This window comes from Anser cygnoides, chromosome 2 (genome assembly GCF_040182565.1).
Source record: "Anser cygnoides isolate HZ-2024a breed goose chromosome 2, Taihu_goose_T2T_genome, whole genome shotgun sequence".
NCBI lineage: Eukaryota > Metazoa > Chordata > Aves > Anseriformes > Anatidae > Anser > Anser cygnoides.
The window spans coordinates 44,866,773-44,936,519 of NC_089874.1; the positions used below are offsets into that span (position 1 = coordinate 44,866,773).

Genomic DNA, 69,747 nt, shown 5'->3' on the forward strand with positions numbered 1-69,747 from the left:
TGATCCAAAATTGTTCGAGTTTTACGTACTGGCTGGCTGGCCCGCAGGCTCTGCTGAGCTGTGACTACCCTGCACACAAGCTGCCACATCCCTTGGCTTCACGTGAGTCCCCCCAGCTAATAATTTGCAAAGCTGACATTTAAAAAATCTGGGTGGCTCAATCCCAGGGGGATCCTGGCAACAACGTGTGTGAATGGTTCTCCCTGGCCTGGTGTATAAGGGTTAACAGCACAAGTGCCCACCAAATGTTTGTTTGTGCAGCACACACAGAAATGGTGAAAACTAGCAGAGAGTTGGACATGCATGAACTTTGCCAGAGAGAAAGGGGTCACTTGTGAATGAATATATTTTTTTCCTCCTCCAAGAGGAATTTACAACTCACTAAATCCCTCTCCGTGCTCCTGCAGGTAGCTGATGCTGCTTTGCGGCGAGGTCTTTCTGCCACGGAGGACTGCAAGCAGCCTGGGCAGCAGGGCTGTCTCGTCAGCCAGACCACTGCAGCGCTCCCTCCTTGCAGCAGAGGTCTGGAGGGATGGCATGCAGCCTGGCTGGGCTCTCTCTGAAACCTCAACACACAATGGCTCTGTAAAAATAACTAAAAGCAGCCTTCCTTTCCTCTCTACCATCTGGCAGCCGTCCATCTAAATCTTCGAGCCACTGGTATGTCTGTTCTCCACATCCAGCCACCGGGCCCTGTTCCCAGCACAGGTCAGCTCTGTCCAGATAATGGGCTGCACCTCAGGAAGAAAGCAGAGGGCACTTATAGCTTTCAACAAAAGTGCAGGGTGCTGTAAAACTAGCCTGCCATGGGGTCTAAGTGTCTACAGAGGTACCTGCTTGGTTTTATGAGTGATGTATTTATATACAGCTCTGATTTCCTCTTGATGCTCTGTCTTAATGTTAACTGTCCCCCAGTCGGAGGCAAAGCAAAAGCCTTCCTTCCCAGTCACTACAGAGAAGCTGATGGATCTGGCTGACTTCAGCTGAAGGCTTGGAGTGCTGCAGTCCCGCTTGTTGATGCTCGTGAGCAGGCACATCACACATCAGTGGCTCTGCTGGACGGGGGTGGCTGCTGGGATCAGGCCTTCTATTATTTTCTCATTAAAAGAGGTTGCACATATAAAGGGAGCTAAAACCCAAGCACAAAAGGTGAAGAATGAAATAGAAACATTTCAAAGTTTGCCTTAGGTTGGAGCTACTGCTCTGTCTATTGGGCTGTAAAAGGCAGCTCAACGATTCTAGCTCCTAATTGCGGATCCATCCTCTGCCCACGTCTCTGAAAGCTGCTTCATTCCTTGAGCAGTCCTGTTGGGGTGATTTGGGTGTAGCGGTACTGTGCTGGCCCTTGAGCTCAGGCCAGGCCTCTGGCTGCTATTACAATGAGTGACAGTGTCCTGCAGGTCCATGTCACATCTACCAGCCTGGCACAGACATTTCAGGCAGCCAGAGCTGCCTCAGGTGGCACCAGGCACCCATGTCTGGGCACGGAGGTGACTGTCTCCTCTACCAGCATATTCACGTTGCTTTCACTAGGTATCCCCTGTAAAACCTTGTGTTTGGGAAAACAATTCCCTCCCCCTTACAGGTGACAAGCTTAAACATCATATCAGATTAGTCTACAAGCTTGATATTCCAGGAATAATGAACAAACTATTTTGCATGAAAAGTTTATCAGATTATACTCTTTTCCTACTGCAAATTATTCTGAAACAGACATGGCAGTAAATCACTACAGTCCTATGAATATTTCACACAAACATGTTTCAGCCTATGGGTGGATTTTTTATTTTTATTTTTGAATGATTATGTCTGTATCTTTGGCCATTCATTGTCTGTAGTACGTGACTGGCCACTTAATTCAAATTGGTGTAATGTCTGGCTTTTTGACTGGTTCATTAAATACTTCATAACAAGGAGGAAAAATAGCACTGCAGATGACATTTCTGTGAATATGCAAACAGGTATTTGTGAAATCTTAGTTTCCAGAAGAGACTTCTACTCGCAATGCTTTGGGGAAATTAATAGAGAACTGTAAACATTGTTGAAATAAATAGTTAGGTTTTATTCCAGCAAACGTTAATGAAAATGATTATGATGATTATTATTCCTTTGCACCGTTGCTTAGTTGTAAGGATGTAGATCTAACATTCTGAAGTCCCTTTAAGACTGGAGTATAACTCAGAAACCTAATGAGAAAGTCAGTAGATGGGATCTCTTGCAATAGATTTCATTAGCGTAATAGTTCCTGAACAAATCTGGGAAAACGAATCTCAAAAGCCTGATGCTTGCCTTATCAGGCCATGGGAGGTCAACGTTAAAATTTGTATAGACTTTAATGAAGTTATATTTAGTGCAGCAATGAGCATTTCTGAAAACCCTTCGTTCTCACGTATATCTCCTATAACACGAGATAGTTATTTGGATCGTTAGCTACAAAAATTTGCAAGACAGGAAAAGAGACCGGCAGAAGGAGTGCTGAGCTATTAAATTTGATTTTCCCCAAATGACTCTCCGCTTTTCAGGGGCAAACATTTCAACGGCTGAGTTTTACATTATTTCCTGAACATGGTTAGCAGTCCCGTCACTCTGGGAGTATTTAATTATGCACACAAACGCTAGCTAACGTGAAAGATGCTACCAAGCCATTAATTGCCCTTCTCTTCCACTTAGAGGACTGTGTGGGTGTGGAAACGGAAAGCTCCCATGACAAATAAAAAGCCTCGGTGCAGGGAAAGACAAAAGTCCCGCTGGCTTTGAGAGGAGCAGGGTCATGCACAGATGCTGAATGCATAAATGTACGTGTGCTCGGCTGAGTCTGGCTTTTGTGCTGGTCTCTGCGTGCTCTCAGCCAGCTGTTCAAGCTGTGGCAAGCTCCAAATCGCAGTGGCGAATCCTGACCTCACTAAAACTCCCTGTGGGACCTACTGTCACTTTCCGCGGTGGAAAGGAACCCTCCTGTAGTAAAGATACCTGTTACGGGTCAGATTTTTCTGAGGTTTGAAGCTGGCTATGCTTAATAAAGAGGGCTGCCCTCTGGTTTAGCACGGAGCAGAGGAAAGCAGGAGGCCGGCGTGCGGGCAGGGAAAAGGGCCCTGAGGAACACAGCGTGGGAAGGCAGCGGCAGGGATGCTGAGAAACGAGGTGGAAGTTGGAGATGTGAGGAAGAGACGAGGAGTGAAGAGGAAGGGGCACCTGCTCCGGGCTGTGGAAAGGAACACCCATGACAGCCCCGCAGCACCACACAAACCCCATTACCAACCCCAGAAAGCTGGCAAAAGAAGAAGAAGAAAAAAAAAAGGCAAAACAAAAACAAGACAGACGGAGAAGCAGCACGGGGCCTGCCCTGTGAGGGAGCGGCGCACTACAAGCCCCACAACGCCTTTCGGGCCGCGGGCATGCGCCGCCGCCGCCACCGCCACCCCGGGGCTCCACAGCGCGGCGGGCGAGGGGCCGCCGCCTCCCGCTGCCGCCGCCGGAGGGGGCGGTCGGGGCGGCACGGCACGGCGGGGCTGGGCCGGAGGCAGCCGCCGAAGGCAGGTGAGCGGGCACGGCACGGCACGAGGGGGCAGCCCCGGGCAGGGCTGGGTCGGACGTGGAGCCTCGGGAGGGAGAAACCTGGGGCTGGTGGGTGAGGGGCTCGGGAGGCGGTGGCGGCTCCAGGCACGGCCCCGGGGCTCTCTGCCTTCCCCGGGCAGCTGTAGTCGGGAACCCCCCCCTCCGCCCCGGGGGCCTGGCTTGGGGTTCGCAAGCTCGCCAGCCCCTCTAAAGTTGGCCCCGGTGGGTACAGGTGCTGGATGATCCGCCTCCTTCCCCTCGTTCGTTACCGGGTGCTGGGTGCGCGGGGGGAAAAGTTCGTGGTGCGGGTGCCGTTGGGAGCACATGCACGTTCTCAGCTCCCGCTCATCAGCCCGCTTCTCAGCGCCCGAGCTTCGTCCTTTCCCCGGTGGTTAACCTCGCGCCCCAGTGTGCCGTGGAGGTAATGGCTGCTGCCTCCAAACAGCCTGGAGAGACGCGCTCTTGTGTGGCGGTGGTGGCAATAACGCCGGGGTCTGAACAACCCGGGGAACATATCGGTGCTTTCACGCCAGCGCCGTAGTTGGGTAACTGTTGACAAACGCTGACTTCTTAACGGCGGTTGCTGATCCGGGGGGGACGCGTTGGCTTGGGTAATGAAAGCGTAACGGCTCCCTTTCACAGCAGCCTCAGAGCCTAAAGCGCTTGACCCTATGGGTGGGCTCGTTAGCTCGAGCCTGGACGTGGCTGGGAACCAGAAGAGCTCCCAGACACGTCCGATGGGTGCTAAGGCATCGGCGGTGAGACAGGCTGCTCACTGCGCGGTGTCCTTTCCAAAAACGTGGTGGGTACCAAATTCGGGAACTAGATCTAGGAAGCCTGCCTCGCGGTCTGCTGTTCTGCAAAAGCACGTTTTGAGTGGTTTGTCATTTCGAGATGGTGGTTCTGCTGTTTTAACTAACTATCGTCGAAGCTGGAGTCCAGCCCCCAATGTTTGTGCCGTGACACAGACCCTAGGTACCTGGTTAACGTTTTGGGACCAGTTACCTAGAGCCCACTCTCTATTAAGCAGTGTGCAAAATGGATCGGCTCCACGGGCATTTCTTTCCCATTATGTTTTCAAGCTCCTGAGTCACATCTCGCTATGAGCTTAGTGAGGTGCCCTGAAATCGTCTGAAAATTGGGCGTTCTCGTCCCCATTGTTCTCTGTCTTAAAATTGTTGCTTTAAAGTCTTTTTTTAAGTGCTGTTGGTTTAAACAGTTCCCTGTGGCAGCAACCCCAATTCAACTACTGCTCCTCGGAGTTTATAGCAGATTTATATCTGACCTGTGCTAAACGAGCAAGGTCTTCAAGAGGTGTTCTCAAACATATGTTAGAGATCCTCCACTAGTAAAGCTATAATTCTTGGGGGGTTGGACCTGATGATCTCTGGAGGTCCCTTCCAACCCCTACAATTCTGTGATTCTGTGATCATTTTATTCATATAAACAGAGCCATAGATGGCTTCTCTCAGCAGAAGACCTGATCTCTGTTTAAAATGGCTTTTCCAACCAAAGCCTATCTGGGCCGCAAAGAAGCAGCTTTTTCTAGGAAGCAGTGGGAGGCAGGAAGAATCATGAAAAGAAGGTGCTGGAAAGGAGAGCAGTAAACCACTGAGCTCAAACCCAGTCATAGGTTGTCAGCTGCGCAGGCAAAATTTTGCCTTCCCCCACGTGGGACACTAATTTCTTTGGTTGTCACCCAGGATCACCACAGAATTGTGGTTCAGGGCGGTGGGCGGAATGGGTTGGTGGGTCCATAAAGCGTGGGGAGGAGTGGGCTAGGAAAGGTTTTGGTGGAAATGGGTGATGCTTCCCCCGTTTTGCTGGCCACCTCCCCGGGGAAGCCAGCGGTTGTGCTTAAGGGACAGTTCATGCTTGGCATGGGGTGGTGACCGAGGGTTAGCTTTGCTAGGTGAGCGTGTGACATGGGACTCTCCTTCTTCTTTCAGACCTTCGCTGCTGGTGGCAGGACGTGCTCCCTCCTGTGTCAGCGCACCGTCGGCTCCAACACTGTCCTGCAGCTGCCTCTCCTGTCCTGGCAGAGAACTGGTAGGTGCAAGGTGCTGGAAGAAAGCAGGTTTCTTTCTCTGCCCTCCAAGCACGCGGGCTGGGCCTGGCTGTGCAGCAGGAGGAGGGCAGCTGCTCACACTTGGTCATGCTACGCAGCCCTCGGCTCTGGAGCTAGCTGCGAGCTGGGCATTGAACTCAGCGTGGCGGAATTTAAGCTGTGAGTTTTCAAAGCCAATTACTGGATGCAGCCTGTGTCTGACGAGCTTCAGTTTCATTAGCTGCCTCCCAGGAGTACTGAGCCACACAGCTCACCTTTGCCGAGTTCAGATTCTCCTCTGTGATGTTATTAGTTGTTCTTAAAAATAGCTTCATCGGTCCACTTTAAAAGAAGTGGTCTGCTCTGATAACAATGCCTGCTGGTGCTTTCCCAGATGAGGGACTTGTCACTTTCCCTCCTGTCATACACACGGCTTCTGCCCTATATAGAAAACGGCTTAAGAGACTACAAAATAGCCACCAGTGTTGCATAAAGATGTATGTGTTTGGTTAGGAGCAGCCAAACACTCCTTATTTAACTGCTTTGGACAGTGTCAGTTTATGAAGAGTACAGGATCAAACTAAACGCAGAGCTGAAGGCAGTTCTTCTAATACCTGTGTCTTGGGGAAATCTTGATGATAATTTCTCTTACATAACAAAATGACAATAGGTTAAAAATCTCTCTTTTATTTTTTGTATAATTCCCATTAGAAGTTCATTAGCTTTCAAAGGATCTGAAATACTACTCTGTGTGTGTCTGTATAATCTCTAATATTCTCATAGGGTGCTGGGAAGCAACCAGACAAATAATACAAAGACAATTTCAATCATTTCTGAGGGTCTGGAAAGTAGTTGTGTGCTTGTGCACACCAGGAGTATCATGGAGAAACTGCAATAGCATGACGTATCTAGTAACTCGTTTTATAATGGTGTATGGAATAGCGATATTCTAATTTACTCATTTCTGTGATATTTTGTAAGCAGATGGCATTTTTGAAAAGCTCTATTAATTCTGTGGGAATTTGATAATGGCTAATTGCTGAGGAATTAGAAGTGAGCAGCAAAGTGAGGCTCCTGACTTCTCTGCTCTCAAAAGAGAGGCAACCCTCCGCAGCCTCATTTGTAAGCTGCTCTCCTCTTAGAAATCCTTGCTCGAGAGTATTCACCAGTGTCTTCGGCATAAATTGGGAACCTGTTGGTCACTCTTGATTAATTGAACTGTGCTCCGTGAACCAGTCACGTGCTATTGCGGGAAAAAGCACCAGGGAGGTCACGACTTGCTGTAGGACTAAGTACACTGTGAATTTTCATAGGAGAGGCTTTTACTCTTTCCATCTTTTTTAACTGGCTTCTCATTCCTTTCCTTTTTTCCTTTTTTGTATCTCCGTTTCTCTATCGCTCTGGCTTTGACTTAGGTCTAGTCGTGTACTTTAAGCACCTGCCTAAGTGGTCACAGCATAGCGCATCAGTTCTGTGCCATCAGAGGATCACGTTTCAAAATTACAACTTTTCTTCTGAACAAGGAGGGGAAAAAAAGGGTTTCTGGTTACCATGGTGATGAGCGCTTCAGAAATGTCTATAAATAAATAAAGTAAACAGCTGATTGTTGGACTTTGATTTGCAGTATTTTTGTTTTGCTAATGCGATAATTAAAATATCAGAATAGAAGGTGACATTTTACCAGTTCTGTTGAATAGATATTATCCTTATGTCTTCAGCTTTACAGTATTTCTGTTGAAAACAATTAAAGAGCAAGTCGTTTTTGTTTTTTTTTTCTGTCTGTGGAAATTTGATGTTTTGAAAAATCTTTAGTCTAGAATTTGTGCAAGAACTTCTGGAAGTCAAAAGGCATTCCATTAAAAAGGCGTTACCCGTTTAAGTTTAGAACCTTTTCCTTTGTTGAATGATCAGTTTAGTTTCTAGGTAGAAACTGATTTTGGGGTTTGTAGGCAGCCTGAATCGGAAGAGTCAGAGCTTCCTGGTAGAGCAACTGGGAGCTGGGTAGGGTGGGAGATGGTGGGGTTGAAAGTGATCCAGGATGAAGAGCTTGGGTTTGGTGCAGCTAGAGACAGTGAGGATGCTGGAGCAGGACCTGGTGCCCAAAACACTAAGAGTTTTCTCAGGTGGAAGGCGCCGTTGTTACTGGCACGTTCTGCCTTTTCATGGCGTGACAGCTTTATTTAGATGCCTTCTTAGGGAAGGAGGATGAAATACACGGATTGGTGCTGGTGACAGGAGAAGCTGGCGAGGACAAGAGGTGGAGCTATTGTGCATCTCTTCTGCCGGCATGGATAGGACAAAAGGGGAGATGGTACATATACCAAATTTATTTTCTCTTCAGAAGTTCTGTTGGGGGGGGGGGTGTTGTTTTCTTTTATGTGAGTTTTTCTCCTTTTTAAATTTTTTTTTCTTTTAATCAGTGGATATGACCCAAGACCATCTGGTGGAATTTGCTGCTGTCACATCTAGGTATTCTGATGTATTGCCTCTCAAGTTACGTTGTATGTTCGTATGACACGCTGACAGCTGCTGACAGCCCTGAGATGGGAAGTTGGAAGCTTGAGAGGAAGAGGAGAGGGGCAGAGTTAACCATAAAAATGCAGCCTTGATTGCTTTGGATTGGTGGCATTTTATTTCTGGTGCCTATGGTTGGCTTTTTTTAAACAAAGAAAGGGGAATGAATGAACTTGAAATCAAGTGCATTTAAGAGGACTGAGGGTACTGTAATTACACTTGGGAGGTTTGTACTCCACTCCTAGTTTTGTCATCAGTCTCTTTTTCGCTGGGTTCCTCAGTTTTCCTCTGACCTTAACTCTCCATCTGTAGGCACCCTCACGCTTAATTAGATTACTGCCTTTCCTTCAACAGAAGGAAACAGGCCTTCCCCAGTCCCTCTCTTTTAATGCTTCAGTTTTTATTAGGGTCCTGATATCCTAAATTGGAGTTCAAGAAACGTTTGGACAATGCTGTCAGAAATACGGTTTGATTTTTGGGTGGTCCTGTGTGGAGCCGGGAGTTGGACTCAATGATCCTCGTGGGTGCCTTCCAACTTGGGATATTCTCTGATTTTGTGATTCTACATCCTAATCATCCTGCAGTAAAATGGTCTAAGACTTTTGGCGTATTAGTACTAACCTTTGCAGACAAATCACATGTGCCAAACCAACTCTGAAATAACTACAGTAATTTTTTTCTTGCTGGCTTAATACTCAATTAAAGCAATTTTTTGATGCAGAAGTGTACAGTGCGTTTGCATTTCCCTACACATTGACAGAAATAGCAATGTACTTTTAAAACCAGAATCCAAACATGCTACCAGCAGTTCATTTTTTGGTTTGCATTTTTTCTGCCATGATTTGAAGCCCCAAGTAGCAATGAAGCCAATGATAAGACAAATTACACAACTTGTTGTCATTCTTCATTTTGTAATTGGCTAGGTCAATTAGAGGGGCGATTTGTGTTTAAGCCTCAAAGGTGTTCAGTTTGTATAGTACTGGTACAAAGCACAATACAGGTACATTTGGGTGTTTGTGAACAGAGGAGGGCTTGCCCTGCGAAGGCACACGCAGATGTGAGTTCTGAACACAGGCTCTGTCCCCTCTTCCTCCCAAAGCCCCCGTGGTTGTACGGGGTCTCCTGGTGTCATAAAAGTTGGTGAAGCTGGAATTCACCCTGGGAAGGGAAGGTGTTACTTCTATGGGGCTTTCAAGGTGAAGAGCTTGAGTAATCCTTGGTGTTGCTCCCTGGCCTGGAGATGGATGCCCTTCTGCAGCTGCGGGGAGACGTCTCGTAAGGTGAGCAGGCCACTAGGGCATGAATATAGGGAAGAACAATCCCTGTGCCTTGCTGCGATCTGCGACTGTGTACTTTGTGAGTATTGGGTAAGGTAAGTGGGCTCGGGCGGAAACCCCACAGGTGGAATACAGCCAGATTCTCTGCGTGCAACATGTTTGGCAGCGCTGCAGGGAGCTGAGGCTGGTCTTCAGTCCTTAAACACATTAAATTAACTCTGGGTGAGCTTGCTGGGAAAAGGGTAATGAAGCAGGTCAGAAATGGGATGTGTGTGCTCAGGCGCACGCAGTGGGCTTAATGCTACGGCGGGCAGCGCTCCTGCAGGCGTGTGGCTGGGGAGGTCGTGGAGCGTGCTGTGCTGCTTGTTAAACGTGCCTCAGCCCACAGACGCAGCCGAAATCACTTGTCGAGGTAAAAAGATAAAGTCAGATGGAAGGAGAGCAGTTCCGTCAGGGGAAACTTGCGGGAAGAACTGGATGCAGGCCGGCGTAATGCTGACTGTGTAGGGCACGTAGTAGGCAGCAACCTCTCGGGGAGCGCCTGAGGCCGTTGCAGCAGAAATTTGGACAGCTGATAGCGGAGACTGATGAAAATCTTGACACATGTATTCTGTTGTTTCAGGTAGAGGCAGGTGCTGGATGGATCTGCGGTGTGATTGACGCTCCGCGGTGCTTCATCTTTATTTCATGCGACGAGGAGGTGGGAGGGTGGAGATTGCTTGAAGTGCCTGGCTAGAGACAGAACATAATTTATCAGTGTTCATTTGTCTGGAGGGATACATGGCCCATACATAATTTAGAAAAATGTGTAAAAAAAAAAAATAAGGATCTGTTGTTTTAAAATCAGTTAGCACTCAAGTCTGTTGGTTTAATCTTGTTTCTTTGGTACATAACTGCACTGCCGTGCATTTCATTTTTATAGTTTGTGTACAATATAAACCATGTCTAAAATGAACCAGGAACGTGTGTATAAATAGTGCTGATAAAACCAAGCCCTTCGTAAACTCGGAGTAATGTGTGTTTTCCATATTTAGGCCGAAATACATGGAACTGCACATGGATTTATCCTTGTCAGTTCTTCAGAGATCACATTTAATATAAATGTTATAAATTTATATAAATTTAATATAAATGTTATAAATTTAATATAAATGTTGTTTTCATGTGATCTGCAATGGATATTTTTTTATGTTGCTGCAAGTAAAATATCCTTTTCCCCCACATTTTTTTCTTTCTCCGTTTGAGTCTTTTTCCGTTTTTCTCATTCAAGCCTGGTGATGGTACGCTACAGCTAAATCATCAGAGGGCGAAAAAGGATACCACTGCCCTTCACCTTGCCGTTGAGAAATCTGTTTTGTTGTTTTCTGCAGTGCAGTGGGTGCAAGAGAAACAAGCACGGCGTTGCCGTCCTTTAACACAGGCAGGATGATAAATTAAATGCTCTGGGAAGTTCACAGATGCATAAGAATGCAAATCCCTGGCCCATGAGGATGTGTGATTGAAAGTGCTGATCCAGCCCTTTCACGGGAGCGAAGCGCGCGCTGAGATCTCAGCACAAGCATTGCTTCCCGTGGAGGTCCATCTACCTGGCACCACGCTGCGTGGGGTGGGCAAAGCCCTCACTACTTTGTTTTAGTGGATTGAAGGAGGAAAAGGAAATGGGCCTTTGTGCAGCCATCCGGAAGAGCAGTCTCGAGTAGTGCAGGTATTTCTCCTGGGTGTCGCTGACCTTGACTCCGCAGCGTGAGCTGATGTGGATGAGACCCTCGTGGTTTGGCGTTGGCTACCCTGCAGTGCACCCAGGCACTTCCCCTTCTCACTTTTCATGCTCTGCCCGTGTCTGCTAACCACGAGCAGAGCACCCTGGCTGTGGTAGGTTGGCAGCGTGTGGTTCAGCGCACTGGGGCTGAAGTGTTGGAAGAGACTGGAGATTTCTTTTCTCCACCTTAGTTCATTTTCATAACATGTTTCTTGCTCGTTTGAATTCCACGGCGTGTTTTCTTCCCGAGGAAGGAAGCAGTGTGTTCTCTGCTCTGGATGCTGTCTGCGTGCTCCTGTCGGTGTGAAGCTGTCTGTCCCCTTCCTGCTTGATTTGAGCTTGATTCTAACTGGGAGGGGAGACGTCATTTGTGTGTACAAATGGAAATGTTTTTATTGCTGATTTATTTAGTTTTTGGGGTGCTGAGTTAGATGTCATCCCTCTTGTGTCCTTGAGACTCCAGAAGAGAGATGGGAACTGACTTGTGATGCACTGATTTTATAGCATCATTTATTTTCCCTGAATTACCTCTGACTGGTCCTGCAACATTACAGCTGGCACTGCGATTCTCATATCCATCTCCCGTGTTTTAAGCGATTTTCTTCGCTTTCTACAGTCCTAGGGTCATGACTGGAAATCCCTTGGTGTTTTACTGATAAATATAGATCAAAAAGATAATCTCCCACTCTTGTATTTTTTCTCTGAAGCAGTCCTTGAAGGTTGCACCTTTTTCTGGTGTATATCCTGTGTCAAAGTGTGTCTTCTTTTGCTCTCTTATCCATTTCTTTTCTTTCTTCCCTTTATTTTAGTCTCATGTCTTCTATATTCTTTTTTTGTTTATTTGTTTTATTTATGTTTGTGAAACACACCTCAGCTGAAGTACAATTGACTGGGCTTAACTTTGACGTTTTCCTTAGAAATGCTGTGTAAATGGGTAGCTCAGTAATTTGCCTGTTTAGCTCTTAAAGCTCTTCCACTAACAGCTGAAGCATTTCTCCAACTTTTCCCATCTCGCCTGCAGCTTTCACTGCCATTTGACTGTCTCACACAGCAAAGCTTGCTTTGTCATACCTACAACAATCCGTGCTGCGCAATTTTTACATCTGAACCTGTTGACGTTTCCCTTTTTCCATCATAAAATATTTTGACTTCTCCCTTCAAAACACCCATGCAAGTGTCCTTCTCTCCCCTGGCATTTGACTCTGTGTTATAGAATTGAAACAGATTTGGATAATCCTTGGCAGCTGGACTCCTACGCAGCTGGATCCAGGAGTCCCTTTTTCAGCTGCTGGATCTCCTGAAGACCATCTGTGGGTTAAAAAAAGAGGTGAGGGGGGACACTTTGATGTTACACAGGGACTGCTTGGTTCTTGTGTGAGGACAGTCTATATGGAGGCAGGGATTAAAGATAAGAGGAATAAAAGCTTGTTTGGGAACAGTTGTCGTCTTGTGTTTGTGAAAAAAAATGGGGTTTGTCCTATCTAGCTAACCTGCCAAAGAATAAATTGTTGTTCATAATAAATATGGCTTTGTTTTTCGGTTGCAAAGATTTCTTTGTATGTGGTGTTACAGGTGTATAGATGCTAGAACCATGCATGAAGCCAAAGAACTGTAAGTAGTTTCCTACTTGTGCTCTGTATGACATGTGTATCAAGTGGCCTTGCACACAGGAAGACCTTTCTTATTTATCTAATTATGCTCTGACATAGTCATCAGTAGACATATATTTTTTTAAAAGATGTGTTTATGAAGTCTTGTGGCTAGCACTGAAAGATAAACAGACTCTAGAGCTTTGCTGTCCCTCCTCAGGGTCTTCCTGTCTTCAAAACCAGCCTGTTTGGGCTGTTTCTGCCACATCCTTCTCAGTCATGCCGTGAGTTTTTCATTGGTTTGGGGGTTAAAACTTCATCTAATGTTTTAGGGCCTAGTTGTGCATACCATTCTCTGAATAACACCTAGGGTGTGTTAGTGTGAATGTGTCCTGCTCTGAGAGCAGGACAGAACAAGAGTGTAAACACCAATTTCTTTAAGCTCAGAAAGCCCCAGGTAATGTTAAGCTGCTCACCAATGAAACATCTAAGCACAGTCTGTGTAAAACACCTCAGCAATTGCAAAAATGCCCTAAGGGAATCCACAGCCTTCTGGCTCTGTCCCCTCTCTTGCCCCAGGAAAGGCTCTCCTTAGTTTGGGCACAGGGGCTGTGCTCCCTTTTCTGAAGAAGAATGCTTTATATTGCAAATGGCTTGAGTGTGCTGGGGCCTTGCATTTGCTTCTGGCAAGCTGATAGTTGAATTTAGTCACAGGTGACAGCAGCCCATAGCAAGGGGCAGTCGCTGATGAGCCTCTGATGCTCTGGAAATGAATTAACGGTGAGTTGCTTCATGTCTTAGTCTGTTATTCATTCCCCCTCTCCCAGCTGGCCACCTGTAATGGAAATTGAGTGGGGTGTTAATGGTTTGTGAATTGAAATCCCTCTGGGCTGGCAAGAATGATTTCCAGTGTTCTCCAGTTTCCAGTGCTCTCTGGGCAGAGGAGCCTTTCACCCATGCGTCGGGGGACTTAAAGGCCTCTCCCAGAAAGGCAGGACACCACATTTGGGATCTCTTTTCTTCATTTTCCACTGACTCCCTGTATCATAACGTCACTTGTGTGAGCCAAAAAAGACTAAGGCCAGCATTGCTGCTCTTATGAATTTATTTCAACTTTTTTGTGAATTATCTATATTTTCTTCATCATTCCAATGGATGGGAGGAGTGAAGGGAGCGGAGACGAGGAGGGATGTAAAATAAAAAGGTGCACAGAAGTTAATTTGCTGTGTAATTTCCTCTTTTAGGAAGAGGGAGAGAAGCACCTGGGTAAATAGGTTGTCAGACCTCCGAGCACAGATGAAATACTGTCCTTTCTAACAGAGACACTGGTGTCTCGCTGAGGCAGTCACTTACTCAGCACTAAAAGTATATGACCAGATTCATTTTGAGGAGACATGAGGTGGTTTCTTGTGTGTATATTTTTACTGCCCATAGCTAAGTTAGGGCCCTTGGTACCTACCACTTTTTAATGATTTGTTCATACCCCTGTTCCTTGCTTCTGGCTGTTAGTTCTTTAATACTTGGGTTATTACTCATGTTCATGCGGAGACCTGAGAGTTAATAGAAAATGAAGACTCGAGTTGCTCTCCCCTTCCCTCCTCCTGTAAGGTTCTCTGGGACAGTTTCACACGTACTTATATACGGCTTCGCTGCTTCTTAGCTTCTGACCGTGTTACAGTTGTGTCACAGGTATAAAACTAAAGCTGGAGAGCTAGCAGCTTATTGAAATAAATTTCTTTAAATTTATAAAGCTGAGTATTAGTTGTCTTTTCATGCAGTCACGAACTTCAGAGCAATATATAGTCTATATATTGTAAACTTTTCTATGAACTTTGTACTATTCATACATGCATATTATACCCATATACATATGGGTGTGTGCATATCTGTATGCGTGTGTGTATATTTATACATATTTAGCACAGAGGTCACAAAGTCAAATCATTATTCATAAAGCGCTGTTAGTCCTTGCTTAATTTATGTGCATATCTTTGTCCCATTGCAACACAGGGCTCTTCAATGCATGCGTGTCTTTAAGCATCGAATGCATTCAAAGAACTTAGAGAAGAAGGGTTTATTTTAGTGTATTTTGTCGCCTTGATGGTAAAGAAACTGGTTATTTTGTGTAGCATTAAGTCAGTCACTAAAAAGGCTGTTTCTAGTCAGTGCTCACCCTCTGACTTGGGTGCTTTCTCCTTTCAGATACTTGCTGCATTAATAAAGGAGCAGATCCAGTCTTCCTGGTTGCGAGAGGAGCTTCTTGTGGCTGTGGCTGTAATCCCTGTGCCCGGGAGGAAGGGTCGGCTTCCTCGGCAGTCTGTTCCTGTCAGCTTATAGCATGACTTTTAGCCGTGGAGCTGGGTGAGCCAAGGCAGGAAGGTTTTGCCTGGGATGATCTGGGACAATGTATTTCCCCCATATCCAATCTTCTGGACTGAGGGTGGGTCTGCCTGCCCACAGCTGATATACATATGTATATTTGAGCCTTATATACGTATATATATGTATGTTTTAGTCTTGTCTTTCTCCAAGGTCACAGGAACCATCCTGTCTGAGAACGGCTCTGACAATACGTATGTTTTTTTTAACTATGGCTCATCTCAGTGATTGTTTGTGAGTGCGAGGGGTTTGACCTGCTCCATCCCTGCCTGTGCTGGGGGTACCGCTGCAGGGCTTTTGTAATGGTTTGACAACTTCTGCAGGGAACGGCCGCGTCAGCAGCAATGCTAGCAGAAGTCTAGAGGTGGGGAAGCACATCCTGACATAAGATGCTGCTTGCAGTGCCCTTGAAGTCTTGAAACACAGTGCAGAGTAGCTGAAAGACTGCTCTTCTTGGCTTCACAAATGTCTTCATGTGGGTCCAGAGCTGTACATCAGCAACGGGGACAGGTCTTTCTAAATGCAGCTGTTTTAAACAGCAGTTGGTTTATTGAGCTTATGTTGCCCTTCTCTGAGAGTCAGGTTACCCCTTCAATTATTATTTTAAGAGATTCTCATTCCCAAATGCTTGTCTCAGCATTTGTCTCAACAGATGCAGCAGACCTTGCCAAGGGAGGGGAAGGGAGCAGAAATGAGTTGCTGCAGCAGGGCTGGGTAAGGATTGTCCCATCGCTGAAGGTTACCCTCCCAGCAAACGCTTTCTGCCTTTTCTGAGAAAGTTTCACCCTCTTGTTTGTATTAAGTATCATCCCAGCTATTTTATGTGGCTGTCATAACCTTCACAGAGGTGGGGTGGGAAGGAGGGCTGCAGGGGAATGACAAATTGATTTGCTGGTGGGATTTACAGGGCAAAAATTAACCACCTTCTTTTAGTCACCGTTCAAGTAAATAGATCAGTAAGCCTTAAACAAACAAACACAAAAATCAGGCTTGAACTTCTTCCTCTTGCTACTGTGCCCTTGACAAATAAGCCTAGATTCAATAGTCCTTCCATGAATTTTCTGGCTGCCAAGGGCACGAAGAAGTTCTTCCTAGCTATTGAACTGTAAATTGTTGCATATGACACCTGGAGGACCCGGAATGGTTTTGTACAAGTTACTCAATGTATTCATCACACTTCCCCGATTGCGTGTGGCGGTTCACATTGAAGCTGAGAAAGATGATTCATATTGCTTTCTTCTCTCCCTCTTGTCAGTAGCAGCGGTAGCCAGCCCTCAGAGCAGCATTTGAAACAGTAAATGCCTGGCCCACAGCCATGAGTAACTACTGCTCGGCTGGGCCCTCTGATGATACTGTAATCAGATGAGAGACGAGGTAAGAATTGGCCTTTTCCACGGGGAAAATCAGAGCCGGGTATTTAAGTACTAATCAAAAAACAATTTGGGGGAAGCGTTTAAAGTGCCCAGAAGGTATTTTTCAGGCCTATGGCCCGTGCTGTCTGATAGCACCCTCTTTCTGCTCCAAGATGTTTTAGATGATTCATGAGATCTTAACGCTCTGTTCAGAGACTTCTTGTGAATATTAGCGCCTCTGGGAAGTGCTGCCAACCCAGAACGGGTATGTTTTATGCTCCCAGAGCACCAGTCTGAATGGTTGCACTAAAGGGGGGGATATCCAGTCGTGCTGTGCTCCTGCCAGCCGTTAATGTTACGCTGCAGTCATATGAATGGAGTTGGGTTACGTGCTGGCTGCTTCCCTTTAATATGGAAGGCTGTGCTGTACAGGTGTGCCTGAAGGGGGCATTGGACTTAAAATGATCTCTTTGCAATTCGGGGACTCAAAATGGCAGTAAATCTTTTTATTTCCCCTGATTTGATTTAGATTCTCCTTTGCCTTGGCTCTGAACTACATTCCTGTCATGCTGCTGTGCGAGGCACCCCCAGGCATTTGTCAGGGACCGGCTAATTGAAGCACACGCTCCAGCGTGGATCGAAGCTCCTATTTTGATCAAGTTTGTAGGCGCTGCTGCGGCCTCCTTGTGGAGTTCTTTCTGTGAAGTACCGTACCTTTGTTTTGTGGGTTTTGGTTCTCCAGGGTTGTTAGAAACACACAAAGCCTCTGAACTTAGCAGGCAGTAGAAGCTTAGGGCAAAGGCAGCTGCAGGGAACGGTCCTGCTGTAATCCTGCTGGTGAGCAGAGATGGTCTCATCAGTACTGGAGCAAGGGCAGCCCGCTTACAAGTGAGTGCGTAATCCAGCCAAGGCAGTGAAATGCCTGGAGGTCTTAACCCCTGTCCTTCAGATGCTTCCACATGGTTGTTAGATGTTTACTCCTACGTATCCATGAAAGTGCCTGAGAATTCTGGTCTTAGCCTAAAAGGCAAGTTTTATTTCTCTGTTACTTCTCTCCTTTTGTATACCGCAACCTCCCAGCTAAGATGTTCAGATTCAGGGATGTTTTTCCTTTCAAGAGCTGTTTCTTTTTGTTGTAGTGCTAGCATCTTAATGTCCTGAGACCTCTCTGAGACTTGCTGTTATGACTACCCCATTTGTTTCAGCAGACAGGAAGAAGGGACTCAGGGTCCTTGCTGACAGGGCCTCCAGCTTCAGGCTAAGCTGCGGCTGCAGTGGGTCTGATACCTTCGTCCTCCCTGTCCTTTGATCTTTAGCATGCTTAAACTGTCACCTTTCATCGTGGAGACCCTAGCTTCTGTCCTCAGCCCTGGAGCCTGGGGAGTTGAATACAACCTTGGGGTACACAAGAGGGCTTGGCTGCTGGTGGGTTTCTCACAGGAAGCTGCTCCCATCTTTGTGGCTGCTGGTGTGGTGTCCTACCCAGATCTCTTTGCCAATTACAGCCTTTACATCTTTAAACTGGGAGGTGTGTTTCTTAGGTGATGTTGTGATGATAAAGGCCTAATACTGAAGTGTAGTCTGACAGAGGACAGATGATCTTACCACTGCCTGAGCAAAAACATTGAACAGGTAGTGGGCTGTGGGAAACACCATGGTGAGGCCCTTCAGTTTCCCTAAACCATAGCAGCATTATCTAATTTCAAGTAGTCACGAGCTAGTGTACCTTTCCATGACAGGTGCATGCTTTATATATTTAAAATATGCACGTGCGTATGGAGGAGAAGAATAAATATCTGTGATTTTTTCAGGCTGATGTAGAGACGTATAACCAAAGTGTGTACGTGTGAAATGTTTGATCATACTTGCATCAGTATTAGGTTTATAAAGGTGTAAAATTTGCATCTTACATCTCCTGTAAGCCTGGGAGTATGTCTTGTTTGAAGCAATTGAGCAAAATGGGCTTTGGACATTGAGTTACTCCTCAGAAAATACCTTTCCCCCTGTCAAAATGTATTGTTGAGGATTTTTTCAGTGATTGGCTGAAGTCCTGGTCCTTTTGACGTCAGTTTTAGCTCTACCTTCTGCAGAATCAAAATGTCGTCCTCCAAGTGTGGAGTCCTGATCTTCTTGGTACCTAGAAATGCAGTGCTTCTTCTGTCGCCTTGCATGTTTATTCATACAAAGGCTTTTGTTGTCAGCTCAGGCATTAATTTTTTTGTGCTTTCAAACTGAGATGTACTTTTGGTTGAAAAGCACTGCAGGAAGAACAATTTCTTATAGAGCATACTTCTAGGCCTATAAATAATAAATGTCGTAACTGGGAGTGACGCAGGCACCCCTGCAACATACACGTGCAAGGCAAAGATTCAGTAAATACTAATTTACCTGCTGTTTGTCAGTCCTACACCACAAGGGGTCTATTCAGACTTCTTTGCTAGCTTGACGAGTTTTGGTTGTTCTGTATTGCTTTGTAGGAGTTCCAAAATGTTAACTCATTTTCTTTTGTGGTGCTGGTATTGGAGGTTGCAACTTTGAGGTGCATTAAATATTTATCCAGCTCCTTAGTGAGGTTTGAATAGGTTGCCTTGGCTCAGAGCTGACTTGCACTAGGCTGGTGGTGCTGATTATTTGGAAAGAGCTTGGGGCTGCCGCACTAAGTGTTATAGTGCAGTAGTAATTGACAACTAGTTACTGTTTCAGAGTTGTTGGATTTATCTGATTATTTCATTAGCAGGAAAAAAAATGTATGTTCAGTTACCTAGTGGTGTGACAGATTGACTGCGGAGCCCTTTCCAGGACTGGGATTAAACCGTCTGACTGAAAGCGATGTGAGAAATTGTACCTGTGAAATCTGTGGACGTACCTCATTCCAGGAGCAGAGAAGGAGCTTATCCATAAATAAAAGACTGGTCTGTAAACGTTGTATTTTCTTCTCCATTAAAATCAAAGCTTAACTCAGAAAAGGAGCCCTGCGTGGCATCTCTGGGTCGGCAGGGGTCCCACCAATGAAGTCCCTAACCAGAGTTAGGTATTTCCCCCAGGTGAGCTGTGGCTGACCGGTGTCCCTTTTTGTGTCCCCTGAGGAAGAGGATGGCCACGGGCTCGTGCTGTAGAGGGCTTCAGAGCCCTCCTTGAGGTGCCATAGGCCTGGAAAAGGGAGTAAAGAAGTTGATGACACCTTGTCCTCTTAATCCTAGCGGTTTATGATGTTTCCAAGTTGGCCAGAACCGTTTTGCTCGTTCTGTACAGAGAAGGCAGAGGTGTAAAAATGGCACTCCAGAGCAGGAGATGAGAAAATGTCTGTTTTATTTCTGTGATGCCCTAGTTTAGTAGATGCCGTGGTTCTGTTTATTCATCATGTTGGCAGGCTCATTTTTGAAGGTCTAGCTTTGTGAAGAATCTTTTGTCGATTTTGCAGAATGTTATTTGGGTTCATTCTTTGTCTCTTTCAGCTTATTTTTCTTCTGTATTTGGCTTTTAACTGGCACTCAGAAACCCCAGGTTATATACGCTGTGGTGTTGGTGTATTTCTAAGCACGCCTGATGCCGAATGACACCCAGCTTCCCCGGCTGTGGCTGTATTCAGGCTCGTGGTCTTGTGTCCTGCCCTTGGCATCCTGGCCAAGTCACGATCTTCCTGGGGATGCCTTGTGCTTACCCGTGGTGGTTACTCAATGTGAGATTTTAGGTTACATGCTAACCCTTGTAGCTGCCAAGCTCTCCTGGTGTAGAGTTTTGAATACCCCCTATCTTATCTAATGGCCTTTTTTTTTTTTTTTTTTTAATGCAGGGTCATTTAAACTTCTTCATTTTGTCAGCGAGAGTAATTCTTGCCACAAACAAAAACCCACGGATGCTTTTCTGTTTCTCATTATGTGAAATGGTTGCTCTTCATCTGAGAGTGTCTGTGTGGACGTGTGCGTGCACGTGGGCGTTAAGGAACTTTTCCTCCTTTTCATCATTCTTAGTACACCTGCTAAGTCTCACTTAAGGGCAAGGAGCCTCCCAGCTAATCAACAAGACACATCATGCAGCAAGCCTCATGTGTTTTGTTGCGATATATCTGCGAGTATATCCCTGGGGGGCTGGGATATTGCTCCTAATACCTGTAAGAGTCTCACCTGTGCTCGGCCTTCCTGCTGTGAACCTGTTGGCGAGTGCCGTGGGCAGAACTGGGATGCTTTTCTGGTCCTGCGTGTAGATCCAGCTGCAGGGTTAGGAACTGAGATGCTCTGAGTCAGGGCTGCCTGGTTTGCCGTCTTAAAACCCTGCTCAGTCCCCACGGGTCCAAGCTGTGCTGCTGAGGCTGGTGTCAGGCACTTCTGCCTTCGTGACCTTCAGCTTGGATGCAGACAGACACTCTCTTAAAAACCCAGCTCATTTCTGTGCCTTTGTATTTAGGAATTACTGTTTCCACCGTAAAAGATAACTTCATTGCAAAATGACGGTTCCGTCGATCTCTGAAGGAGGGCACTCATGACACTGCTCAGTACTAAGCCATTTGCTGACCATCACAGCTAGGAAATTGCTTCCCCGGTGCCAAGGGAATTGCTAGAAAGCATGCAGGACGGCTTTCGCATCCTCAAGCGAGGGGCATTTTTCTCCTTCCTCTCCTATTGTTTTGTCCTTCGGCGCGAAGTGTTCGGAGTAGTATTGGCATTAACAATGCCCAAAAGCAGCGTTAATAATACCCAAAAGCAGCGTTTCTAAAATCAGTGTCCCCACACCCGTGTGCCGTCTGCCTCCCAGGACGCGCTCGGCTCCGCGAGGCAGCGCGAGGGTGTTTGTTCCAGCGCGGCCGCCCTTTGGGGATTTGCAGGAACACTGCAGCAAATCATCCTGCATGCAAGGCTGACCTCCGGGAGGCTAACAAATTGAGGTGAGCCAGCTGGAGCGAGAGGACACCGCCGGCACACGGAGCATGCTCAGACCTGGGGGAGAAAGGTAGCTCGGGCTGCAGATGGTGCACGGGTTGCCGTGCCGAGAGCCGGTGGATGCGATTTTATTTTTTTTTTCCTTCCTTTCTTCCTGGTGGTGGGGAAAGAAGAGGAGTGGGGAGTGTTCGTTCCCTTGCAAAACGTAGCTTTTAGGTGTCTTCTTTCTTCCTTTCTCCACTGAAAGAGAGGCACCGGATAGCATTTCCTTTTATTTAGCAACACCAGGTATGCGTGCATGTGCTGAGACACTAACCTGCTAGCGGTAGTGCTTCCAGGGTTAAAAAGGGTGCAGGTGCTCTGAATTAATGTCTTTCTGTGCTGGGTGCTGCTGTAACTGTGCTCTGCTTGCTGTGCGGCTCTGAATTCGTATCTCTCGGCTCTCCTGGCTGCAGTGTACTTCGGGGAGGGGGGGGTTCAGCATGTGCTTTGCACTCTGCCTCCTCGCCCCCCTCGCACGCTTCACGCCGAACCTTTCCTCGGTGGCTGTGCCTGCGTGGGAAGGAGGAGGTCAGCAGTTCATTCGTAATCCAGGTCTTTGTAGCCCCTCTTTGTCTGGCTGGTGGCTTGCTCTATCGCTTTAAACAAAAGTCTCACGGGGAAAAACAGCTCTGATCTGGACTAAATTCTGTGGGTTTTCAGAAATATGTGTCTTACTGGATAGTGGCTGCTTTGGGATGGATTTATTTTAATTTCTCTTTACTCTCCCCTAAAGATACGATACTGTAGAGCCTGTGATAACCAGGATTTTCACTGCTCTTATTGGCTCTGCTGTGCTCCCGGTCTTTTCGGCCCCTGCTTAGGATTTGTAGCACCCAGGAGTGGCCTCAGGACCATGCTGGAGGGACGCGGGGAGAGTTCAGGCTGTACATGCTGCTAAGCACCAGTCCCAGTATCCAAATAACACCGGTACTCTGCCCCCGGAGAAGGAGGAAAGAAGGGATACAGAGGAATAACAAGTTGCATCTAAAGCCCAAAGGCGTGGTTGGAGTGGCTAAGGCTCATCTTGTTCAGTACTTCCAGGATTTTGCATCACGTTCTTTTAAATTCACTTCTGCAGCATTGGTAAATTTTACCCTCAGCCACCCCCACTCAGTTTTTGCTGTAGGTGGACCACTGAGTTAAGGTAAAACTACTGCTCTCTGACACGTTTTTCTTTTTGACAAAGGTGTCTTGCTTGCAGACTGAAAGCAAGAGACCAAACAGAAGGATATCTTTATTTTTTTACTCATATGCCAGTGCTGTTACCAACATAACCCAGGAGGTTTCAGTAGGATACTCAGATGTGCAAAGATCAACTGAAATGAACTCTGTCTGCTAAGCTTCCCCCTCTGGCTGGCCGTGGATATTTTGAGTACCTTCAGTATTCATCTTTAGGTCTGGGGCTGTCGGATGAAAATAAAGACTTGGGGGCTGAGAGAAATACTTTTTTTTTTCTTTTTAGCTCATTTTTCCCATCTCCCACCTCAACCTTGTTTATCTTCACCAGAAATGCATCTTACTTAGGGGAATTTTCTGTTGATCAGGGTTCATTTTGTCTGGGGAAGGGATTTAGTACTCATGCCTTCCTGGCTGGAGAAGAGAGCATAGAAAAGCGGTTCTTAAAAGCCCAAGAAGTATTCTTCATAACTTCCTACTTTTAGCTCAGTTCTGTGGTTTACTTACAGGTATTGGCTGCGTACTGTTGGAATTACCATTTTATTACCTGTTCCCTTGTAGATCAAGACAGCGGTGTCAACAAATGTTAGATTAATGGCTTCTGATCAACCTGAAAGTCAGGTTGAATCTCTTCCTATTCCAGCTCTCACTGACTGTGAAATTAAATGGGAAAAAAGGTAGATCTTTCCATCTATAAGCACAATGGGTAGGCGTGCAGTAGCCACCAATATTCTCCTGCTCGTCCTGAAGGTGTGTTTGCAGTAGGGACCATGGCACAGAGCCCCAGTCTCCTCGGTCATGGTCATGTATGGAAGGCTTACAGTTTTGCTTTCTATTCCTGACTTACACTACTATTCCGTAAGAACTAAAGTTAAACCTGATTTTGATTACAGCTGTCCGTAGACAGCTAAAGTTTTTGTGGAACAGTTGGTTTTTGTTGTTGTTATGTTTTGGTTTTATTTTTTTCTGGTTACAGTTCTGCTTTTTAAATTCCACTTGAGAGTACAGAGTCAAGGTATTCTTATTTTTCATATCCTCTTTTTGTCTCAGGCTTCATTAATGCTATTTGTACCTTTAACTGCTGCATTTGTTCCCTTCAAGAATCGGCTCTTTTCCTGTTTAAAAAAGTCAGCCTTTCTACACTTGGCTGCTTTTTACAAAGAAAATGTTCCAGTATATCAATCATTCAGTGTACCATCCTTTCTTTAATGCGATGTGTGCTGTGGAAGATATATGTATCTCATTAAACAAATACAGTGAATAAGATGATAACAGCCTTTTGGGCTGTGGGGATTGACTCGCTGGTGGTTCTGCAGGAAATCTGTGACAGGGATGAGAATAAAAGCCAATTCTTGGCTGTCGGATCCCAACTCCCCCTCCTTGCAATCAGGAGAGTTGCCTTCTAGCAACTTCTGCTTTCAGCGTGAATGAAGTAGGTATTTAAGACTGCATGCGTTACATACGCTGCATCCCCAGCTAAGCCTCTCGCAGCAGGGACGGGAGAAGGAGCGGGAGGCATTTTGCAGGGGGAGTGTGAAATGTCACGTTGGCACTCCTTGCTTTCCCTCTGCCGGGCCCGGAAAGCCAGCCGAGCAGGAGAAGGAGCTGGGGGAAGGGAGCAGTAATGGGGAAAATGTCCTTGGTGTGGGAATATCTGTTCGTCCCCTTCCACTCTGTTGCAAGCAGGGTCCGGGTGGCGTACCTGCCCATTTACTGCCCCGAGTGGAAGAACTTGGCATTATGTCGTGTCCTGCAGGGCTAGGAGGTCCTCCTTTAGACCTGCTGGTGACCCTTGTTCTTCCTAATCAACCTCTTGGTTTGTTCCTCTGGGAGTCTTAGTCGTGTATGTGTTTCGGGGGATTTTGTAGCTTTTCTCCTGATTTCTTACCTAACTAATAATGGACAAGATTTTAGAGATGGACAAGAGGTTTAAAACGTCATCCATCATTTTAACAGCTTTGGAGTAGTGATTCATCCTGCCCTAGCTTCACAATTAAAAAAAGAACAACAGAACTCATCTCTTAAATGAATACATGTAGTCCTTTATGCCAGCTGCCTAGTAGCAGAAGTTCATCTCTCCCATCCCACCCCCTCCGGTCTCCTCCGTGTGTTACGAAGAGATGAACAGCTTCTCCATCTATGCTTCCCGGTGGTTTCCCACCTCCTGAGGATGTTCAGCACATCACCTGGCCAGCGGAAGGTGTGACTGTGTCCAGACTTCGATGAGAGGACCACAGACCCACAGGTAGCACCGAGTCGCTGCCGGGGTGCCCGCAGATCCTGCTGCGTGCTCCTGAAGGCTTTACCTGTTCGCCAGTGCTCGGGGCTACCCAGAGGAGCAGCAGCTGGTCCCAGAGGATGAAGCTGAGACCTTTCTGCTAAGTGAGTGGGGGTGGAGGAAGGGAATGGGGTGAGCCCTTCAAGCCTGTAATCACATTTGGAAAAGGAGCAGAGAAGAGCTGATGAAAAACAGAGTGGAAAAAACCAAAAGCCAGTCCATGTGAATTCCTTGGTACGTGGGATGCAGAGCTCATGTGGGGCTAAGCAGTGGCTATCCCAGCCTCACCGGGAGGTGAGAGGGTGGGCGAGTGTGCTGGGATAAGGGCAGAGGGCAGCTTATTGTGAAGCAGCTCGCTTTAGGTGGAGGACTGAATGCTTCACCTGTTCCAGAGCTACCTGCTGCCTACGGAGCGAGTTTCCCATCCCAGGACTGCTGCTGCTGGCAGCACTTACTGCCTGATTTCACCCTGGGGTCACTGAGGAACCAGGGGACCTGGAGATTGATTGTTTGCCGTTGCCCCTTTGCTGCAGCCTCTCCTGGGTCCCTGAGAGCAAACAGGTGGGACAGCGTGCTCCTGTTTGTTCTGCCACTCCTGAAGGTTTCAGTTCCCCGAGGTGTTCGCTGCAGGCGTCAAATAAAAAGAGCGGATGATAAAATGTGGGAAAACAAGCAAAGATTCAAGACCGTTCCCCGAGTGCCTGTGAAATTCTCTCTTCATTTCATCCTGTGACAGCCCATTCCTGTCCGTTTTCCCTTGTTCCCTTCCATCAAAAGCAGCTCTCAGCAAAACAGCGTGAGCCAAGATCCACGGATCAGCAATGAGAAGCAAGACCGAAGATGAATTCCTTCGGCACTGCTAGCTTTCAATATTTATTCCTGACACTTGGTCAGCTAAAGCACATTCACTTCCTTGCACTTAGCTGAAGTGATTGCAAGAACTGCAGCCGGGGAAGAGATGGAGGAGGGCCTTGCAGGTGATTTTTTATTAAAAAGCTGAGTTGTTCATTTGTAGCCATTTAGCGGGCATTGCCGTGGCAGGGCCTGAGATGGAAACTGCTAACTTCCGAGCGCTGGCCGCATCCATCAGGCTGCTTCTCTGAAGTGCCTCTTACCCCCCTCCCCTGGGGCTGGAGGGGAGAGAACAGATCAGCCAGGGGTGAAACATCAGAGCGGGCTGCCTGGCCCACGGGATTCGTAATGCCTGGTGGAGCTCTCCAGCGCCGAGGTGCCCACGGGGCGCAGGTGGTGTCAGGGGTGTGTTACGACTGCTGGCTTCTCATGCCTTGAAACACCCACGCGCTCCCTGCCAGGCCGGAATAATAAAAGGCCGCGTGGTTTTCCCCCTCTGCCAAGTTCTTGCAACTCTCATCGACTCCGCTGATCTTGGAGATGTTTGGTGCCTCTGAACTGCAGTAGGTGACTTTCCTGATGCCCACAGACTGGCCTTCGTGTGAAGTGTGTGCTTGTGGCAGGGGATTTGATCGTTCAAGTTCTCCCCTCCTGCTCCCTGTGTACTGGATAGCAAGGTTTGCATGTGGCTTCTTGGGCTCGGTCCTTTCCTTGGTGATGCTGAAGTCATTTAAAGCAGTGCTCCCAAGCTTAGAGGTCAGCAGTGGAGAGGTGGATGGTATCAGTGGATGTCTTTCAGTGGGAGCGAAGAAGAAAAAAGAAGCTCCGGAAATCTGATACCAACAAAGTAAGATCTGTCCCCATCAAAAACCCAAATTACAGGATAGGCTGGTTCCTGAAAACTGATTTGGTTGCTTTAACTGGGCCTGGTGGGCCTGATGCTACAGCTGGTGTAGTACAGCACCGAGTGATGTGCTGCTGCCCCCGGTACGTTGCCGTTCAGGGCTGACAGCCGTGGTTGGTGGCTGCAAAGCCATCAGGAGCAGCAGTCGTCCCCTGCTCTAGAGAAAAAGATGGAAACGTGATGTGACAGCCGTTGTTCGTCAGGGCCGGGTATCTGTGGCGCCCGGGACAAGATCAGATTTAAATCGCCGCAGAGGAAATTAAGGCTGAGTGTTGGGAAAGAGTTTGTGCTAATCCCTCATGCCTTTGTTGCTACAGCTTGGCAGGAGAGATTGATAAGTATTAAAAATGGGATAGATGAGCGCCTTTTGGGGGTGGTTTAGGGGGAGCTGACCCTGCCCTGGTAATTAGATGACCATATGACCGCTCTGTGTCCCTTCCCCCTTCCTTTTCCATGGCCGAAGTTGAAATAGCACCTTTTAAATGCATTGCTTGCTTTTAGGGAGTTGCTAAACAAAGCAGTTTTTCAGACCACTTGCCAAAGGAGGTGGACTTCATTTCTATTTCATTTGAGTCGTTACAGCTGCTCCAAAATTGAAATGAATTTGTTGCTCAGCTCCCCAGGGACCACCTCTCGAGTCTGCATGGCTTGCAGCTAGCACTCGCTTCTCCGGCATTATTCAGTCTCCCAGGTGTTTTCAGCTCTCCCTTCAGACAGGGATCCCGCAGGCTGGAGGGATCCCTTTTAAACCCCACTGAATTCCATGAACGGTTCTCCATTCAATTCCAAATTGCGCGAACCACATTGCAGGATCAATCTTTCAGGCTGCAATATCGCTTTTAAAAAAAACAAACTCCCTTGACAGTAGAGAAGTGTTTGCATTTGTCCTAAATCCACCTTTCTGTCTTCCTTCTCCCTGGCATATAAGAGCAAGCATCTCTGGATTAAAATTGTAAGGAACCACTGCTTGGGATGTCAGAGCGCATGCCTGAGACATTGTTTTTTTCCCTCCCTCCAAACTTGCATCAAAGGGAGTTTAAATTGCTACTAGGAGTTTAAAAACTGCAATTAGAAACAGACTAATCAGGGGTGTGCGGATGAGAAATGTCTCTTCCTGCAGCTCCCCAGGAGTCGTGGCTGCAGTTATCTACAGCCTGGCTAGCAGCGAACCTTGATGCATAATGAAAATCGGAGCCCATGAATACTGTAGGTGAATCGATATCTCAGCTGAAGTTCACAGTAGAAAATATAATCAATGCTCTTACACAAGCCGGTAGTGTTTCTAGACAGAAGGAGAACAGCGGCAGGATCCCTGCCACAGCAGGAAAAGAAACAGGGAGGCCGTGTAGCAGCACAGAAGAGATTCTTGGGTTGGACTGGGAGGACACCGATGCTGGAAGCACTTGAAAGGTATTGCTGCCTTTGTGTTAGGGTTGGCCATGCTGGCACAGGCGCTCACTAGATGAAGGCTTGATTGCTTTAATAAAGCATCAGTTCCTCGCGTGAAGAGCTCTCTTCTCTCCCATGACAGCATTTCTTTTGGAAGATGACGGCAGCTCCTGGCCTTTGATCCCGGATTGCAGCCAAAGAAATGGCTGAGTGACCCGGGAGTCTCCCGCCGGGCGGCTCATGGACATGCAAGTCCTCCTCCACCCCCAGTAAAATAAACCTGAGTATTATGTTCACCAGCTCACATTTCAAATCGGAATGGGGTGTATCAAAATCTGTACTTGGCAGCGCTCCTTGTGCTGCTGTTACCTGTTATTAATTACAGTTGAGGCGAGAGGCAGAGTTGGATAAACATGGCTGGGCACAAGGATCAGGAAAAGGAGCTGGCTCTCCCAAGTCCTTTGTGAGTGGCCCAGAGGTTGTAGCGCTGTCTTTCCTCTGGCTGTTGGACTGCTCTGCAAAAAAAACGAGTGAGCCAAAGTCCCAGGGAAGATAACTTTTTTTTTTCTGACAAAGCTTCATAGAGCTCATCCTCAAACTTTTTTTTTCTCTCCTTTTCTCCAGTTTCAAGTACTGCATTGGCATACTTTCTTCCTTTTGCTCGTTCCCTGGAAGAGGAAAAAGTGCTGAAAAAAGCCTAAACCCTCTTGAATAGTCCATAAAATATGAATTATGATAGGCCTATAAACCTGATGTTTAAATGGTTCCTTTCTTATTTTATTTTCCACAGGTCTTTGCCTTCACCATGTCAAGGAGTGTTAATGATGTGCTCCCTCTCCGTTGCATTCCCCACCTGTCATCTTGCTAGGACCTAGCTACAGAATGAACATAGCAGCCGTGTTTAATGCCCTGCTCGTGTCTGTCCTTGCTGCCGTGCTGTGGAAATACATCAAGCTGCGAGAGCATGTCTTCATGGTCGAAGAGGAGCTGGTCCTCACGCGTCAGTCTCAGGAGCTCTCTCAGGTCCAGATCGACTACCATGCGGCTCTCCAGACGCTGCTGGAGGACGGGACCAGGATGGTGTGCACTGGCAGGATGCACACCGACCGCATCTGCCGCTTCGAGTCCCTCTGCTACTCTACCGAGGCTGAGGAGTTCATCTACTTCCACAGCAACTCCTCGGTCATGCTGCCCAACCTGGGCTCCCGGAGGTTCCAGCCCGCGCTGCTCGACCTCTCCTCGGTGGAAGATCACAACACCCAGTACTTCAACTTCGTGGAGCTGCCCGCTGCTGCGCTGAAGTTTATGCCAAAGCCGGTCTTCGTGCCCGACGTGGCACTGATCGCTAACAGGTTCAACCCAGACAACTTGATGCACGTCTTTCACGACGACCTCCTCCCCATCTATTACACCATGCAGCAGTTCACTGATTTGGATCCGGAGGCACGGCTCTTCTTCATGGAAGGGTGGAGCGAAGGTGTTCATTTTGACCTCTACAAGTTACTGAGTAACAAGCAGCCGCTCCTCAGGGAGCAGCTTAAAACCCTGGGCAGGCTCCTCTGCTTTACCAAATCGTACGTGGGACTCTCCAAAATCACCACCTGGTACCAGTACGGATTTGTCCAGCCGCAAGGGCCGAAGGCCAACATCCTGGTTTCTGGCAACGAGATCAGGCAGTTCACCAAGTTCATGATGCAGAAGCTGAACGTCAGCTTGGAGGAGAACTCCAGTGAGGAGTACATCGTCGTGTTCAGTCGAACAATCAACAGACTTATCCTAAATGAGGCAGAACTAATCCTGGCACTCGCCCAGGAGTTTCAGATGAAAACCATTACCGTCTCTCTGGAGGAGCATTCGTTTTCTGACATCGTCCGGCTGATCAGCAACGCGTCCATGCTGGTCAGCATGCATGGGGCCCAATTAGTCATGTCTCTCTTCCTGCCGAGAGGTGCCACGGTGGTGGAGCTCTTCCCTTATGCTATCAACCCTGAACACTATACCCCTTACAAAACCCTGGCAACCCTTCCTGGCATGGACCTGCAGTACATTGCCTGGCAGAACACCGCCAGGGAAGACACCGTTACCTACCCCGACAGACCTTGGGATCAGGGTGGGATTGCTCATCTGGACAAAGCTGAGCAAGAGCGCATCATTAAGAGCACTGAGGTGCCACGGCACCTCTGCTGCCGCAACCCCGAGTGGCTGTTCCGTGCCTACCAGGACACGAAGGTGGACATCCCTTCCCTCATCCACGTGATCAGGCAGACTGTGAAATCTAAGCCCGGGCCCAAGAAGCAGAAGTGGTCTGGGAGCCTCTACCCCGGCAAGGTGAGGGATGCCAAGTGTCAAGCCTCCGTCCAGGGCACGAGTGAAGCTAAGCTTTCTGTGTCCTGGCAGATCCCCTGGAACCTTAAGTATCTGAAGGTCAGAGAAGTGAAATACGAAGTGTGGATACAAGAGCAAGGGGAAAACACTTATATGCCTTATATATTGTCCCATCAGAATCACACCTTCTCAGAAAACATTAAGCCCTTCACCATATACCTGGTGTGGATACGCTGCATCTTCAACAAAAATCTCCTGGGACCTTTTGCAGATGTGCTCTTGTGTAGTACATAACCTGTCGCGCTACCTGGACAGCTCTGTCCTGCTCTCCGCTCCATCTGTGGTTTAAAAACCTACCGTCCTGTAGTTTGCAGAGGGCTCAAGAGGACTGGGCTGTACCAGTGCCTAAGTGTCCATTTGATTGCACTCTGTGTGTGTGTGTTCTTTAAATGGTATTTATTTCCAGTGAGTGTTTAAAAAAAAACTGTTCTTCAGAGAACTTCCAGAGGTCAGATTATGTGATGAATACATGTAATTGAAAACAGAATGGAAGCGAATTGTGTGTACCTCGGTCGTGATTTGAATTTGTTTCTATTGTGTAGTGAGTATCTAAGCACAACGTTAATCCGCAGTTAATTCCATGGCTAGGTGGGCAATTCTCATCAGCTTTTTCATTGTAAGTTATTTTTTTCAATAACTCTGTCTGTAAGTTTGAGTTAAAGGTTTGGTACGAGAGCTTTCATTAAATTGCTGTAAACCTCCTTGGTACTTTTTTGCATTTTATTGTCTATCAGGATGATGATGTGATAGATTTATCTGTTGCTGTGATAAAATGTGTACGTGGGTAGCTTTTTATTTTTCATATTTTGGCTGAATAGCATATGAATGGCATATTTCTTTGAAGAGAAGGAGACCACGGTATCAGCACCGTGCTTAAAATCCAATTTTACTGGACCCCAACAGCAAAATGAAAGGCTGGAGCAGCAGGTAGGAGGTTGAAGTGGGTAAAATAATTTATTGTGATTTAATACCTGTTTCCGTTTTGTGAGTTATGTACGTTTCCTTGGGAAAGGAAGGGGGGTGGTCTGGAAGAGGCAGTGGGTGGGGGAGGTTGCCCAGATAAAAATCCTCTTGAAGAAAATTTTTCTTTGGTTTTGATCAGTATAATCTGTTGATAACAGCTGCTAATAGGTGCGTGTTTTGCTAAGTAAGAGGCAAGTCCCAAAGGGAAGCTTTCTGGGTGCAGATTTTGCTGGATGTGGTGCTGGGAGAAGAGGAAGAAGAATCAGGCAGGGGCTGTTACGTGGGTGCAGTTGAGTTGGGCTGAGTGAAAAATTAAAGCTCTGGGTCAGACGTGTAGGACTTGGGGGAAAGAGGAAAAAAAGGGCAGAAACGGGAGATATTTTGTTGATTGATGTTAGCATGTTCTGTGGTTCATAACCAACATTAAAGCAACAGGAAAAGTGCTTTCTTCTCTCCCTACTGTCCTGCCAAGGTCTGGATGGATGTTCGCACGGTGGGATAAATGGCTTGCTTTCTGAGTGATGGACTGATAGGTGAGCATCTCAAGGCAGGACTATAGTATGAGTTTTAGTGAGGGGGAGAGAAAAACATTGCTACAAAAATCAGACGAGAAGCAGGAGGGTTGAAAAACGAGTAAAACACCGCAGTACAACATTGGACCTTCAGGCTAGTGTTACTTCTGTGAATTCATGTTCATTATGTCTTGTTTTGTTTTCAAACATGTTGTTTATGATGTAAAGGAAAAAAAAAAATCCTGAAGCCTGTCAAAGTCCGTTTGCTTTGCCATTGTAGCCTTGCCCATTAATATTTTTTGCCTTGGTATCGTAAAGGGTGTATGAATACTCCAGCTGTTGTTTTCTTAAGACAAAAGGGGCTTCTTGCTGAAGGGAAGCAAGTACCTGAGCTGTGTCCTGAAGTATCAGTTTGGCTGAACATCACATACCACAGCCATCAGAACCAAGGTGAGAAAAAACTTCATAAACAGGAGACAGACGTGAGAGCGGGCTGTGTAGGAAAGCTTCCATGACCTGTGTCTCCTACTGGCTGATTTGCTCCCCCTCACAGCAGGGTTTTCGGCAGCCTCCATCCCCACGTCCACTCAAGTTGCACGTAGCCCTAGGGCCACTGGCCGTCCCCCTGCTGGCTGTCGCAAGGCTGGCAAGGTCGGTGCCCTGCAAGCCCAGTGTTCAATAAGCCATAAGAAGGCTGAAATTTATTTAACGTTCATTTTTCATCGTTTTTCAGAAGTGATTTTCTTTGGGTGTGTGAGCTGCCTGTGGTCTTGGAGCCACCTTTCGTCATGGGCAGGCTGTTGGTCTGTGTATTTCTCTCCTCCCTGTCTTTCTGAGTGCCTTTTTTTAGCAATCCTTTGCCCGTAATTTGTAGAGCATCCCATTTCACTTAAAATTAGTTTCACATGACTGCAATTTTTCTCACATTTGCAGATTGCTTACAGCACGTGAGCTATTTTCTTCCCCTATCCTAATGGTTCTAATCAACAAAACTGGCCGTGGAGTAATGGTGTCACGTATGCGGGTTTGTGAGCTCGTAACTCTAGCATGAAACAGTTTCTTGCATTCGGATCAAAAGTTTCTTGCATTGATCGAAAGGAATGTTAGCCTGACGTTGCTTAAAGCTTTGTCCCAGAACAAATGCGGGTTTTCTATGCGCAGGGGCTGGGGATGCATCACTCACATGTGCAGGAGCACAGGGCTGGGGCTGGCTTATTTTATTTCCCAAACAGTTTATTCATCAGGCAAGCTTAGGGGCTCCTTTTGACCAGTTGTGCTGTGCAGGAGACTCACAACTTCTACCACTGCATCATTTCTTGATGCTCCCAGAGCAAATACATTAAGCTCTGTGGTGCTGTCGGGCCTCGCTGTCCAGGAAAAAGAGAAATAGCTGGGATTACATCCAAAACCCTCGCAGGGCAAGGCAGGATGCTAATAGCAAGCTGGGCTGCAGCTCGCTGCCACCCGGCCTGGGTGTCCTTACCGAGATGGATCATCCAAGAGGATTTCCTCTGGCTGCCGTTTCATATCTCATTTTAATTAGCCGGAGTGCAGGGAGCAGCCAGCTGCCGCAGGAGGACTCTTCCCCGACACAGAGGAGGAGGAGGAAGAAGTGAAGGGAGAATTTGTCAGCCTGCAGGTGTGTGGCGTTGGCCAGCAGCTGCAGGCCGTGCAGGGATACGGGATGGGACTTCTGGTACCGACGGAGTTATTTTCAGTTGCATAGAGCCCCAACTTGCCCTCAAAAACAGTGCCCAGGAATAGCAGCGTTTCTCGAGAGGCTCAGCTCCAAGCAGAAGGCAGATGGCTCAGCTATCAGTCCACTGAGAGGCAAGGGGGTGCTGCTTTCCTGGGAGCGATGCTTTCCTGTCGGTGCAACCCGCATCCTCACGGGAGGCTGCGGTGCTTCTCCCCCGTAACAACCAGAAATTATTTCAGGCCAGCCTTTGCTTAACAATATTGCTATATTTTTAAAATTGCTTTATTTTTTGTTAGTTATTTATTTGTCGGCCCAAGGGGTTTCTCCAGCTTTTGGCTTCTGCCACGCTGCCTGTGGGTGGCACTGGCTCCCCCCCGATGCATTTGCTCCTGGGGTGCCTCACGGGACCCAGGCTGGACGAAGACATGTAGGAAATGGTTTGTTCCAAGCATCGGCCCCTGCCCCTGCGGGCTGTCCATGTATGTGGCTGGCAGAGCCCTACGAAGGTCCCATCTGAGACCTTCAGCTCTTCAGGAGAGAAGCGGGGCCTGCCAGCTCTCAGGGCTCCCTGGGTGAGAGGCGTTCCATAAGCCCAACAGTATTTAATTAATGTTAAACAAAAGGGTGACTTCAGCATCTCTGCCTCATCACTGTGTCTCATCTGCCGAGCTATATAAATAGCAGGCTTATTTCTACAATATTTTTGCTTCTGGTGCCTGCGCAGCGTAGGGCTTGGTGGATAAAAGAGCACTTCGTTCTTTCCTGGTGGACTTGGGGTGGGAGCGCTCTTGGAACCGCTTTCCGTGTGATGACTGACAGTCCATCTGTGCTGTGGGTGGTACGAGAAGCATCACCATCTGCGTGTGTGCGAAGCACGTCCCAGTCTTTGTGTGAGATAAGTCACCTCCTCCTCAGCACGGCCCCTCGTGGGGCCCGCAGCGCGGAGCCGAAGGCGACCCGGCCTGCCGGGGCCAACCCGCACGGAGCGAGGCCCGGGCCTGGCTCCTGCCTCGCAAGTCGTCCCGTGCTGATTGCTGAATTAATTGCTGGCACGCTCAAATAAACCAAACGGCCTCCTGTTTTCTCCCAATAACTTGGCAACGATCGTCACCTTTAAGTGTTGCTTAGTCCCGCCGTTTGAAAATGTGGTGCTTTTAAAATTTAATTGAGCCTCCCTTTGTTCGGTGTTTATCAAACGGCTCGCTCCAATCGCCTGATTTACCCTCTGGGAGGGCCATGTGCATAACATGGCTCCTACAGATGAACACACCACGTTTATCACACCTTGTCTGTCCCAGAAGCTCCCTGTTTGTTTTTCCTGAGCCTGAGGCCATGCTGGTTGCCAGTGACAGCAGTCACCTCCTCCATCTCCACGGCTGTGGGGATGGGGTGGGCTGTGATGAGACAACCCGCAGGCCTCTGTGGTCCCCCAGGCTCAGCCCAGGTTCCAGGGATGCCCAACAATACCATTTCCCTCTGCAGACATTTGTTGTTGTGTCATTTCCATGATGAGCCAGTGCCTACTGCTTCGTAAGTCTGCTGGCCCCATCTCCATCCCATGCAGGTGCAATGGGGCCTAGGTGTCTCTCACCGTATTTCACTTCCCCCAACGTAGCTACATCCACGTGGGCATGGTGTAGAGCTGCACCAGTTGGCTTGGGCAACCCTTCTTCAACACCTTCAGCGAAATGTGCCCATCTTTTGGGGTTTTTCTGCCAGAAGAGTGGAGCAGAGGGAGGCGGGACGTGCAGTGCTGCTGCCTGGGGTGAGTGACCACAGAGTCGGACACAGAGATGTGTTCTTTGTACAAGCCCTCATCCTAACCCTGCCTTGCCTCATTGCATGGATTTGTATCTGCTTCTACCTTCCTTTTTTTCTTCCTATTCCCTCCTTTCAAGTCTCCATCTTCAGCTTTGCCTTTGGAAGAGGGGAAATTTGACTTGGACATTGGGTAGGAGCAAGAGCTGTCCTGGAAAATACCATCATGTCTCCAGCCACGGCCAGGCGAGCATCCAGGAGCTAATGTTTTAATGCAAGGAAGAGGCAGGACTACCATCTGCATCTCTATTTCACAAGCATCTTTTGTCATCTGGTCCCTTCAGACAGAGAAAGACGCTTTTCCCTGTGCATGAATGTTTCAGAGTCAGACAGGGCAAGGGGTGTGTGAAATCTCCCTTCCTCCCTTCCTCCCTTCTCCCCCAGGATTATGAAGGTGTTTCAGAGCAGCACTATGGATGGTAGATTATTTGAGAGGAAAAAACAGGATTCATTTGGGAAGTGTTTTCTGGGCGGGAGGGTTTCAGGTGCGTGGTGTCCTGGCTGTCTCCCCACCTCCCAGCAGCTACATTTTGGCAAGCGGTGCCCCGTGGGAGATGCTGTCTCCTCGGAGAAGAGGGACAACGGGATGTCTCTGCCACAGCTCCGAGGGGATGCTCACCACGGCTGCACATCCCACCTGCTCCTCTGGGAAATGCTTTCTTTGGCAATTTTTCCTCCATCCCTCTCCCCTTGCAATAAAAGCTCTGTTAGGGAGACGATCATCATTTTAATCGGAAAATTGAAATTCAAGTGCTAGCTTTCCACTGAAAACTAGTTTTGAAGCAAAATTTTCAGTAATTCCTTAGGGGTTAGAGGGTGCTTTCTGATTAAACAGTGTTTCATTTAGACTGCTTTCCTTTTCCCAGGCTAGAGGGAGGGCTGTGAAATCAGTAGGGCTGACACAAGGGCCCCACCTGCATTGCAGAGGGAACCTCAGGGGAGCCTTTTCTCCCCAAAAACACGCTGCAAAGCTTGGGTGTACCCGTGCAGGCAGAAGGAAAGCTCTGTCAAGGAACAGCTGCCTTCACCCTCTGTGGTGTGCGTTCCCCTTATATGAACCATCATATCCTGGAGGAAGGACCAAATTTAAGCATTCATGGGTTCAGAAAGTCAGGATTTCGGATGGGCCAAGGTAGGGGCATCCTGGCAGCTCTACGAACCAGTCTGTTGATGGGCACAAGCACCATGAGGTTTTACCCAAGGTAAACACCGCTGGTCCCACTCCCCACTGAGGGTCATGGTTTAGCGACGGGACTCGGTATGCCAGGTTGGTGGTTGGGCTTGGTGACCTTGGAGGTGTTTTCCAGCTGAGATGACTCCATTTTTCTATGTTCCCCTGCCCACCTGGTGGGAGCAGAGGTGGGCTGTCCACCTCTCTTGCAGCAAGACCTGCAGTTTCTCTTTGGAGGGGCACCTGCAGCTTGAAGCCGAGGGATTTATAGCGCTTTCAAGAAGCACTGTGTGGTTTTTGCTGTTCACGCGGGCGGTGCATTGCACCTGGAATATCAGCAGCCCTGTGAGGCTTTGTCCTGCATGGGCACACCTGATATCCCTGGTAAATCCTGCTCAGCTCCAAAAATGCAAGAGCAGAGCATATTCACGGTCGGCTTGATTCTTCCTCATCATTAACTCGGACGAAGGCTGCTTAGGTAAGCACTGCGCACATCGAGCCACAAAATCCTGGGCAGGGGTTTTTGGCTCTGCATTCTTGGCTGCCTTTTAAAGCAGTCACATTTAAGGGGGGGAGAGAAAAAAAAAAAGAAAATTACACACACAGTGATAATGCCCCTCAGTTTGTGCTGCTCTGGGCTGGATGAGCGGCTTTGGAAAGGCTCTCTGCTCGGTGGAAAGAACCCCGCAAAGCCAGTCCCACATCATCATGCTAATTTTATGCAAATATTACCGACGTTGTGAGAGCAACAGTTTCAGGAGCAGGCCAGCGATGCCAAAATGCAAACAGGTGTAGTCAGTGCATCCAACTGCAGCACCAGGCAGCTTTTTTTTTTTTTTTTCCCATTCTGGATTGATAGTTTTTTCACACCCTTTGCATTCATGTAAATAACCATGCGGGGTGCAGAGGGATAAACAAAAAATCAGGCCTTTAAATACAATTGCTTACCAGGAAGAAGACCAAAGCAGAGAGCCATGCAATGCCTGCCCCACACACAGGAACAGGAGGATTTGCTGGGGCTGAGACCTAGCAGGGCTCCCGAGACTCGTGACGCTCCCCGAGCACTGCTTCATTTAAAAAGGTTCACAGCAGAGGGGCAAATTTAAAACTGGCTGTGAAAGGGATCCATTTGTTGCTCAGCTCTGAAGCTTCCTGACTGGGATAATTAATTTTCCAATTGAGCTCCACCTGCGATGTCGGCACTTCAGAAGGCAGCGCTGCAGCTGGGCTCACTGCCTTTTCCCATTACTCAAGCCACATCCATGGGTGCAGGAGCCTGTGGCCAGGCTTCGCGGACTGGGCTGGAAGCTGGTGCATCAAATTAGAGTTAAACTTTGGTCTTGGCACCACAAAGCCATCTGTGTTGTCCCATGAGTGTGCTGACCTTGGTCCCCAATGCTGGTGGGAGCAGGTTCCTCCTGGAGGCAGGCGGTTCAGGCATCACAAGGCACAGCTCACAAACCAAAATACGCTCACGTGGCTTGCCCGGTAATTCTGACGGACAGCTGACTGTGTAGTAAAAACATGTAGTGGACTTCATGGATAATTCACAAGCAGAAATAAATTGTTTGCCAGAAACAGCTCGCCTTGTTCTTTTTATTTCATTTATCTCGTATACATTGCTATGTTAAAAACAACACGAGAACTTAATTCCCTGCTTGTTCTCAGCACAGGCATCTCTGCAAAGTCTGAAGGAGAAGAGCTGTGAGGAGCCAGAGTGCTTTTAAAAGAGGACTGTTGTACAGAGGGAAGGAATTGAGCATTAATCAGACATCCAACAGATAACTCTTCTCTCTGGCTAGTTACGTTTTAAAATTTGTTATGGGAAAGGCAGGAATTTCTCCCTAAAGCTGGAGTCAAACTATTAACCCAAACTGGAGGGGGAACGCTCAGCTGAGAAATATTTTCCTACCTGTCAAACCTCCCACAATACGTAGAAAGGCTGTTTCCACACTCCTGGTGCTGGGTTGTAGCTGTAACTTGTGTCTCAAGGGACCTACGATTGTTTTACTTCTCAGCAGGGTTTAATTTTTAAATTCTCTGCCTTTGCAGCTGGAGAATGAAGGGAGAAATGAATGTGCTCGTAAACTGGGCCATGGCTGAAGGAGCCCATCAGGGATTTTTGGACAAGGCCAACCTTGCTTGTAGCTCCCCAGTCTCCAGTAAGGTTGCGTTGGGGTGACCCTGTCCTGCTGTTTTTTGGGTGGATTGCTCCGCTCTTTCAGCTAACGATGGAGTTGTGACCTCTGCCACAACAGCTCCTGCTGCTTGGTGCTCTGTTCCACCAGCACGACCACCAGCCTTGCTCCAGCTCCACAGGGCCCCCACAGCCTGCAGGCTCCCAATGCCCACGGGTGCTGGGGTTCTGCCCTGGGTGGCCTCTCCTGGCTGAGGACACCACTTCTCCATGGGGATTGTCCCATGGACATCCGCTGGTGTGGGGTCTGGCCAACCTCCCCCAGCACGTATGGTTTCAGGGGGAGAGCTGGGGTAAGGAAGGTCAATGAGGGTCTAACGGAAATATATATATATATATTTTATTTTTTTTTCTGCGAGCTTTTAATTTCTTTGATCTGCCTGGTGAAGCTGTGGCAGAGACCATCTCCATCATGGGTTTTAACCAAACCAGACGGCTGGCAACAGCTCATCCAAAACCTGCCACATCGCAAGGCCAGAGTTGTGTCCCCAAAACTGGCTTAGAAATTAGGGCACCTTATAGGCCCAGCAGCCACAGCACCACAGAGGGGTGGGCGAGGAGTTTTTGTGTGACATTAAGGACACCTCAGCCACCTGGTGCAGGTGCTGTTTGCCTTCTGCAGCCTGCCAGGAGATGCTGGCATGACGCACCTTCATTTTCCTGTGCCCTTTCAACATTTCAAACTCTAGTGACACCCAATTAAAAATATTAATGGATTATTGCACGCATTAAAACCTTAGTCTTTTCTCTTCCAGCGCTGATCCTGTCTAATGCATCGCTCCCTTCCTTGCCTCCAGCAGATAACATTGTACTGTGTCTGACTGTGCCTGCAGGCATGTCTATGTGGGCCAAAGCCTGGCCTCACAGCCAGTAGCCACGTTCACAGAGGCCTCACTACCTTCTTTTTTGGAAACCAAGTCCGCATGAGAGAGCTGTGCCTCCCCGTGGGCAGCCTGTGATCAGATGTCTTGCATGTGCTCCGAGGGTATTGCCTTTTTCATAAAGCAATATGATTTAATGGTGGTGTTCTCACAGAGGGAAGAAGCTAACAAATCATCGATTCTTCACTCGCAAAGAGGTAGACTTTCAGTCTCCCAGTAACACTGGCAATGTCTTTTCCAAATATAATGACTGAAAAAAAAAAAAAAAGAGAGAACAGTTAGAGCAGTTCAGCATATTTTAAAGCATCCTCCGCATCCCGTCTTAGTGTCACAGGAATATGCTGCTTGCTTTAAGGTCATATGGGGGCTGATATGCCCAGGTCTGCACCTACCTGCTCAGGTCGCCTTTCGGTCTCCGAAGGACGGAGCTGGGGCCCTGATCACCGAGACATCCCATAAATGTACGTTTTGCAGAGTAAGTCCTGTAAACCTGGTTAGCGACCCACAGCAGCAGACAGCCGTCTCCCCGAGATGATTAAAATCCGATTTACAAGGCGCGGTGGACAGCTGGCATCTGCTTTTTGCGTCCTGTGGTCCCTACGGAATAAGGGAGGCAACCTCCGGGGCCGCAGCTCCGCAAAGTCAGAGAAATGACTTTACCGCCCGCATCCCCGCGGGCACCCGCAGCAGCACCTCCGCTCGCACCATCCATCAGAGTGCCTGCCGGCATCGCACACGTGGAGGGGAGCAGGCTCATCTGGGGGGGCTGGCTCAAAGGCCAACCCGCTCCCCCCGGGCTTTGACCACGGGGACTGCAGCAGAGGCCTTAACTCGGGTTTCTCATCTTGTGCTAAAAATACCACGTTTTGACAGGGCAGGTTTGGTCTCTGAGCACGCCCCATAACCACAAATGGCAAGCTCAGCTACTGTACCCCCACATTTTCCTCTTCTGCATCTGTTCCCATCATCTGCCTGCTCCCGGCACTACATCCCTCCACTGCCTTCCTTCTCTTCCTCTAGGTCCCTTCAAATGAAGACGAAGCAGCAGGGCTTGCTGATGCCTTGATCCCACCTTTGCAGAGGCAGAAAACAGAACAAACATTGCCTCATCATCACTATCGAAAGGCTTCTTTGAGTGTAAAGCGCACGGCTCGTGGGCAGTGCCAGCATCTCTGGGGGGCTCTGGTGAGGCTTGCATGGGGCTGGTGGCCACAGCAGTCCACGCAGGTTGATTTGTCCTCACATTTCTCCCCCCAGCCTAATTTTCCAGCCGGGTGGAGGCTGATGAGGGAGGCTGCATCTCGCTTTGGCACTGAAGAGGTGTTGTGGAGGCTCGTGCACGGGCAGGGACTGGCCATCCCCATGGCATGGTGCACAGCAAGCCCCCAGCTCTGGGCAGCAGCCCATCATCTGCACTGGGTTGTTGTGAAACCGCCGGTTTTATGGAGGCAATTATTGGAGCCCAGCTGGAGGTAATGACTAATGCTGCTGCTTAAGACCGAAAAATAACAGCTGTAGTCTCTCTCAGCTGCTGCGAGCCCGGGTCTCTGAAGTCTTAAAAGCTGTTTGTTCGGGAACATCCACATTTTATTAGATTTTGACACAGATTGCACCAGAGCCGGGGAATCACAGCGAAAGTGCTCACTCGCTGCGGCAGCACCTCCCTTTGATCCCTTACCACCAAACCCCCCCGCTTTAGCTGCACCGCAGCCCCTAACAGCATTACCACAGGTGCCCCCAGCTTCCCGGCTCAGTGCTGGGGCTGCCTGGTGCTGCCTTAGCCGTGGTCTCTGGCAGCTCCTGCTGCCCGAGGAGCCAGCTGCCCCAGCCTCTCCCCGGGTCGGGCACATTTGGACCCCCGGCCAGCGCAGTTCTGGGCTCAGCCTCCCCACTCAGCTGGCACCAGCCCCTCTGATGAGCCCGAGCTCAGCTCTGCTCCGAAATCAGCCCTCAGGTGGAAAAAGCAGGCTGGAGGCTGGTGCTGAGCGAGCCCTGACTGCTCTCCAGCTCCCGGCATCCTGGTGGTGAAAGCGCTGGCTTCTCCCCCGGCGTTTGACACACAAATAAAACACTGTCTGGATTTCATTGTGCACGGGTGTGTGCTTTTGCTCAACAACAGCATGGAAACTGGTTTTCTCTGGGCTGGGGCTAGCTGGGAGGGGATGAAGCCACGCTGGGAATGCCCAGCATGGGCTGACCCCACTGTATAGCTCCTCTTTGGGGGGTAAAAAATGAGTTTGCAAGCTTGTGGCTGCAGGGAAACTCCTTTCTCAGGCCCTGTGGTGGTGTGGAGATGGAGATGGAGATGGAGATGGAGATAGAGATGAGATGGAGATGAAGGCGGATGGAGATGAGATGGAGATGGATGGAGGTGGAGGTGGAGATAGATGGAGATGGAGGTGGAGATAGAGATGGAGATGGAGATGTCTGCTTGCATGTTGAAATGAGCTCCATCACCCTGCAAAGCTTGCCAGCTGTCTGTGGTAGGAAGTCTCTCACCTATGCCAACACAAGCAGCTTCGCCAGCGGGGCAGAGCAGATTTCTGCGGCTCCTTTCCCCATATGCTGTGGGCACGGTTCTGCATGCTTTGTATTTGTGAGACCAACGAGGGTTTCTAAAGGTCCCGGCTTCCATGGAGACTGAACGTCTTTTATCAGGGTGAGGAAGGAGCAGTGCAAACTACCCTAACTTCACTGTCTAGCCAGACCCCGACCATCTGGAGACCCCACACCCACCTCCAGCACCTTTACCCTACAGCCGAGGATAAGGATGAGGGATGGGGGCAGAGCTGGGGGAGGATGGCTGTGCTCAGGGTGTGCCAACCTGTCGTCAGCTGGGCAGGGCCAGGCAGCAGCAGGCAGGGGTCACCAGCCAGGTGTGACAGACATCTTCTGAGCAGCTCCTTTAAAACATTGTGCTGGGCTTCAGTGGAAGCAGAGAGGGAAAAGAGACACCCGATGTCCACACCCTTGGCTTTCAACTTCCTCTCTCTTCAGAAGAGGTGAAAGCAATAAAAAATTCATTTGTTTATGTATATAATCAGCCCTGTGACTTATGTGATGCAGCCAAGATGGTCAATTAAAGCCCAACACCTGCATAAATACTCGCAGCGAAGCCTGTGCCACTGCATCCACAGTGGTTACAGCCAAAAAAAATTCAAATGGAGCGAAATCTGCCCAAAAAGCAGGACTGGGAGAGGTGTTCCCTTGCCTGCTGGAGCGGGGAGCTCAGCCAGCAGCAGATACAAGGCTGGGGAAGCGCTGTGGGAGAGACGCCACCAATGAACCATGGCACCATCGAGCGAAATTATTCCCCAAAGGAAGAGCAGGGAGGCAAGAGCTCACAGGTTTAGAGAAAGGTCGGACTTCTCTTCCCTGCCTCCTGCTTGATGCTCGTGGTAGATACGCCAGGGGCACCACAAGTCCCCTCTGTGCCCAGTGTCGCATGGACATCGCAAATTAGAGCCTCCCATCCCAAAAGGAGGTAGCAAGGTGGTGGTGAAGCATAGGCCAGGCTGGAGAACTGAGGGGAAGGAAGGACTGGCAACGGAAATAGTTAGTAGCTGAAGCAGGAATTGGTGTCAGCATTGATGGGGTGGCCTCATAGCCTGTGTGCTGGAGGGAGCCAGCCCCAGTGGGCTCCTGCTGATCTCCAACACTTCCACGATGCAGAAAGGCAGCTGGCATTTTTGGGAGGAAGGGGAACGCTCAGCAGCTCAGACTAACATGGTGTGTGAGGGACAGTGGGGAAGGAAAGGCTGTTGTTGCAGTTGGGGCAAGCTGTCGGAGGGGCTGTAGGTGCATGGATAATCCTACCAAAATAGCACATCTCCAAAATAGCCCCAGAGGACAAGTTCTGGGAAACTTGGCCTTCACACCGTTCAAGGACCTCAACCCAGGAAGAGCCATGGAGACATCCAGCTGCAGACCCTCTGCAGGGGGCTGAGGTGTGAACCAGCATGACCCTACAAGGGCTGATCAGACAGAAAAAATAAAAATAATATAAAAATAAAAATAAAAATAAAAATAAAAATAAAAATAAAAATAAAAATAAAAATAAAAATAAAAATAAAAATAAAAATAAAAATAAAAATAAAAAAAATAAAAATAAAAATAAATAAAAATAAAAATAAAATAAATAAAAATAAAAAATAATAACAATGATAATAATAATAATAATACCTGTGTGACACACAGCCTGTCCATACGCCGATATGGCCCACCTCATAAAAGCCTCAGCACAGGAGTTTTCACCTTCACTGCTTCATCAATACTGCCTGCGTTTTAGGGTGGTCCTTACCCTTCATCTGCAAAGTGTGTGATGGAATGTTTTTGGTAATATTTGGATAGGGAAGTGGTGGAGTCCCTGTCCCTGGAGGTATTCAAGAAACACGTGGACATGGCAGTAAGGGACGTGGTTTAGAGATGGGGCTCAGGTCAGATTGACGGTTGGACTTGGTGATCTCGAAGGTCTTTTCCAACCTCGATGATCCGGATTTTATATTTGGAGACCTGTTGAGCCAATGCCACCTGCTGGAGAAAAAACTTGGAGACTGGGATTTATGGCAACATTTAAATTGGACTTTCTTAGGCATCCTTACGCCCAAAGCCCCTCTTTGGAGCTTGAAGAGCTGAGCACATGTCTGTGGGGTCTGGCTGGGAGCCATCACGGGGAAGGGACTGGCTCACGGTTTCCTTTGCCCTGTTGGCCTCATCTGACAGCTAATTATCATTCCAGAGGTAATTGCTGGGAAAGCCATATGGGATCCATGAACCTCCAGTGCTGAGTGATTTTTTTTAGAAGAAGGCCAGCGAAATCCTATATATTATTGTTGTTGTTATTGTGTTATTATCACTGCTGTAACAGCCTCCAAAACCTCCAAATTGGGTTGCGGAAGCTGTTATTGCTGCACAGGCACAAAGCCGAGGTTATCTTCCCTAAAGCCTAAGAGGTTTTTAATTGGGAGGAAATAATACATTCACAAGCTGTAATGAGAAAGTTAAAAAAAAACGACGACAGCCCTAACGTGAGGGAGGAGAGCTTTTCCCCAGGGTGCAGGAGGGAGGTGAAGCCTCAGCACCGAGCACCCTGGGGAGGCAGAATTTGGGGCAAAGCCCACTGCAGATCCCAGCAGGCCAAATATCTGGCTGCAGGCAGACCCAGGGCTTGGTGGCAGAGCCTTTCCCTGCCGGAGCAGAGCACCCACTTTCGGAAAAGCCCCCCTCCAGGGAGGGCGTCTTGTGCAGGGCGTTTAGATGTGAAAACGGATTGTGACTGCTGCACCCATGAGCTCAGCTGGGGCAGGCTGGGTTGCGAGTCGGCACAGTGTTTTATGGGGACATTTCACCTGAGCACCAGCTCTGGTGAGAGCCCAGCACTGCCTCATTGTTTCAGCCTCTTTTTATTTCCATGAGCTGTAAATCTGCCGTGCGCCGCTGACGCCCTCGGGTTGCGCTTGCAGGCACACGTTGCTTATCTAATAAGCTGCTTCCTAGGCTCCAGCGATGCTGCTACTTATATCATAAATTCCATGATCTCCCCTCCACCGATCATTAATCTGCTTCATTTCCCGACAATTTTATACTCTTTTGATAAACTGTTTGTCTAACCATTTGAAGGAAACAATGTCAAAAGCAGTACCTTAGGCGTTCTCCCCACTAATGAAGAAAATCCATCACGAGGGGAGTTTATCTATTTCTTTGCTGGGTGTAAATAAAACGTCAGGCTAATTTACTTCCATTAATCTTAAAGGCCATTGCTACAATGATATTCCTACGTCGGAGAGGATTTTTTTTCCTTTTCCGCATAAATATTTAAGCAAGTACCTAAAGCATAAATAAATTGCTTTCTAAAAGGTAGATTATTTTTATATCCAGTGATTTAACAATAAATTTGCACAGGACTGGGCTTCCAGGGCTTGTGGCTCCCTTCCAGCTGTGTTTGCCTTTGCATGAGCAGGGCCTTCACGATCCTCAGTGGGTGCTTTGCAAGATCTGCATGGGGCAAAGGTGAAAGGTGTTGGTGTCTTACGGCTACAATGGGCAGGTCGAGTGGCCCTCAAATGCTGCAAACAAGCCTTTTGGAGATGTTTTCTTTCTTCCATGGGCTTTCCCACCGTGTTTTTGCAGGAGACTTTTGGCACAAGGGATGCTTTATGCCCGTGCTGCTGGATCCCCAGTGTCAGGGGTCACAGGAGGGCTCACCCGCACAGAGATGGTTTCAGCAGTGCTTTCCCCGTGGTCCTGCCTCCTTGCTGCTGCTCTCCTCCACCCCATCATGGTGCCAGCAAGCACAGGGGCATGCCCCGATGGCTGCTCCCCTTCCCCGGCTCCCCTGGCTGAAGACAGGCAGGCGCCTCGTTAGGACCAGGGGTTGCTCTAATCACCCCCATGAGAGCCTCCTGCAATTTAGCCTCTACAAGCCCAGGGAAGGTGCCTTGTCCTGGTATAACAGCATAAATATGATAGGAAACACACCATATTCATAGCTGGAGCAAACCAAGCCCAACACTGTTAAAGGCTGATGGGGCTGGAGCAGTCCCCAGGGGTTTCTCTGAACCACTGCGGCCACATCTCAGGGACTGTGCGTTCTGCTTTCTACACGGATAAATACACTTGGGGAAAAATATTAATTAGATGAAACTAACGGTCAGTCTTAGCGAGATCATGCCTTTTGCTTCTCTCTTTTATCCATACGTGACTCCTTGTTAATTCAAGAGTGATTTTTATTCACGTGCATAAGGGTTTACAGATGTTCCCACATGTGTTCAGCCAGCAAACTCATGTTACAGGCAAGGAACTGCAAAAAAATGCTAGAAAGATCCCCACTGCCTAGTGCAGTGTTAAAGTCAAGCAGATGCAACTGGAGGCAAGGCAAAGGCTGATGCTCCATCCCAGCAAAGTCAACAGCTTTGGCCACCGCGCAGTGCCCCACTTCCCTCTCTTCTTGCTGAGAACTTGGCTTGCATGGGACGACAAACTCTTTTAATGAAGTTTCTCATTTTACTGAGAAAACCTACAGCCAGCGCAACACATCCAACCTAATGCTGCTGCTACCACGTCGCTTTTCATGGCATATTTTCTGGATTTGGTTATGTTACGTTATTATTCTCTTTTATTCATATAAGGCAGTGGCTGGGCATGGCTGAGTTATTTTGGACCCAGGATGAGTTGTTTCGTTCTCCAAGTTCACAGGTTAAGGTCACCTCTTGATAACGAATCCCCATGAGCTGGGCTTCGGTGGGGCTTCTTGGTGGAGGTGGAGATGGGGTGAAGGGTTTCCTTTATCACCTCAAGGGCAGGAGTGCAGCAAGATGCTGCTGGTGCTCTGGATGCTGAAGCACACACGACGTCGTGTGCCGATGCTTTCTGAGAGCACTCACACTTGCTGATTAATGTCACTCCAGCCTCACTTCATCTTCTCTTAAGCAAGAGGGAAAGGTAATTGCTTGCACTTATCAGCGTGGCTGTGGAAGTATCCCCTCGCGGACTCTAAAACTGACAGACGGCTGAGACGGATGGCTCAGGGACGGCGCGAGTGCCCGCTTCCCTGCCTCTCTGCCCACAGGGGTGGCCGTTTGCTCCAACACAAGGGCGACGGGGCAGCAGCACAGTGCAGGCACCCATGCTGGTGTCCTCCTGCTCATTTTGCTCTCTGCCCTGACTCCTGAGGACCAATTTAGCCAGGATGCTGCTGTGTGCTGTCGCAGAGGCTCTCACTGCCTGGCTGCTGGGGTTGTCAGCACACGCAGAATGCCTTTTGCACCCAGTTGCCTTCTGCTGAAGTAATCCTGCGTGTTTGTTAAAGGATTTTTTTCTGCTAACCTTAGAGAAAGCTTCATGCAGACATCAGGCACGCGTCACCTCCTCCATGGGGGAAGACAGAGTTCAGCTCTGGTGACCTGTACTTGTTTTGGGAGGTCTCTGATTTTCCCCACACCACTCCAGACTCTCTGCTTTTATTACTTCGGGAAGGATAAAGGCATCATCAAAAAAGGCCAATGAAAACCATGGGAAGATTGTCAGTGACTTCCCTCAGCCTTGAGCAGTGCCTCTCACTGCTTGGCTAACCCTTCCCAGGCTCTCCATCAGTTCAAATGGTCAAACCTGCGGTTTTCAAAGATGCTGGGGAGGAGAGGGGAGTGAAGGCACCCAAAATCTCATGGACTTGCACCTCCTTTGAAAATTCCATGCTGTGATCATTGCACAATAAATCTTGCTTAGTGCCTTTCTCAAACATTTGTGGGATGTCTCTGGAGGTCTCCTCCTCATCTTTCCTACAATCCCTTCTCCTTTTCCAGGGCATCCCACCAATGGGGGGTTAAATCAGAAAAACACCTTTTGGAGAAGCAAGAACCCACACGGAGCTCCACATCACAAAAACTGAGGACACGAGGCCCAACCACCACGGGGTTCAGCGCGGCGTGTCCCTCACCGCTGTCAGGTTGCGCTCCTGGAGGTACCGCAGCAGGACCTGCCCCCGCCTCTCGAGGGTCCGCAGCAGAGGTCTCAGCCCCGCGGCGCCTCCCTGGCTGTCCCAGAGCTCCTGGTCCACGTACAGCGACTCCAGCAGCCGGCGGCCCAAGCAGCCCGACCTCAGCACGGCCACGGCCGTCTCCGGGAAGCTGAAAGAGAGACGTGGGATGGAAACTGCCATCGGCCACCCTCATCTGCTTCACCAGGACATGTGAAAACAGATGGATCTTCCCTCTGTCTGGCTTCATCTCACTGCAACTCCACTTGGCCATGGAGCCACCCCTGATTTGCACCAGAGCAGAGTGAAGACCCAGTCCTGGTGCTGGGGCATGTGTGATGGGTTTTGGAGCCCACCTACCTGCCCAGTCCGGTGTGGGAGGTGGCCCTGCTTCACAGGGGTGCTTGGTTAGTTAAAGGGACTCCCAGCAGGTTTGCAGATATCATCAAAGGCTCTGCAGGAGGGGGAGACGTCCCAGCAGGAGTGTGTGCGTTGCCCACCTTACCTGTCTATGCCCTGCAGGAGCCTGAAGTTGAGCTTTGCCTCTGGCTGCTGCGGCCGGCCTGCGTTGTCGATGAACACCAGGTGGGACGGGGCGCTGCTCCGGACCTGCCAGTGGTGATGGGAAGGAGCAGCTCACCTACCGTGGGCAGCCACCAGCCTGGTGTTTTAGGCTGGGCGTTTGACGTATTGAGTAACCCTGAGAGCCTCTGGGGGCCAGCAGCAGCCAGCACTTCCCAGGCACCTTCATTTTTGGCCAGAGCAGCCCCTGGGATGTGGGACAGGGGAAAGGGCCGCAAGGGCTGGGGACGTACCAGGATGTGCACCAGGACCAGCTCGGCTGGATTCCGGCACTTCTCGTGGAGCATCTCCTCCACGCAGGGCTCGGAGGGGTCGGGCTCGAACCCGCAGCAGTATCGGTCCAGGCGGTCATGAACCTGTGGGAGACATTTGGGGTCCTCAGCTGGGGCAGACAGCTGGCATGGGGCAGGTCCTGGGGATTCTCACATGGAGCTTTCCTTGCTCAGAGGAAAATAAAATGCTTTTAAGGATCCTTAGTGGGCACTGAGTGGAAAAGCTGCTTACACCAGTGCATAAGAGAGGGGCAGGGAAGCACACAGAAACTGAGCTGACTTGCAAAACCCCTTGGGCTTGGAGAAGAGCCTGATAAAGGTGACAGTGACAAGCTTTTCTGCTGGGGTTCAGACACCACGCTCCATATCTGCACAGACCAAATGGGCCATGCTTGCAGCTGAAACAAAGGCAAGAAGGACACAGTGAGGAAGGCAAAATAACCCCCAGAACACCCTAGAAAACCTAGGTTGCAAAACTTCAAAAAGAGATTTTCTTTCTCAGGTTGAGCCTTGGTTCACTGGGTGACATTTTATTTGGGCACCTTTCTTATACACCCTGTTTCATCCATCCCTGAGTCCTACACAGCTCTCAGTAAAAAGCAGATGAATGGAAGAGAGTTGGTAAGGGAAAAAGCAATCTGTGCTTTACACGGTGCCTGCGTGACATTTGAGTTAGTCCACGGTAACTTCTTTTAACTAATCTGTGCTTAATTACTTGCAGGCTCTGCTAAACCCCTGTGCTGTCGAGGCTGCTGAGCATCCCCCTCCCCACCCCAAATCCCTGCAGCAGCCCTGCACTGCTTGGCAGCTCCCAGCACATCACCCTGCCTCGGAGGGAAGAGGGGAGCTGATTTTAAAACAAATAAATCTCTGCCAGGCCCAGCTTCAATAGCCCTGCCTTGGTGTGAATATAAAACATATATATTTCAGCTTCTGCAGATGGATCAGCCATTCGTGCCAGGGAAGCAAGGAAAGCTCGCTGGTGGGCAGCCCGGCTGCAGCATGAAGGCTGTTGGGGTTGTTGGTGTCAGAGCTCAGGATGCCCGTGGTCACTGTGGCCAGGAGAACTTTTGGCCCAGGGTCCCAGTGAGCCAGCCCAGCTGGTTTCTGCAAGAGCCACCAGGGTGTGGAAATCCAGAGCCCAAGACGCCGAGCAGGGGAAGGAGACGCCGTGGTGAGGACGATGTGGTTATGGTGGTGGAGATGAGTCAAGGCTTCCCGAGCACCACTCCGACGTCTGCCAACACTGCCGGCAGCGGGAGGCAGGGGGAGTGAGGCTGAAGGGCGCCTGGAGAGAGGCCAGGAGGAAGGAGATGGGGACAGCCTGCACAGAGCAGGGCTCTGCCCTGCCCTCCGTTCCCCCACGAACATCTGAAACCAAGGGAGCTGGTGCCAGACCCAAGGGGGTGTAGAGTGGGGGCTGACGCTGGTGTCCCAGATGGGCCCTGGGACATGGAGCAGCTCCTTGTTGACACCCTGAGAGCAGCTCTGATGCACGGACCAGCTCTCCCTCCCCCTGGCTGTCCCCATGTCACTGACATTCACTTCTCATCAGAGCCCGAGTGGCCCTAATGAACGTCGGGCCTTGCTGCCGTAACACAGACAGACGAGCCGCACCTCCTGTCACCTGCTCAGCTCGCAACCTGCCACAAGCACCCTTCGTTTAAGCTCCTCTTCAGGCCCAGCGTTGGCTGGGATGGGGACTGCTTCTCCCAGCACTGAGAGCCACTGCTCCCAGCTTCCTGATGGAGAGGAAACCTAGGAAAAATAGGGGTCACTGTCCTCTGGAAGAAGTTGGGCCTGCAAGGACCGCTACATCCTGAAGGACTGAGCCTGCAAAGTCATCTGGGGGTCAAACAGTTGATGAAATACCAGATGTTTCTTTTTTTTTTTTGTCTTTCTGCTGGGTGTAAGGAGGGTGTTGTTGATGGGAAAGCATCTATCAGAGAGAGTCTGTGATTGTTGAAGCTTGCAAGTAGGACGCCAAAGAGCCTGACTAACTCTTGCATCACGGAAAAGAGAAGGGGGCTGGGGAGAGCCATGTGTAAGGCTCCTGGGCTTGCGTAGCAGCCCAAAAGATGCCTGTGGCCATCACCACAGAGCCTGGATGAAGCCCTTGGCTTCTGCATTCCCCAGCTGTCAGCAAAAAAATCTCTGAAACACAGAGAGAAAGCAAAAAGGAAGGTGGCCATGTCCTTAGAAGCTTGGTCATAGTGTGGGGGATGGGGTGGGGGGCAGGCTTACCCTCACAGCCTTCATTCTGGGGGAGCTGAGCCAATTTCCAGACCAAGCAGGTCCCAGCGAGGATAGGACAACCTCAGAGGGAGACAGGGATGCTGCTGCAGGGGTGCAGCATGAGTGTGCTGGTGGTCTGGGCTCTGTTTAAGACACAGGATGAAGCCAGTAGCTGCTCCCTTTCAAGAGGGCTCTGCGTTTTACCCATGGTAAAGGAGAGGTCTCTCTCTCTCCTGACACCTCAGGCCTATGGGGCTCAGGTGGACATAGGTTGTAGGGGACAGCCAGCAGCCTGAAACTCTCCTACTTGCAAACACTGTGTGTGTGTGTGCTGTAAGGAGTGAATAATGCAGAAGAAGCCAAATTTTAAAACATTTTAGAAGAAGATGATGAAGATCTCAATGCCTGGATCAGGGCTGCACGGGAGGGCTCAAAGTTCATGGCTTCCCACTCTCCTCAGTACATGCTGCTGGATGCTAGAGACATTATTTCGTTACTACAGTATCCTGCTGGCTTCATGCCTCTTTATGTGACTTTTCCACATGGGAGGATCCCACTGAGTTATTGAGAAAAAGCCAGCGGATTGCCCCTTGATTTATTACTCCACTGTTTTGGCCCTCTGCAGGAAAGTCTCCTTAAAACTGGATGCATTTTTCTCCTGGAGACTCAGCTTTTCCGTTGCATTCAATGGTATTTTGGCCTGGGGGAGGGAAAGGGACTGGTTAATCTTCTCATTTGTTTGGCTGTTTCATCTAAAATATTTCCAAGCCCAATCATGACTGCGTCTCCTTTGCCAGCCATAGTCTGAGGTTATAAAGATTGATGGCCAGGCCATGCCAAAAAGAACAGAAAGAGTAATGAAAACACACATTTTAATAGTATTTTTTTCTTCCTCCTTTTTCTTTTTTAAGTATATGTATTTATATATATAATTGTCATTTCAGGTAGTTTCCCCTTGTCTAATAATGAAAGTTGCAGCCCTGAGGTACATAAACAGGCTTTTGTTTTGTTTTGTTTTGTTTTGTTTTCCAGAGAAACCCCTTTATCCTCGTCAAGGTTACTCCCTAATAAATGATAACTGCCTGTGACGCTGTGGTACTCCCTTGCAGCAGCAGGTTATGGTTTTCCAGACAGAAGATCAGACTGTTAACCCTGAGGAGGAGGAGGAGGAAAGCACTACCACACAGAGGGTAGGGATGATGACTCCCCATGCCAGCAGCACGTCTCCGGAGTGAATGCATCAAAGCCATAGGGCTGGTACAGGAGATGCTGCCTTCACCTAGGAATGCCCTGCCCTGAGCAGCTGCAGCATCCACGTGACGCAGAGCAAGGGAATCCAGGCCGGGATGAAGCTGGACCACGTGAGAGCAAACATCCATCTCCCCTACAAAGCCAGCAATTATGAAACCCAAGCCTCCAGAAAATTAACATTTTATGAGCAGCGTGAAAGATATATATATATATATATGTATATATTTGTTTGCTTAAAGACAGCCAACTTTGGGGGAAAAAATTGGACTCATGCCTTCTAGTGTTGTGCTGTGATGGGGAGATGAAGGAAAGTTGCCTGATGGCAGGGACTTTTATTTTTTTATTTTTCTTTTGTCAGAGGGACCTTGCCTGGGCTTGAAAGTTGAGGAATTCTTGAAATGTTGAGGGCTGAGCAGAAAAATTGTACCCTTTGCATTCACTCTTCTCTTCAGCATCTACAGCAAGAGAAGCTCCATACTCCTCCCACCCCAACCTGCAGCTGAGCTTCACCAGCCTGGAGGCTGGATCGTGGTCCTGAGGCACTTGGCAGTGCCATGGATCACCCACCAGCCTGGAACTTCTTCAACCAGAAAACAGCCACCACTTTTTGAATGGTACAGATGGGGCTTCAGCTCCTCAGGTTTCTCTGATTTTCACCAATGATCCAGCTAAAATGCAAATATTTATGGAGGAAAAAAAAAAAAAAAAGTGCTGCTTTCCACTACATTTTTCCCTCTGGTTTGAATTTTGCTTGAGAAATCCCACCATATGGAGCTGAGCTCAGATTTGGGTGCATGCTCCCTGGTTCTCCTTGCTCCTTGACAGGCCATGTTCAGCCCGGGGCTGTGTGCAGCCATGAAGGCAGGGCAGACCCTGGTGTAGGTTTCAGGGATGTTTTTCTTACTTTTAATCCCACTGGTTGCTTATGCTCACCACAAGCACCACGCAAGATGAGGTAGTGTGAAAGGTGGAGGCAACATCATCGAGATGTGCCATAAGGTGCAAAAGTTACCCCAGCAGCAAAAAGCAGTAATTTTTGACTCACGTTTTGTCATTCTCTCCCAGAACAACACAGCCTACACAACTCGCAGAAGAGAAAGAGACGACAGAGGTGTGCACAGGAGGATGTAGCGTCCCACCTGGCACAACAGACAGCCTCCCTCTCCTCAGCCCTACCTGCAGGAGGAAGTCAAAGAGCGCCAGGCGGCCCCACTCGCCATGCTGGATGCTCTTGCAGGGCACGTCCCCCACCACCGGGGCCCTGCCATGAGTCCGCAGCATCTCCTGGTACTGCAGCCACCCCAGGGCGCAGGAGTTCTGGTCATTGTTGGTGTCCTCCAGGTGCTGGACGTCGGGTGCCCACCAGATGACGGGCCGCGTAGCACCGTTGGTGTAGCTGTAGGGCAGGATGGGGCTGGAGAAGCGGCGGGCCACGGCGGGCAGGCTCCTGTTCAGCCCCAAGACCCTGTCCAGGTGGAAAGCCACCACCTCGTAGAGGTCCCCAGGGCGCTTGATGAGCCCGCATCGCCCATCCCCACAGTCCCCCTGGGGGCCAGTGGGCTGGGGGTCCCCCTCGGCGTGCAGGCGGATGCGCAGAACCTGCCCATGGGCTGGCACACGGGTTTTGGAGACCACCTGGCCATAGGCCATCAGCTTCATCTTCTGGATGTCGTCATCGGAGAGCCACGGCGGAGCCGTTCCACCAAGACGCAGCCTGTCCCCATGTTGGGGGTCTCCCCGCCGACATGGCCGCTCCACACAAGGCGACGGGGACGGCATGCCCAGCTCCCGCAGCCGCCGGCTGTCCCCCTGACGCCTCCTTGTCCCCCGGGCGGGCGGCTTGTCCCCACACAGGGTGGTGGCTGTGTCCTGCCGGGGCCGGGGGGCTGGGGACAGTGACATGGGCGCTGGTGCCATGCGAAGGGACCGGGCCCGGCCGTGGTCCCCGGTTGGTGGTGGGGGCAGGTGGGTGAGCGCCAGCAGGGCCAGGGCCAGCAGGACCCCCAGGGCCACCAGGGGAGGGTGCTTCAGCCCCGTCCTTCGCCACGGTCGCTGAGCCTGTGGGTCAGAAAGGAGAGCGTCACAGGGGATCCAAGCCCATGGGGAACATCAAGAAAAGGGGCTTGGCTGGGGGACACAAGTGGTCATAGCACGATTTGGGTCAGAAATTAGCCGATGGTACCCCAGGAGTTGGTCAGGGCAAGAGCTGACCCACCGCAGATGCTGTAATGTCTGCAGTGCTGGTGTACAGGACCACCTTATGGCTGAGGAGTTCTTCAAATATTTTGCTTTGAAAACTCAAGGAATGAAAAAAAAAAAAAAAAAAGAGCATCAGCAATGGTATTCCCCCAGACTCTTCCAGGTGGCCCTTCCCAGCCACCCTGAGCTCTGTTGCCTCAGTCACTCTGAGCTCCTGATGCCCAAGGCCTCCCAGTGGGCCTTTGTGTGTGTCAGGGCAGTCACACCACTCAAAATCAGAGTATGCAAGACCAGAAATAGAAAACATTCCTTTTATAGTGATTTTTTTTTTTAAATAAGGCTGAATGTCCACGCTGCCTTTTCTTCTGCCGCAGCCTGCAGTTTGCTGTGCTATTCCCTGAGCTCTGCTGCATCCACTCACCCAACTGCATCTGTATTTGACCGGGGAGCTGTGAAGCTGAATAAACCCTAAAGGAAATCAGGGAACAGAAGGGGGGATACAAGATGAGCTGTGATTTTGAAAGACTACATTTCCACAGCATCCTTAGCGTACTCCACACAGGCCAACACAGAGCAAATAGATGGGTGTGAGCATTTTCCAGTTCCTAAGAGGTTTTTCTCCTGAACACCTCACTCCAGTGGTTCCTGTCGCAGTTGCACACTCAGCCCAAAATCCAGACCTCTGTGCCCTCATGGGAAGGAAGCGCAGTGTGTGCCAAGACCTGGTCCCACCAGCTCTGCCCATTGCTGCACTCAGCGTGGATAAGAGCTTACAAGACCTCATCAGAAGCTGTTGCAGCCTACATTTAGAAAAGGTACAAGCTTATGTATCTGAAACCCAAAATGTTCTAATTACCAGCACCAAGAAACTGCTTTTAGATGGGTGCCACCAAGTTTTAGTGCTGTTTGCGGGGAGGGACTTACAAAAACAATATGGGTTGTAAATGCAGCCATGAGCAGACACAGTGCAAGTCCCCGCACTGCTAAGCCAATGTGACTGCTTTGCCCTCAAGGCCTCCCCGGCATCACGGCACTGGTGCTGGTGAAAGACCACCTCACTGGTTGTGACCTGTGTGATGGCCAACATATTTTATAATCTCTTTATAAGCCTTCCAGCCCAGCACCGCTCTCGTGCTTTACAGAGACATTTCCAAGCAATTGGGCGATGAGGCTCAGGACAACGAGCAGGGAACAGGGCCTTGTTCCTCTTCGCTTCGCAATTATTTATTTTGGAAGCACAAGTATATCCACAGCGGACATAGCGGGATGGTATATTGCCAAGGAAGGGATAAGGAATTGTTTGTAAGAGGAAAAGCTTGAAAAAGCAAGAGCTCAAAAGCTCTGGGGGTGAGAGCCAGCAGCCAGACTGACTTCCAGAAGGCAGCTCATGAGAATCACAGAATGGTTTGGGTTGGAAGGGACCTTAAAGATCGTCTTGATCCAACCCCCTGCCATGGGCAGGGACACCTCCCACCAGACCAGGCTGCCCAAAGCCCCATCCAGCCTGGCCTTGAACACCTCCAGGGATGGGGCATCCACAGCTTCTCTGGGCAGCCTGTGCCAGAAGAAATGTTTCATCTGCACCTCATCAGCTGATCGAGCACTACCCAAAAACCTATGAGGGCCCAAGTGGGTTTTCCTTCCAGGTCTCCCTCTCAAGGACTGAGCAGATTTAAAACAGCTTCCAAGAGCTCGTGATGGTGCATTTGGAGTGATTTAGCTTTTTAGCTCTCTTTTAATTGTTTCTCTCCCAGAAATACAGCATAGTGCAGCAAAATGGAGCTGCTGGGAGGAATGCTTCACTCACACTCAGCTTATGCCAGCCACCTCCTGTGCAGCTCCAGGTCTGTGTTAGACCCGCATGGCAAAAATAGAGGGGTTTCCCAGAAATCTCACACCCATCTGAGTGTTTTTCAGAGCCCTGCCTAAAACAACCCAAACAATAACACCTCTGCAGCTTTTTGGGTTCCTAAAATCAGACCTTGAGCACCGCCGCCAACATTCATGAACACACTTGGAAACTCTTCCCCTTATTGTAATGGTGCAGAAAGCACTTGTCCAGGCACAGCAGCCGAGACTGGCTTTAATTAGGAAAACTCACACCCCTGGGGAGCATGCAAGAGCCATGCGGGGAGCATGGCAAATACAGTGGGAAATCCCCTTTTTAATCCACAGCTGGAGAACAACACTGGCCACAGGGAGCCAAACGGATGGGAACAATTACAATTTTATTTATTTTTTTTTTTTACGTCAAGGTGGTTTGCAGGGCGAGTGGTTGAAGCATCCTTAGTGCCTGGAACCACTTTGTCCCCTCTGTGGGCAGGCTTGGTTTGGTTACAGCTGAGCCTGAATCCTGCTCCATGAGCCTGGACCAGGGCCACCGCAGCCCTTTCCCTGCTCGGCTCGGGGAGCCTGGATTTCACTGCCACATCGACAATAATAAGGGAAAAAAAGTGCAAGTACAGCCTCTATGTTATTTCTGGCAGTCAATATTACAAGCTTAATAGTAATCTAGATGATATAACATTGCAGAAATGGTGCTGTATTTATAAACCCAGGGTAAATCCTTTTCCAAAGAGACTTTCTCCGAGTCTATGCTGTAAAAAATGCTGCACTTTAAGCTATGGCTTCAATTCAGCCTGAAATGAAAACCATACATACCGCTCTGCTTTGCCAGCTTGACAAACTGACAGTACAGCATGTCTTCTCCAGAAATTAGGTACATTTCCCAGCAGGCAAGCTGAAGCAAAACCCATAAAAACGCTTCAGAGAGGTATGGCTTGCGCCAGGATGCCAAGGAGTAAACAATACGTATGCTCACTCGTCAGATGGACATACAGCACAGCCCGGGCTCCCAGGGGCATGGCCTGGCCACCTGGGGACAACATTTTCTAAGTGTGGGTCAGAGGATTTTATCCTCGACACTTTGTTCCCGGGGCGCTTGAACCTTGGCGGAATTTGAAGCGGAGAAGCCTGTTTTCAATTGCTTTGCAAAGTGCATCAAATTGGCTTTGTCGAGCGTGGAAGAAAAGAAAAACAAACCCAAAACTTCATTATCCAGGAATGTGAGGAACAGCCCTAAAACTCAAAAAGATGCCATGGAAATACGTGGCCTTTAAAAGTGGGATCCATCCCTGTTCTCCTCTGGAGCCTGCCAAATAAACACAGAACTGTGTGGACAGCAGGCAACGCAGCCCACTGTGACCGATTTTAAAAAAAATTGCTTGAAAAGCCACCAGAAGACCTTCTCCTGCTGCCTGCCACCCCCAGGAGTGTCTCCAAAGCCTTGCACGGCTGCCCAGGAGAGCGGGGCTGTGCATCAACTAGAGTCACCGTGCAGCATCACCTCCAGGAGGGGAACAGCCCCATCCTCTTGTTTTTGGCTGGGAAATGCGTGGTTTTAACAACGGGGAGGCTCACAGCAGCCAGGAGACCAAATCTCTTCTCCCCCAGAGCCTGAGCAGAAGGAAGCCCTTCACCAGTCACCCATGGTTCGAGCGTTTAAGTGCCTTCCTATATCATCCTGCCTGGGGAAGATATATCGCTCGCCAAACAGAGCTTTACCTAAGACAGCTATTAAATCTCAGCTGCCAGACTCGAGGGGGGCCTGGCTGCCTTCAGACCCCACCAGACACACAAAAGGGGGTCACAGCAATCCTGGGGCGGGAGGGAAGCCAGACCTGCTGCCCCGTGGTGCTGGGTCTGTCCCGCAGGGCCAGCGGTACCCTCCGAGCTGGCACTCAGCTCTTCCCACGAGCGTGTCCAAACCAAACCAGAAAACGACAAAGTTAAATTGCCCGGGGTGGGACCTTAAAACTTGTGGTGCTGTGCTACATTTTGGACAGCCTGATGGAGGCGGTCTGCAGCCGGACTGTGAGACAAGTGCTGGGCAGCACCCCAGCGTGGAAGAATAAAATGGTGTTGACGACACCGTTCCCTCCGAGCACTGACTTTAAAAATTTGTTTGAAATCCCCGTGGTGTTTCCCTTGCTCCCGTCTCCCTGCCCTCCTGTCACACCCCAGCCAAGCCGCACGCATCATTTTTCCCATCCGCGTGGGGAAGCAGCAGGAGGGCCCCTTCCCCAGCAGGACAGACGTGGCTTTCCTTCGTGCAACATCTGCGCCCCGCGCGCCCGCTCCCTGCCAACAGTGCTGCCTTTGTGCCTCGGGGACTGCGCGGAGGATGCTCTGGAGGAGGGCAGCAGCCTGCAGACCACATGCCGGGGTCCTTCGCTGCTAACCCCTCACGCGCACGGCCTCTGCACGCCTGGTTTCCTTCTGCTGGAAAACAACATGATTTTTTTTTTTTTCCCCACCTTCTTCAGGAATCAGAAGTCCTGCTCCTCAGCGGCTCGCTTCCAGCCGCAGCAAGGGACGCAGCTGCTTTTCTGCTCACACTAGTAATTTCTACAGGATGCCCAAAGCCAGGACAGTGACAGCAGCCAGGAACCCAGGGGTTCCTCTCAAGTCCCCTTCCTCACAATGTCCCCCACCCTAAAAGCTTCTCCCTGTGTATTCCTGAGCTGCTGACCAGCTTTGGCCTTGCATCTCCAGCGGGGTTGTGCTGCTTCAGCTCCTTTCTGCATTGCAGCAGCAAAGAGCAAAGGTGCTGGGAAGTGACATATTTTTTTGCAGCGTGTTCTGGGCTACACAGGGATGAATGCATTTAAATAAAATCAAGTTTTATTCCCTTCTTGCTCTTGATGAGCTTACCGATCCTGTTGATGGGTGCCTGAAGAACCACTAAAACTCTCTTACACATTTTTGGCATCTGATCCAGTCTTACTCCTTTTATTGGGGGTTACATTTTTCCTGTAGTTGGATGGGGGGAAACATACTTTTTGGGATAAAACATGCTTTTTTCCAGTCTTCTTGAGCTGGTGGACCAGCCCCGGAGCAGAGGCACACGTGCTCAGTGCCCTGCGGAGGCTTTGCAAGACTGGCTCCAGATTCCCTTGGACGCATTTTGGTGGAGGATGGACAAGTCGGCTGGCTCAGTCTCCCCTCTCTTGCTCTAAGGGCTTTTTTTCCTTCCTGAAGAGCAAAGGAACGCATTCGTGGGATTCCACAGCTGCGGCCGGGAGGGGAGGGACAGCAGGGCCATTCATCCCCGGGCTTTATTGAAAACAGAATTGTTCATACGTGCCCATCCTCAGCTTCAGAAAGGTAACCATTTCCCTAGATTTAAACCATTCCTTTAGTTTCTATACAGGAAAAAATAAATAAATATAAAAATAAAAAGGGAAGGGAATCTGCTCCCTGCCTGTCTTTGCCTCCTGCATCCTGCTTTTCCTTCTCCCAGCCGACCCCACCGGGCGAGTGATCGGAGCAAACACCGTAGCAGCCCTGCTCTGGAGGGGCTTTGCCTTCGGGGAAGGCAAGCAGCCACAGGGTTACTGAGCCTTTGAAGCAGAAGGGGTAATTATGGCATTTGGCATCTCTGCGAGAGCATTAATAAAGTGCAGTCAGCCTCTCTTATTTGTACTGCCTCGTACTGGGAGAGCGGCAGAGTCGCTGGAAATTACTCACCGGCAGATTTTGGAGCCAGAAGCAAGGAGGCATTTCCCTCACGCAGCCTCCCCCCAGCTCGGTGCTGGCATTTGATGCGTTTTCAGGGGGGCTGGGGACACAGGGGAGCAGCCCAGTGCCAGCAGCTGCCCCAAGCCCTGGCCTTGCCGTGCTTTGAAACCCAACGACCCCCCCAAAAAACAATTTTAGATGCTGGTAGGAAACTGTGCAAGGACATTTCCACGTCCCCATCCTCAGACCTGCCCTCGCAAAGGAAAAATGGAAACCCAGGTGAAAAATGACCATTCTGCTCCAGCAGGGAGACCACACCAGGCACCTGGCACGCGCTGTAGGCGCTTTGAAAGGCTTCATAGTACAGGCTCGTGGGGGAAAGCAGTGCTGCAGGAGAAAGCCTGGCACGGGGAGAGCTGCCTTGCTTTTTTCTTCAGGGGGCAGGAATTATTTCCAGTCCCCAAATGGGTGACCCCCTGTCTTGCCCATTTTTCCTGCTGCTGAAGTTCATTAATCAGGAAGCTCAGAGTAGCCCGTGCATCTGCTCTGCCGCGAGTCCTGCTGCTCACCAGCACCTCCGGCCCCACAGCACGCACCAGCCCCCTGAGCCACCCCAGCCACGCTCCCAGGACTTAAGGGTGTTTCAGCGACACGGGTGGGTGACACCAGAGCACTGTTCTTGGCAGCAGCACCTCCTGTCTCGCCCAGCACGTGCATCTGCAGCCTCCACCCGACACGCGTTTTGCAGGGGCAGCGGAGCAGAGGTGGGTAAGGCACCGCTCGCTTCCTCGGCTTTTTCCTTTCACTGCCGTGAGATTAATTATCACAAAAAAAACCACAATTCCTTGATTGTTAACCATTAGCTTTGCCCATCCCTAGCGTTACGAAGGACAGATCCATGCCAGAGCCTTGCCTGCGTGCTCCAGCCCCACGAGGGATCCCTCTGGACTTGTCCCAAGGAGGATGGAGGCAGCTGGGGGATGGCCTCGCAACGTGTCCCATGGGCCCAGCATCCCTTCCCACCACCAGCTCGAGGAGGAAACCCCCAAAATCATACCATGGCTCCCAGCGCCAGCCGATGTCCTGCTCCTCGCGTGCAGGAGAGGCAGCACGCGGTCACCTCCCGGGCTGGGCACCAGCTCCCGGCAGCGCTTCCATAGAAAACCAGAACGTTAAAAACCATAAAATGGAAATAAATTTTTTTAAAAATATAGAGAAAAATAAAATAAAATAAATGAAAGGTTTTTAAAAAAATCCAATCCACACGGCTCCTCTCCCCGAGGAGCTGTCACCCCCGTGTCCCTCGGGGCTCCGGGCAGCCTCCGCGCGGGCTCCCCGCTCCTGGCGGGCGGACACCCGGCCAACTTCGGCCGCCAGTTTTCCAACTCCGCAGCAGCCCAGACCCACCTCCCTGAGGCTGGGAAGGGGGGAGCAGGCATTTGAAGAGTCTCTTTTTCACAATAAAAGCCCTTCTTGCTGCTTTTTTCTTTTCTTTTTTTTTTTTTTAAATACAGAGGGCAAGTTCGATCTGGGAGGCAGAGGTAAAGGAGGCTGAAATGACACGTGCTCCTCCTGAGCTCCTGGTCTGGGACAAGCAGGGGAGAGGCAGAGCCCCAGGGACCTTGCTGGTCGTGCTCCACCGCGGCTGGGAAAGCAAACCGCAGGTCTGCTGATGGGTGCCCCAGAAAACATCCCTCAGAGGTTTTTAAGTGTTAATCTGTTGCCTTTCGATAGCAGCGTGGAGCAGCTGGGAGATGTCTTAGCCACTTAAAAGGGGTTAATGTGCTAACAGATCTTTTTGGGGTGCTCAATCCCGGGAACTGTAAAGCAAATTAAATTGATCAGCATTGTTCTTTATTGGTATTTGCATTTTAAAAAATCAGAAAAACGCACAATGCAAACTATTGTGAGGGACAGTGAGAACACAGCAGGCTACAAAGACGGTAAGGGGACAAGGCTTAGGGAAAATGGATGAAGTGACGTGTCCAGGGTGGCACGGGAAGGCAGTGGTGGAGCCGGAGAGGTGGCTCCTGTGTCCCCAAGCCCCTCTTCCCTGCACAGCCCTACGGTGACATTGCACAGGACTGTGTGCTAGATGCAAGAAATGGTTGCAACATGATGCTCTGCCCAGCACGGGCTTCTGCCAGTCCCAGCTCCTCCACACACCCTTGGCATGTCGAGTGCATTTATTTTCCCCTTTTTGTGTCTCCCAGCACCTTTTGTTGCTCCTCAAAACCCTCCCTAGGCAAATATACAGATGGAAGGTTATGTCCAAAGGCTGCTCAGCTTCAGGGCACATCCTTCTGTGCCAGCCTCACGTGGGAGGCGTGCCTATCTCCTGTTTCTGAGGCTTTTGTTTTCCTCTCCTTTTCATAATTCTGAAGTGATTCAATTTATATGCAATTTTCTGTCAAAGTGACTCCTGTTGGTGCAACAGCACTGTGTGCCTTGACTGACAGGCAAGGCGCTCCGGCTCCTCTCTCTCTCCGGTTTGCCTCTCCTCACAAATAACCCTTTAAAATGCACGCCTGACATCTGAGGAATTCGCCGTCAGAAAGAGGCACGGATGGCTGCTGCAGGAGGCAGACTTAAGGGATCAGTGGCCAAACTGCCGGGGTAAGACCACAGAGCCTGGAAACAGATGCTCCGACCTCAGCACTTGGAAATTTCGATCTGATTTCCGCTCCCTCCTCCTTCCCCTGGAGAAGTTCTTTAAAGATAGTTACAGAGGGAAATAAATAAATAAACAAACAAACAAATAAATGAAGCAGGACCTGAGAACCAAGTGTACTATAAACCCATTTCTTGAGGATGCTCAGGGGGGCCACCCTGACAGCAGCCCAAAGGTGCCCACCTCACCGGCCCACCTCTCCCCGAGGAGTTTCAAACGGGTGGCAGGGAGGGGACAGGCTTCAAAAGCACTGGCGAGGATCAGGAAGCTGCTCTGCCTCTGAGAAAGTAAAGTCAAAGTGTTTCTTTTCCCCATTTAGAGAAACGTGAGGCTCTAATGGGTTTGAGGGACTGTGAGGACGACTTTCCAGATGCACCAAGGTAATTATAAGCTTGAATGGATTTCTGAGGCCCAAACCCTACCCAGATAAATCACTGCCCATCAACCACTGATTACAAATGAGCTGCTCAGAAAGCCTTCGGATTTCTCCTTTTTCCCCTGCTCTCTCCTATATCTTTTGGTAATGGGCCTTGACACCTCACTAAGGAGGCCCTGGTATTTCAGCCGTCGCTTGCAGGTGCTGTGACAGAGCCGGCAAGTTAAGGGTATAAGGACGAAGCAGAAAGGGGAGAGAGCTGGGCTGCTGCCCCCAGCTGTGGTGCTGGGGCAGTGACCTTGGGGATCTGCAGAGCCAGAAGATGCCCAGAAGCAGATGAGTCGCCAAACCGAGGTCTGCATCTGTTTTCCGAGCGTGACGCGTCCCCATGTGCCACATCCCCCGCCGCCATCCCTGGAGGAGACAAGACCCAGGTCCCTCGTGTAGGAAAAACGCAGGAGGCGGGCGATTTCTGTGAACTTGTTACGTGTGGGAGCAGAGCCTGCTCTCTCAGATCGCCTGCATTGCTCGCGTGGCAGTGAGCCCACCCGGGTCACTTACAGAGCAAGCTGCATTTTCACAAATACGCTGAAGAAACAGCGCACCCCCGACCAGATAATGAGGGCACATTAACGCTGCCAGGTGCTTTTGTCACAGTTTGCCTGACTCAAGGCAAAAGGCAGGGCACCGCGCCCTGAAGCGTGAGAGAATACCTTAAAAAACAGCATTTCAGATGCCAGAGACCACGGCAACACCTGCAGAGAAGCTGCACGTGCCCCGGGCGCAGGGGCTCTGTGCCTCCCACAGGCACCTTTTGTATCCCCGCTGCTGTCGTGACTCAAACGCGAGCACACGGAGGGAGGGAGGTACGAGGAGTTATTCAGGCCTCCAGAGGTGATTGCTCATTCCTCCAGTTTGCATTTTAGATAAGGGATGGGAACTCTGCATTGTTTTTCAGACCGTGGCCTTGTTTTTGTGAGACAGGTACTGTAAAGGTTCAATTGTTTTAGGGTTTTCTTTCCATTTTTTGATTTCTCAGGTGGGCAAGTGCGTGCAGAGAGGCTGTGCCCAGGACCAAGCTGCTTCACTATCACCTTGTCACTGGAAATCATCCCCACAGCTTAATCACCTGAGCTGCCCCAGCACGCGGTGCCTGCAGGATTCCTCAGGATCAATGTGCAATCCCTGTGCTAAAGCAGCTCCCTGGGGCCACAAACGCCGGCTCGCACCTTCCCCAGGGAATATGGACATGCTGCAGTTTTCTGAGGGTGAGGGTGAAAAGCTTGAATGCTTGAAAAGAAAAAAAAAAACAACCAACCAACCAACCAACCAAACAAACAAAAAAACTTGAATGCACACTGCCTTCCCCAGCTGCCTCACAGCCATCTCACATGGGCCAGAGTTTTGCCTCGAATGTGTGTTCAACCACCCTCTGCTCAGGTGTGTTTGAGGCCAAACACGCCGGCACAGGAACACTTCAGCACCAAACAGGTCTTGCCACTTTGCCAGCAGTGCAATTTTTGTTTTCAGGCGACAGTTCGGACGTAAAGCCCAGCTCTCAGATGAATCAGAAACACCACTTTTCGTGGACTGTGACCATTTCAACCAAGGGATTCGGATCTCTCTCCATTATTTACTGTCCCTCTGATCCCGCACCATCTGCAGACTTCACTAGCAAATAAACCTGTGTGTGCCTGAGTGCGTACCCTCACCTTGATCACTGTTTAACAATATTGGAGGTCTGATGAACGGTGTAAAAAAATCTTGATCACCGATGTCTCCCTAGAAACATCTTGAGATCTGCCGTTGAGCCACTTCCTCATCTGGTATGTAAAGCTCTAAACGCTGCAGTCCTCAAAACCCGACTGGCATATGGTGCGGAGACGTTGCCTTGGAGACACCCAAATGTGCTCTGCCGGAGCAGATGCCTTGGGCTTGCCGGGAAGGCGACGAGCCTGCCCGACCTCCAGCCCACGCTAGCTGGCCACGGCTATGCTCCCAGCACCTCGTTCCTTCCTGGTGAAGACCTTGTCTAGCTGTGCTCACACATCCTCAAAAGGGAAGCAGGAAAAGACGCAGGCGGGCTGGGGAAATGTTTTTAAAGGCTCCAGAGCTGTGCTGGAAGCTGCGTGTAGCTCCCCAGGAAAAAAAAAATAAATAAACAAAGATCCTGAGATCAAGATCAGTGCTCAGATTATTTGGGCTACAAAATTATTTGGCTAGGAATTAGCATCAGTGGTCTGGAGAGCTGCTTGTCTAATTGCCTTGGCCTCGTGAGCTGCCCGAGGTGATGATCCTGGGTCGTGCCTTGGGTGGCTCCTCCAGCAGATGCGACTGAGGCCCTCCAGGAGCTTGCCAGAGGTGGAAAACTCACCTCTCAGCCCTGCACTGCTGTCCCAGGCCTGCAGGGCATCCACCGGGAGCATCACTCACAGCCTCCCAGCAAAGCTCCGGCTCTTATCTGGGGGGTGAGACAGAAATGAGGAAACAAATGGGCACTCATTGATGTAAGAACATTTCCACCACCACCACCAAAAAAAAAAAAAAAAGAGAGAAAGAAAAAAAAAAAGAGAGAGAAAATGAGACAGAAGCAATCTGTTTCTTTTCCTGGAAGGAATTTACTGGCATATGCTTGAATTGGGTCCACAAAGACACTACATTGGCCATTTACATACCTTTGTGCTAGGCAAAGTGCCCTGTTGCTGTGAGGGTGGGATGGAAGCAAACTCCTGCCTTAACACAGGGAGACACCAGGCACCGCAGCGGCATTTCATCCTCAAGTCTGCTGAACACGGGGCCTGGCCAACATATGGGCTCATGAATCTTTCCTGACAGCCCTGCAGTGGCAGAAGGAGGGAGTGGAGCTTCCTGGTTATAAATTGGTCATGAATAAATTTAGGTTGGTAATTAGAAAGTTTCTAATAATCAGAGGCATGAAGTTCTGGAAGCGTCCAGATAGGAGAGGGAGGGATTATTCTGCTGCACCTCTACAGAGAAATGTAGGGCAGGAGGGTGGGATCTTGAAGAGAGAAGGCTTGGTTTGTCCCATGTTTCAGGACTGGTTGCCCCTGGGGTCCGGGAGGAAATTTGTCTTCCCCCACTCGCTGAGGGGGAGCATCTCTCCTTCCTCTTTCTTTTGTATTAGTGCTGCTCTCCTAATGATACAAAACAATAGCCCTGGAGCCAAACTCCTCGCAGGCTTTGAGTCAAAACGAGTCCCAAATCAGTCTGAAAGAGATATTGAAGGGAATGGACAGGGGGCATTTTCTAGCACCCCTATTCCTGCTGTTGTAGGTGCTGGGGAGCTGGAAAAGGAAGGTCCAAACTCATGTCCACTCCCTTCACAGCATCTCCCTCTGGCACTCTCGGGGCCCCAGGCTGGGGTTAGATGTGCCGCTGGTTGAGCACTGCTGATGTTCCCAATGGGGCTGCTGGCAAAGCCTAACAGAGTTCAGTGCCAGTGTGAAAGGTTAGTGCAGCCACAACAAGGCTGTCATTCCTGCCTGTCAGCCGATTTAAGGACACCTTTGTCTTCTGAAGAGCAAGCTGAAACCACCCCATGGGCATGAAGGACCGGGGAGAGTGAGGGGAGCCAGAGGCCCACACCACTGCGCCCCACTTCTCAGGAAGCTATGGGGTGGTGAACTACATCAAGCCCCACAGTCTCCTGTTTTCTCTCCTGTGTGCCCTGATACCTGCTTCCCACCAAAGCAGAAGTGTGGCATTGTCAGCAGATGCCAGACACCGCCGCTGAGCAAACACATCTTTTCTTCCAAGGTCACGTTCAGGTGGCGGGGAGCCAAGGCAGCCTGCTCACATCTGGGATGAGGACCTGCATGCCCTGCAAAGAGCAGCAGCTTGCCAGCCTCCCCCTAGACCTTGAAAAATGCTTCGAGCAACCAGAGCAAAAATGATGCCACTTTCAGCTAGTCAGGCTTAATTTGCTTCATTATGCCATAAACTCTCTGATTTTTTTCATTATCCACAGAGACTTTCAGGATGAGCTAAGGCTCACATGTTCAATGTGAATGAGATAAGCAGTAAAAATAAAAGATAAACAACCAAAGGGAAAAAAATAATAATTTAAAGTTATTCAGGGGCTCCAGGGAGGAAGAAAAGGAGGAAGGAAAGGAAAAAGCCCACAAGCCTATTTCCCATCCTTTCTTTAGATCACCTTCATGCAGCATCTGAACTGCAGTAATACAGCTAGCAAGCTCTTTCGTTTCTTTTTTTTTCTTTCTTTCTTTTTTCGTTGCTTCTTTTGTTTGATGGCTTTTGTAAACACGAGGTTCAAACAGTGGCTCTAGGAAGTCTTGGCTGCTGAGCTATTGTGAAAAGTACTCAGATGTTGTGCCCTCCCGCTGGGTGTCTTTAGGTAAATCTCCAGCCGATCTCAAAGCTGCTCTCCTTTCGTGCTGTTTAAATACGAACACTGCTACTTTTCCACAGCATCCACCTTCCCACCAGAGCAGAGCCCCCGGTGAGATCTGGCCATACAACCCCCACCAGCTGTGTGGGGCCCAGCACGCTACCCACGAGCACGAGGGCCACCACCAGCAGGCCAGGCCTCTCCTCGCCACGCGCATGTAGCAACGCTCCCAGAACAAGACAAAATGTCCCCAAAAGCACCTTTGTACCATGGGACCCGTTAAAAAGGCCTTCCTCTGTAAGGAGAACTAGGTCAGTGCTCCTCATGGAGGGAGAAGTGGCTCTGTGCTGGTGGCAAAGGCAGAATTGTTGGGCTGGTAGTCAGCACAAATAGCTGCCTTCAGACGGGACACTTTAACTCCTATGCACGTAATGGCTTGAAAGCTTTTGGGGAAGGGAGGAGAGAGTGCTACAAAGATTTGAGACTTACAAAGACTGCTCAGGCTGGCTTACAATCGCTGTAAGTGAGGTGAGCTCCCCTCAGCCTCCAGAGCAAACTTCTGACTCACCCAAGGTGAAGGCTGGAATTTCAGCAGGATGCCCCCAGTTTCTCCAGACAAAGATTAAGATATAGGTAATTGCGAGATCAAATAATTTGAAAATGTAATGGTCAACGCGTCTAAGCAAACCTTGACTGGAGGTCAGTTTGAACACTAGCACTTGAAAAGGAAGTTCAGTAAATCCAGAGCTCCCTCTTCCAGGTGCATTTCATCTCAAATAAAACTGAAATGCATTCAGACACCAAGCACAGGAGCAAGATGTTTAGACAAGAATAATATAAAAAATACGGGGTGTTTTTTGTTTGTTTGTTGCTTCTTTTTCTTTTTCTAAGATATCTGCATAACCAGCAAATCACTCAGCCCAGAAGTGCGGCTGGTTCACAGAAGCAGCAGTAGCTTTTACACCTTTTAGCCATAGGTTATGCTAAGGGGCCCAGTCCTGCTCCTATAATTGCTCACATTGCCCAGACTTCGCAGGGGAAAAAAAAAAAACATAATACTGGTTTTTCCTACTGTTGATATCAGTTTAGGAAAATTTACCTGCTGATCTCAGGAGGAAACTGGGGCAGAGTATATTCCCCTCTCTGCCCCCAGCAAGTCCCATACATGCTCTATGTGAAATCAGGTAAGAAAATAAACACCAGGACTTCACCTTCAGCTGTTTCTGAACAGCAGATCCTGTTTCTTTACATTCAGCTCCACGAAGTAAATTAGAGAAGTATATCCTGACGGGCAAACTACATCTTAGTCAACTATAAATGCAAAATTAAGGTACAGATAAGCAAACCCATTGTTCTCAAATATTTGTGCCATCACCTCTGTTTGGCACTCTTCCCTCACCGAAGGGCAGCAGCTGTCCAGTTCGTGTAAGGCTTAGGAATAATGTAGTGAAGAGCTAACATTGCCATCATGTGGTAAGCATTAGAAACAGAATTATACTTTGCGTTTTTTCTATATCCAAGTATCTCTAAAAAATAAAAACCAGACAAACCAGCACAGGCGCACTGCACCCGTTGTTTGGAAGGTAGGTAGACTGCTGACATGATGCAAGGCCACAAAAAGTTTCAGAAAGGTTTCGCTGACTTGTGAGGACCACCACTTGCTGCTGACGCACAGCACGCTGTCAGAAACACAGCGTAGTTACCAAAGACTGGTATATTTTCTTGTTTCTCTTTCCCCCTTTCCTCCTAAGAGTAAAAAAAAATAGATGTTTCCACAGAAGCAATTGAGGAGAGTCATGGTGTTACAGAACCAAGTGTCTTCTATGGCATGTAAAGCTCCCTCAGTGCTTTAATATCACTGTCCCCCAGCACGTCCCCTTCTGTCGTGTGGTGTTAGGGCAGAAACAATCACCCACTGGCACTTAGCCCTCCCTGGAAGATGAACAAGCACGTCATGTGCTCATTCATACTCTAGTAAAGGACTCATAAAAATTTAGCCAGCATCACACATTCGTGGCACACAGAATTCATCCCTGCGTTCAGGTACAGCTGTCCCTGAGCAGACGGTGAGGTTCCTGCTCAGAACCGTGGCAGCCACCAGGTAACGTGACAGGTTACAGCACCCTCAGCATCACAGAAAGGTTTCAAGTTCCTCAGTAGCTGCCAAGTGGTACAGGGGGGAA

At 49.4% G+C, this 69,747-nt stretch overlaps 2 protein-coding genes across 6 annotated transcripts; one reads left to right on the plus strand and one right to left on the minus strand.

Annotated features, from left to right (window-relative positions):
* Positions 1-3,393: 3,393 nt before the first annotated feature.
* On the plus strand, positions 3,394-31,076 carry POMGNT2 (protein O-linked mannose N-acetylglucosaminyltransferase 2 (beta 1,4-)). Of its 5 annotated transcripts, none has more exons than XM_048078016.2 (3): positions 3,394-3,537; positions 5,505-5,604; positions 28,781-31,076. In XM_048078016.2, exon 3 carries the CDS (start codon positions 28,873-28,875, stop codon positions 30,607-30,609), a length of 1,737 nt encoding a protein of 578 aa, XP_047933973.2. In that variant the 5' UTR covers positions 3,394-3,537; positions 5,505-5,604; positions 28,781-28,872; the 3' UTR covers positions 30,610-31,076. The 5 variants fall into 5 exon arrangements, with proteins under 5 accessions (XP_047933973.2, XP_047933974.2, XP_013048182.3 ...); XM_048078017.2 differs by lacking the exon at positions 3,394-3,537 and adding an exon at positions 3,954-3,976; XM_013192728.3 differs by lacking the exons at positions 3,394-3,537; positions 5,505-5,604 and adding an exon at positions 16,371-16,494.
* A 15,153-nt stretch (positions 31,077-46,229) lies between these two features.
* On the minus strand, positions 46,230-61,553 carry GASK1A (golgi associated kinase 1A). The gene is made up of 5 exons (XM_048078021.2): positions 61,206-61,553; positions 53,606-54,487; positions 48,905-49,027; positions 48,595-48,698; positions 46,230-48,240 (listed from the first exon to the last, which is right to left on the minus strand). Exons 1-5 carry the CDS (start codon positions 61,329-61,331, stop codon positions 48,030-48,032), a joined length of 1,446 nt encoding a protein of 481 aa, XP_047933978.2. The 5' UTR covers positions 61,332-61,553; the 3' UTR covers positions 46,230-48,029.
* Positions 61,554-69,747: the final 8,194 nt, after the last annotated feature.

Excerpts from the sequence above, each read along its gene's own strand:
- POMGNT2 (XM_048078016.2), top strand. The coding sequence starts at position 28,873 with ATGAACATAGCAGCCGTGTTTAATGCCCTGCTCGTGTCTGTCCTTGCT.
- GASK1A (XM_048078021.2), bottom strand. The coding sequence starts at position 61,331 with ATGGTTTTTAACGTTCTGGTTTTCTATGGAAGCGCTGCCGGGAGCTGG. Across the intron at positions 54,488-61,205 it reads GGCTGGCGCTGGGAGCCATG|GCTCAGCGACCGTGGCGAAG; the intron begins GTATGATTTTGG and ends TCTGACCCACAG. Across the intron at positions 48,241-48,594 it reads CTCCTGCAGGGCATAGACAG|CTTCCCGGAGACGGCCGTGG; the intron begins GTAAGGTGGGCA and ends TCTCTCTTTCAG.